Source organism: Tripterygium wilfordii, chromosome 4, assembly GCF_013401445.1.
Source record: "Tripterygium wilfordii isolate XIE 37 chromosome 4, ASM1340144v1, whole genome shotgun sequence".
Lineage (NCBI taxonomy): Eukaryota > Viridiplantae > Streptophyta > Magnoliopsida > Celastrales > Celastraceae > Tripterygium > Tripterygium wilfordii.
In genome coordinates, this window is record NC_052235.1 from 12,814,277 (window position 1) to 12,867,577 (window position 53,301).

The following is a 53,301-nucleotide window of genomic DNA, read 5'->3' on the forward strand; positions in this document are numbered from 1 at the left end:
GGAACTTGTGATCCAATTTATTGAGAGAAATTGTGGAAATTTTGCACTTTGATGCGTTGAAAATAAGAGAACAACAATATGAGATGCCTTGCTTGTAAGCTTGTACTGAATAAGATGTTATTACAGAAGAATTGAAGAATTTATATTGTATATTCATGTTGTGAGGTTGTACATTATATAATTACATTGAGAGCCCTAAATTAGGGAGACTGAATCAATCAAATCAACCTAATTCTAGGAAACTAAATCAAAGTAATTAAAGAGAATATTTACAACCCATAATTACAAGAAACGTAATATTCTCTCCTAATTCCAACACTCTCCCTCAAGCTGGTGCGAAGAGATTGACGAAACCCAGCTTGACAAGAGATGACTTAAGCAAAGAAGGACCTATTGGTTTAGTAAACATGTCCGCTATCTGAGCTGATGAAAGAACAAATCTAGGAGTGATAATGCCAGCCCGAACTTTTTCTCGTATGAAATGGAGATCGACTCCTATATGCTTAGTTCTTTCGTGAAGAATTGAGTCAGATGATGGCATGATGGCAGATTTGTTATCATAGAATAAAGAAGACGAGTCTGTTACAGAAATACCCAATTTAGTGAGGAGAAAACGGAGCCACATGATTTCGCATGTACCACGAGCCATGGCACGATATTCGAATTCAGCTGATGATTGAGAAACAGCTGCTTGCTTCTTACTTTTCCATGAGATAAGATGATTACCCCAGAAAGTACAGAAGCCAAAGGTAGAATGTCTATCACGTATGGAACCCGCATAATCAGCATCAGTGTAGCCCAAGAGATCAGATGGTATATAGCATGAGAGACTAGATGGTGGACTTGACATCTCTCCAAAAGCATAGAATAATCCGAGACCAGGGCAGGACTTGAGATAACTGAGAATATGATAAATAGCATCCAAATCGAAAGTACGTGGAGAGTGCATGTACTGACTAACAATACTAACAGCAAACGTGATATCTGGTATCGTGTTTGTCAAATAAATAAGGTGTCCCATAAGACGCCGATACATAGATGGATCTGGTAAACAATCTCCTGAGTCTAGTGATAGCTTGAGGTTAGGAATCATAGGAACAAAGATAGGTTTACAACCAAGCATACCATTATCCTATAGAAGATCAAGAACATATTTCCTCTGGGATAAAGATATGCCACGACGAGAATGAGCAACCTCAATGCCAAGAAAATATCGGAGGGGACCTAAATCCTTAATATCAAAGGATTTTCGCAGATCATCCTTTACCTGAACAATATCTGGGGAGTCATCTCCAGTAATAAGGATATCATCAACATAAACTGAGATAATAATGCACTGGCCCTAGGATTGGCGACGAATGAAACATGTGTGATCCAAGTGACACCGAACAAACCCCATAGTGAGTACAACATCACTAAAGCAACCAAACCATGCCCGGAAGACTGCTTAAGACCATAAAGAGATTTTCGGAGAAGGCACACTTTTCCCAAATACTCACCCTGGTTGCGAAAACCTAGTGGGGTATCCATATATATAGTCTCAGAAAGATACCCATTAAGAAACATATTTTTGACATCCAGTTGATGTAGGGTCCAAGAGTATGTAGCAGCAAGAGAAACAAGAAGAAGAACTGTAGTGAGTTTAGCAACTGGAGCAAAAGTGGCTCTAAAGTCTTTTCCTGGAATCTGGGTGAAGCCCTTGGCCACAAGAAGGGCCTTATAGTGATCAACTGAACCATCAGCCAAATACTTGATATTGAATACCCACTTACACCCAACAATGCTCTCACCAGAAGGAAGATCAACAAGGTCCCAAGTATGATTATGTTGTAGGGCATCCATCTTTGCATCCATGGCAAAGACCCACTTAGGATTTTGGAGAGCTGAGTGGACTGAGCGGGGGATCAAATTAGAGTCAAGCTGGCCAAGAAAGGCTTTATAGGAATCTGAAAAACAATTATAAGACAAATACTTGGCAATGGGATGGTTAGTACTACTCGTAAATCCAAAACGGGAAGGAGGACGATGATCACGAGAAGGGTAATGAGGGGCAAAAATAGGAGAAAATGAAGTACCTGATTCTGAGGAAGACATTGGCAGAGAGGCAGGAGCAGACGGGCGCCGAGTATAGACCTGATCAAAGGGAACGAAAGGTGGTGCACTACAAGCAAATGTCAAGTCAGGAAAAGAGGAAGTAGAGGAAGACTCAGGTATAAGAAGCGATCGTGGAGGCAATGATTGATATGGGATGGTGATAAAAGGCTCTAGGCCGGTTCTGATATGAGAGGACTACCTGAGAAAAAGGGAATAGTCGCCAAAAAAGTAACATCCAATGAGTGATAAAAACTACGAGAAGAGGGATCATAACATCGATAACCATTAGACATAGAGAAATACCAAACAAAAACATAGCGAATGGCTTTATCATCAAGTTTGGTACGAGAAGGACTGCGATTTTGAACAAAGTAGATACATCCAAACACACGAGGAAGAGGGGGAAACAAAGTAGTACCTAGCCGAAGGATATGAATGGGTGTTGCACCTTGAAGCGCCCGACTCAAAGTACGGTTGATAAGTTATGTGGCAATAAGAACAGCTAAGTCCCAAAATTTTTTTGGGACATTCATACCTCAAAGAAGACATCGAACGACAGTTCTTACGTTTCGCGACACCATTTTATTCAGGTGTGTAGGGGCATGTGAGCTATTGAAGGATCCCATTTTGAGCAAGCTAGGTGTGAAACTCATTGGTGAGATATTCACCGCCATTCTCAGACCGAATAGCACGAACAACATTATTGTATTGAGTTTTAATCATATGAAGAAAATTAGTGAAGTGATCAAAGACTTCAGATTTGTTCTTTATAAGATAAACCCATGTACATCGAGTGTAGTCATTAATAAATGTAACATAATAACGATGTTGAGAAAAAGCGGTGGTGGGAGATGGTCCCTAGACATCAGAATGAACAAGATCAAATGTTGCAGGAGAATTATGCATGCGAGGAATATATGAAGTGCGAGTATGCTTGGATAATTCACAAACTTCACAATGAAATTTAAAAATTTTGCATGCTTTATTCAAAGGTGGAAAAAGCCAACATAGATATTGAAAGTTTGCATGGCCCAAACGAGCATGTGACAAATCTAAAGTAGTAAGGGAAAAAACAGAGGAAGATAAGGCAGGAGAATCCAAAACTGGTAGTGTGAAAGCATGAAGACTATAAGATAGGACATCAGAGGAAGGTGACTCCCCAAAATAGTAGAGGCCGTCATGCTCAAACCCCCTACCAAAAATCTTCTTCAAAGTTAGGTCATGTAAATAACAACAATCATATAAGAAGACAACAGCACAGTTCAGGTGCTTGGCAATGCGACTGACAAAAAGAAGATTATATGTAAATGTGGGAACATAATAAACAGAAGAAAAAGTAATATCCAGAGACAAGCAAACATTGCCCTGACTACGAATAGGGAGAGAAGTACCATCAGCAATACAAACAGATTGGTTGACAGGAGTAACAAAAGAGGTGAAGGTGGAAAGCTTACCAATCATGTGGTTGTTAGCCCCAGAATCCAAAATCCAAGTGGGATTCACTGACTTACCATGGAAAGCAATAGGAGTACTTGCAGCGATAACTATTGATGATTGTAGCTGAGCAATCTAGGACTAGAGCTGGCACAAATCTTGTGAAGGATGACTATAATCCATCTCGACAAAAGTAAATTGTCGAAGTGCGAACCAAGAAATCGCAAACTAGGAACAAATCACAATGATAGCCAAGCACAAGCCAATAAGGACAACAAAAAAAAAAAAAACTTTACCCGAAGTTGGGCAGCAGTCAAATCAATTCGTGAAATAATCACGACTGGCAGAGATATGCCAAGACAAAGATTTGCCAAAGATAACCCAACAGAGATAGCAACACTCGCGAAGACAGACAGCTGCGCACAGAGATAGATGCACACATATATGTTTGAGATGGACATGCACAAAAAGAGGCAGATGCACACAGAGTCATGCTTGAGGTAAAGAGCTGTCGAAGTGGATGAAAAATATAAAAGATACGTGCTGCCAGAAAAAGCCAAGAAAACTGCTAGATGAACAATGCATGGTGAATAGTGCGTGAGAATAGTGATGACGATGGCACACGATAAAGAAAACCCTAAGGCTCTGATACCAAGAAGAATTGAAGAATTTATATTGTATATTCATGTTGTGAGGGTGTACATTATATAGTTACATTGAAAGCCCTAAATTAGGGAAACCGAATCAATCAAATCAACCTAATTCTAGGAAACTAAATAAAAGTAATTAAAGGGAATATTTATAACCTATAATTACAGGAAACGTAATTTTCTCTCATAATTCCAACAATTACTGGATTAAAAGGTTATCTTGTTATTTACACTTTTACTTGTTAAAAACAAACAAATAACCAACCAAAACTGTGAAACCTTAGTTTTTTCATCCATGATACTCCTTTTGAGTTTTTCCAATTGACCTTATATAGAGACCAATTGTACTAGATGTCTAGATCTGTTTGAATGCAAAGATGTTGGATCCAAAACCTCCCCCACTGAGGTCCAGTGGTAGGCTTGGTTACCATTGAATTGTTAATTGTTGTTTCAAATCTCCCTACTGCTAAAGTAAAGGAAGTATTCAAACAAAATGTAGGATCCAAGTACCTCACCGATGATGCATTTCCAGGGAATGTGTTTATATCAAAGAAATAATTTAAGAGACTTCATTTTTTCCAGCTATTTCCTATAATTGAAGGTCATGAATCAAGCATTCTATCAATGATATTTGGATCAAAAATTTATGTTTTATTCATTTGGGATATTCATAAATTCGCTGGATTTGTTTATGGCTGCTTCAAAGCATGCTATCGGAAAATTTAGAATAGTAGATAGAAATATGTTTTCCACTTACACTTTTAGCTCTTCGAACATAACCACTCCCAAGAAGCATTCAACTTGTTCTAAACGAATTGAGCCTGGAATCTTAAATACAAATGTTTATTAGAATGACCAAGTGTGGTCCTATAAGAACCCGTGAACTGCCTTGCTCATTTACAATTGATCCGAGGCAAGGCTCTATTTTGGGAGCTTGATTACTAAATGAGTTGAACCCATTCAAGCCTAGTCTTGGAGAAGCCCTACTTGTTTGCATCCCTGAGTGTATGGCTTTCAGTTTTAAATGTTAGAGAATATAATAGTTTCTTGATCACCTCTAGCAACATCATCATTTTTTGGAGCGTATAATCTCCATTGGACTCACTAAACATTTTCAATGCATATGAAATTACTGTGAAATAATCTTTTTTTTCTTACCTCCATTTTACCTAAACTAGGAGGCTTTCAGCAGATACTTTGATAAATAGTTGCTCTAATGTTTAACAGATTGCATATCACTGTGATGAACGATTGGGAGATAGGATTGAAGAGCTAAACCAAATGATCTTAGATGTGTTGCCCCCTCCTCCAATACCACCCATGCTTCGGATCAGGCTTGACTCTCAAAATGAGGCTCGGGCCCTAATGCTCAGGATCGACTTTTGATTGTATAATGTTTATATATGTATTTTTTTGAGGGAAATGTATTATATATATATATGTATTATGTGTGTGTATATATATATATATATACACACACATACATTGCAAATATAATAGAATACATGAATCCATGCGTTACATTTTCATATTATGACCTTCTATTAACACTCTCTGCAGCTTCATAATTCGTCATCGTGTATTTCGTGATGTATCAAATAGTTATTTTCAAAGAGTCTATTTGCTGACATTGCTACCAAAGACTACCTGCAGCTTCGTGATTGGTTGGATTTGTCTGTTAATCACTTTTTATCATATCAAGGTGATTGGAACCCCAGTTATTCTAATTTGATAATTGAGTTTGTTCTTTAAGTTTATCAATTCTTGACTATTTTACGACTATTTATCTCTAATACCAATTTAAGGGTGTTCACTGTTTCTTGGAGACTGAAGCCTGAGGAAGCTGCCTACTCCTTTCTCCTCCTTTTATCTAAGTACGATTGAAGATAATAGCTCAAAAAAGGATGGGGTAAGCACCATATTTGAAGAGGCTGAGAGCAAACAATGTAATTACATATATATTGCCAAAGGCATCAAAATAGGAAATAAATTGGATTCATTGATATTTGTATGTTCTGCACTCAGTCTTTTTGATGATTCAATAGATAGTTACATTATTTTGAGAAGACAATTTTTAATTATTACGTTAAAGCAATAGATGGTGAAATGTGTAAGTAAACCACAATAATGTAATTACGCATTAGAATGATGCAATTATTCATTGTTGTTTTATAATTAAAAATTATCAATGTAATTACGCATTAGAATAATGTAATTAAAAATATCAATATGTAATTATGCATTAAAATGATGTAATCATTCACTTCAAATACAACTTTGAACTTCCAGAGAAATGGGAGAGTACCCCAACCAACTCTAAGGCAAAAACAACACAAGCACCAAAGATAAATAAACCCACAACATAAAAGACCCCAAACAAACAAACCAACAATATGGAAGACCCCAAACAATATAAAAGTGAGAGAAGTATTTCTCTCCTTTTGATTTGAGTAATTCTATATACACCCTATATTTTGCTTCCCACACCTTATCTGACATACTTTACTATCTTTTACTTCCTACACCTATATTATTTTATTCATTTAGTGTCTTAGTATTTGATCCAAGACCACCCATGTGATCCAAGTTTTTCTTTTGACCTTTTGAATACTTTGTCAGCCATGACTTTTTTTAATTTTTTTAATTATTTTTTAAAATTTTAAACAGTATTATTTTTTTATTATTATTCTCATTTTTAACATTACATTTAGTATACGGTTTGATTTGTAATATAAATAAAACTTTAAAATAACAATTTATTTAACATCAAAATAAAAAAGTTCATATTTTTTTATTCAATCCGAGTCTAAACGTACAATCTCTTCTTGAGGCATATCACTTCTATTCATTGATTCTATATAACAATGAAGTTGTGATTGAAATGGTATTATCCAATAATTTGCACACTCGTATTTATATCGATACCTTGGAGCATGATTGGTGGCATTGGACTACCTTCATCCATTAATACTTCAACAAAGTGATTCTCATTAACAAATCCGATAGTAACTGTATGATTTACAGCATCGCGAGGTGGAAAAGAACGTAGAGGCAAAAACGTCAAACATTGAACATTACTGAGGAGGATGAGGACGATATTGTATCTCGAAGCAATAAGATGACCCATATCATGCATGGACATCCACTTATTAAGTGGTGCAGGTGTGTTATCTTCAAAGAAATCCAATGCTTATGCTATGAACAAAGCTTGATCATAACCACCACATAGGGAAACATATCTCCACTACATAACTGATATCACCAACATCTTGTAAAGACAAACATGGTTCAAAGTTGAGTTTCCTCTAAAAAGGATCAATGGAAGACAGAGGAATTGGTTGACCATTTGATACATAAAGAGAAAGCTCATGTGCACATGACAAACCATGGGTTAAACGAAGTCTGCATTTGCACATGTTTATGTCAGATCCAACAAATTTTGAACGCTCTAACTCAACAAAGATAAAATGCAAGGTAGTTACAAATATAAAACCTTCAAGTTTTCCAAAGACTGTTGGGTTGAATTTATGTTGGACAAACTGTATGCTCTTCTCTAGTGTCACTTTAATAAATGTTAACTGGCTAGCAAGCAAATATGAACAACTTCCCAAAATGATTCACAATTACCTTGAGATGTTCCCATTTGATGCTTCAAGTGGGCATGTTTACTCTAAGCTCTATTAGTAGTTCGATTTTCAAAGTGCGTACACTTGTCTGTCCATGCAGCTACAAACTTATCTCTGTACTTCGATAACCATACATCTTTGATATACTTAAGAGATTCAGGATAATGACAAAATTGTGTCTCCATTGTGTATAAACAATATGCATATTCCTCTTCCGACTCAAAATCCACCAAAGTGTACCACTTGTTATTGAATGTGTTCCACACTTTTTTTTGTCTTGAAATTTTTTCCAACAATTTGTTAAGATATTCTTTCCAATGTGTCATTTACACACGATAACGACATTGATTCCGAGAATACATCTTCTACTGTGTTCATTAATGTCAAATGTCAAATCTCTGTTAGTGAGAATTACTCTTGGTAGCATATGCTCTATCATTGTTGATCGAAGACATCCTAATGCTCATGTATAATTCTCATTTTTCTCTAATTGTAAGAAAACAAAGGCTACAAAAAAGGTCATATTTGTAGAAGTCACACCAACAATTTCAAATAATGGCATTCGGAACCTGTTGGTTTTATATGTTGCATCCATGATCAAAACATGTGGAAAAACACGCAACAAATCTAAAGATGATGGATGAGCAAAAAATAAGTCTTGCAACTAATCAGTCATTGTGTCATTTCAATGAAAATAAACATAATCATGATTGCTCAACTTAAACATGAGTGATTGCCAAAATGTTACGCGGCTTTACCAAATTTTTAGACATGTCTAGCACAATGTTAGTTTCATCCACAAATAATCTACCAAGGAATGAATGACATTCCAAATATGTAACAGCAGCATGATTATGCATCTCATATACCACTTTCAACATCCAATCATCACTGTCGCTTAATTTTACTCCTTTGAGTATAAAAGGACAATTACATTTCTTAGTACTTGTAATCTTCGAAGACGTCTTCAAAAATCTATAAGAACCACTTCATTCACATTGCATCTGTAATTTGTGTGGCTTTCCGTTTTGACCTATTTCTAAATGTTTGATCACAATAACAAAGCCGAGATTTCTTCCTGTTTCTCTTGTCCAATAATCAATTCATCACGAGATTTAAATATCTATCATATTACACATATGTTAGTATTTAAATTTTTTTTATAAACATCACATATAAAATGTATTTAATTTTTTCAGTACAATCAACTTCTTCATTTGTCTGAATAATGGCTTCCTCTTTTGATATCTCATCCTAAAAAATAATATAATTTTTAGTATATAAGGCATAATATTATCTTAAAAAATACAACTATTAAAATATAAAAAATTACCTCATATTGACCTGTTGAGAGTCCCAAACATTTAACCCATTCTCTTGCACTATCTATTATCATCCATGAAAGAAGAATCAAAGAAATGAAAAAGAAGTCCTGATGATTGTATGAATGGTTCTTTACATATAACTAGTTTTTATAAGCAATACGCTGTATCATTTATTGTACAAGAATATATTCATTTACACTTTATGTTATATCACCGAACCTAGCTATAATTATAATCTTTGTAAAAAAATTTCAGAGCTGACAAAGCACTTAAAAGTTAAAAAGAAAATCTTTGATTATATTCCCAGACATTATTTCCAATGATTCACGTGAACTTCCTTATATCAAATATCAAGACACTAAATGAATAAAATAATATAGGTGTCAGGATTAAAAGATAGTAAGATGTGTCAGAGAGGGTGTGGAAAGTAAAATAAAGGGTAAGTTTGATATCCATTTTTAACCAGCATTTAGTAATATAAATGCTGGTTGTTTGCCAAACAACAATTTGTGGACACATAATCCGAGAGCTTTTCCTAGAGCATTTTATACTACTTTGCCAATGCTACTCCTAACAAGCATTTGTATAACATTTGACTTTCATTCTCTTTTTTATTCTTATTAATGAGCAGTTATTCCAATTTTATCCCTCATATAAAGGAATAGTTTTATTAAAATACTTCTCATTTAATAAATAAATTAACTGTAATTAAAAAATTAATTTATAATTTATTAGTATCTTTAATTTATTTTAATTCATTATATTAATTTTATAAATTAATTTGTATGTTTGGATACAACTATATTTATCTATTACAACTAATATGCATAATACCACCGCACGTAATTTATCACCATGTGCCACACAGAAAAAATGTTACTGGTAAAAGTTCAACCAAACACTACACAACATTCAAGCAACATATCTGCTACTAAAATTTTTCAGCATTTATGCTATTACCATTTCTGTTGGCATATCTGCTACATTGAAAAAGCTTTACCAAACTGGCCCATAGGATGTATATAGAATAAGGGCACTTGCAATGGTAAATTGTTATTGGGCCAACAAAGATGTTGTCTTTTGTTGATATGGTTGTATTGGAAAATGTGTTTTGGCTGCATTAAGAGACGTGTTTTGTTGATGTGGTTGTATTGGGATTGTGTGTTTTGGTGTAGTTTTGTTGGGGACAATATGGAGGCATGGAATGTTGTTGGTCTCCATGTTGGGTGAGAAGAGATGATGTATAAAAATTTGTGTTTTGTTGATGTGGTTATATTGGGAGATGTGTTTTGCTGATGTGGTTGTATTGGGAGACGTGATTAGCTTGCTTTTTATGTAATAGAGGTGGAACCGGACCAACATTTTTGTTGGGCAGCAAATTGGACACCAAACTCTTTTGATTTCTCTGGATTCCTTTTTGCATTGAGTTTTGTTCCTAACCCGCTCATTTTGTTTCTCAATTTTTTATTATTTTGAATTTGCTATGTCTGTGTGTACACATAGGGGTGTCCACAACTGATCCGCAACAGAGAAACCGATCCATAACCGTGGTTATTCGATTTTCGAATATGATTTTTTGGTTATGGTTTCGGATATGGTTATGATTTTAGTAAATGTTTGGATATTTTTGCGTTTATGGTTTTTTCGGTTATGGTTATGGTTATGGTTATAACCTAAAAAACCGAATAATATTAATATATATTATATAAATATATATTAAATTAGAATATATATATATATATATATATATATATATATATATAAGTTACATATTAAAATATGAGAGTATGGAAGACAAAATAGTATTTATAAAACTCTGATTATGACTTCATAACAAATTATAAATTTAGATACCAATCAACCTAATCATTACACAAATTATAAATTAAGATTGATTAGTTATTTCTCTCGGTATTGTAAATTTATTTTTCTTTAATTGTGATTAGATAATACATTTATTATCATTATCATGAATTTTTGTTAAATTTTGTTAGATGGAGTTGGAGTCGATCATAAGTTATTTTCTCACTTTATTTGAGATTTATTCATATTTTTCCCATTTCTTCAAAAATCGAAAATCGATCCGATTCGAAAAATATGGTTATTTTGATTTGGTTATCCGAAATATATGATTTGATTATGAATTTTAAAATATCATAATCGAATTGATTCGGACAATTAAATTATCATAATCGAATTGATTCCGACATCGAATGGAAAACCGAAAGTGGCCTATGGATCCTATTTGGTATGTACGTATAGACCCCAATTCGTCAATTAGGTCAACGCGGGAAATCCAACTCTTGTCAAGGAAGCAACCTCGGTCTCAATCAGCTGGGCCTCTGAAGAAGTGCGGAAGCTTATCGGAGAAGAAGACCTGTGAAATCCAACTCTTGTCAGGGAATCAACCTCGGTCTCAATCAGCTGGGCCTCTGAAGAAGTGTGGCGAATCTGGCAATTGTAGACTGAAAGCGGCATCAACGGTGGAAAATTGAAGGAGGAGCTGCGGGAAGTACAGTGGCGGAGTAGAGTTCGAGCCCGAGAGAGAAATCTTGTCATTCGAGAGAGTAGAGAGAGAGAGCTGCTGGAAGTACGGTAACCGCGCAGAGCGAATTCTTTTTTCCCTTTTTCTTTTGTTAAATTAGTGGACATCTGGCATATTTTCCACGTCAGTCTTTCCTACCTTAATTGGTTCCAAGACTGGTCGTCTTCTATATCTTCCTATAGCCATAGAAGCAGCTCTTACAATGAATCTGGTGAGTTGGTTACTACCAGGGTTTTTTTTCCTGAGATTTGATTGATTTGATTTTTCTTTTCTGTTAATTTGAATTGTTCGTAATTTATAGTACTCATTCTTCAGTTCATGTGAGGAATTACATCAAAGTAGCGGTGTGTGCCGGTTTGACAAGTTCGTCTATAGCGATAGCAATCATTTTGTTTCATTGCAGGCATAGTATATTTCTTGGCATGAGTTGCAGTTGTGGGCTTGAAAGATTGTTATTGATTTGACTATTGGTGCAGCTGATCCTACTGAGAAATTATTTTTTATGTAGATGCCATCTTCTTTGGAAAATCACTCTCCTGAACTCTTGCATATATGGAGCTTGCCTTAGAGCAGGTAATGCATCACTCATATTAATTAAGAAGATAAGCATGCAAGACTACCCCTAATAGTTATCTTTTCTATCAATTCTCTCGTACACGACTGCAATTGTGGACTTATTATGATTGGGATGGAGGAATTCAGATTGATTGATTATACCAAGAGGTAAGAGCTTTAGAGGAAGCATGCCCCTGTCCCTGAAAGGGGAAAGCTCAGTAGTGAATTTATTGTAATCCAGAACCAAAATATGGATCAAAATTGCTAAAACTTTAGTTAATGGCATCATAGGAGTTTTTGCTTAGTTAATGGCCAAAAATAACTTGATTACAATTGTAGATTTTCCTTAGTCTTTCTAGGATGCTTGCCTGATATCAACATTCTAAAAGTTATGTTTGACAGTACCAAGAAGAATGTTTTAGTTATTTTTTCTTGCCCTTTTAAATATACTTGACTTTTCGTTCATTCCTAATGACTTGCTCATATGGCAGGCAAAGAATGCCCTGCAGTTTCTTGAAGTTCCTGTTGGGTATGTCTTTGATCCAAATGATTATTCTGTTATGCCCTTTCATGCCATTTGATGAGCTTACGGAGGCATTAATCAAATGTAGAATTAAATAGTTTCTTCTTTTCTATCATTCCCTTATGGAAATATTATTTTACTGCTTGACACATGAGATGGTTATAAGATAAGATGTGAGAAAATCGTTTAATATGGTATGTGCATGTGTACAATGTAGATATAGTAGCGCGGTGAGAAGAATTGAGAGAATTCATGTTGGAAAAAGTGAAGAGCAAGACCTAAAAACACATGCCTCGAGGTAATTAGAAAATATATGAATTTAATAGGAGTTGTTGAGTGTATGGCCTTAGATGGGAATGAATGGCAAAAATAATTCATCTGGTGGATTCTCATTGAATGGCAAAAAGGTCAACTCCGATTGTTCAATGGATGTACTAGAGTGTCAATCAAAGGAATTTGGAGCTAATATTGACATTTGTTTTAATATTTTTCCACAGCCTAGTGAGTATTTACAAATTTAGCCTACGTGAACTTGAATTTGAAGACTTCAATCCTTTGAGTATTCTATAACTTGAAAGTCCACTTTAAAACGTTGTGGTATTATTGTCAACTTGATCGGTTGCTATCTGCATAGCGATAATTTTATAGTTAGTTATGTACTTATGTGAATTTTTCCTGATTTGGACCATACAAATTTTATAGTTAGTTATGTACTTATGTGCATTTTTCCTGATTCGGACCATATTCTTGGCTCTCCAGCTGTGTGATTGTGGAGGAAGGAAAGGTCATTGCAGCAGGAAGAAATCGAACTACTGAGACACGAAATGTAATTTCATGAGCATTTTCTTAAATTGCTTCAATTTTCTTTATTGTTTGTTTAGTTTTGTTGTTATATGCATGTCGATAGAACATATTATTATTCTTTTGTTTATTTTTTATTTTAAATTGTTTCTTCGTAGATGTTCTTTATGCCTAACTTTTTTGGATTTCCTCATCAAGAAATTAAAGCACTAGATGCCCGCACATCCCATCCAGCATTTCTTTATGTTTGTCAGATTTTCTTCGCTTCCCCAAATGTTTGAATGGAAGGTTTCTAGATGCTTCTTTTATGTTACTTTGTTTCTTAGGTTAGTAATTGGGTAATCCAAGGGAGATTGGCTCTGGGATGCAAAGAGGTTAAGATAGTCAACTACTCGACTTTTCAGTTTAGAGAAAAGCTCTATGTGAATCTGCTTCGGGTGCACAATTACTTTAAAAATAAAATTATTCTAACTGCCAGTGTCACATGCCAGTTTTGCAGTAAAGGAATATTTATTAAGGTCTGAAATATTGGTGGACTTGATTCTTGAAAAGATTCTCCAATTCCTGTAATTGATGTAGAATGAATTGAAGATTATTTTCTGAATGGAAAAGAAATTATGAAGCCACAAAGTGGTTGCAACCAAATGATTACAAAGAGGTCAAATTTATATCATCAAGAACATTAATGGAAATAAGAGAAAAACAAAGACTGAAACAGCTTAAACTAGTTATCTATGAAAGCATCCCTTGAGGGCTTCTTGGACTCAAAATTTTTTGTTATTCCTTTCTTTCTAGATCATCCATATTACGGACATTGGGATCAACTGGACTGAAAATGATTAAACTATCAGTATTATGTGTTAGTGTTGCAATGAAGGAATCTTTATCATTGTCTTAGAAATCAATGGATTTAATTATTGAATGTTTTCTCCTGAAAGGGTCAGAGTCTTTATATCTCCCACAACTAATAAAGATTGTAAATTAATTTTGGGTTCTTTTTGCAGGAGCCCTTAAGAAAGTAGTGTTGATAATCTCTGGCAGAGGAAATATATATTCTCCATTCCTGGATACGTGGGCCTATGACCCTGGAGATCATTATATGGTGGGGCTTGGTGGATACTTTGTCAAGAAGTAATGCAAACTGTCTGACACTTACAATTAGCAGTGTAATGTACATTCATGCTGCTTGTGGACAATGCGTCGATTGCAAGAAATTGGAACTTTTGCAGGTTTTTTTCCCCTCAAAAATGGTAGAAATTCATATTGAGGGTTTTCGGTTAATGCTCATCAAATCCCTTTTTTTCCCTAACGGTTAGGAGTCAGCTATGTGAATACATGAGAAAAAATCAGTTGGAATCCACTACGTGGATTTTTTCTCCTTTCTTCCTATTTAGAGCTATAAGCTCAACTAATTCTAGTGAGTCTATATCCTTTATTGTTATTTCCATCCATGTCTTTTTTGGCCCCCCTCTACTTTTTTTGCCATTTCTTACATGAATTCATTCAATTCAGCTCATTGTTGCACCAATATTCTCTATGTTGTCTATGCCCAAACCATTTGAAATATTTCTCTCGCATTTTTTTTTTGGTTAATGCTCCCCTACACTAGATTATAGTTTCATTTCATATGCTATCTTTGCATTGCCACACATTCAACACAATGCTCTTCAAGGATATACTTTGGTCAACCACGACCCCTGATGCACTCTTCCATTTCATCCACCCTGCTTTAGTCCAATTGGCTTCATCCTCATCAATCTCTCCATAATTTTTGTACATGGGTGTCACACCCTTTCTGTTTTTGAATGATATTTTATTCGTTATCTTCAAGAAAATAGAAAAAAACAAGGAATTGTTTTTTTTTTTTTTTTTCAATCATTTGAATCAGAAGTAAAACTACACTTTGTTTACTTATCCTACTCAGCTTAATGCATGTATAGATAGCATTTATCTGATGCGGTATGGTTTTGAGACATCTATTTTTATGCAAACAAGAAATTATCTTTAAAAAAATCTATTTCCTCCCTATAACTGTCTAAATTCCTACTTGTTAATTTCTCATTTTAGGCTACGAGACATGCTGAAATGGAAGCTATTGATATTCTCCTTGAACAATGGCAAAAAGATAGACTTTCAGAGTTGGAGGTTTCTGAAAAATTTTCAAAATGCAACCTTTATGTTACTTGTGAACCGTGTATAATGTGTGCTGCAGCTTTGTCTATTCTTGGTATGGTTGTATTAGTTATAATACTCTAAAGGCTATTAACTAGCTGTGCTACTACGGCGACCATTCATAATTTTTGTATCAGTCTTTCTTTCTTTTTCTTTTTTTTTTCCCCCATCTTTTCTGTTTTTTGGCTGTCTCTTTTTAACTTCATTCATCAGTCCCCCTAATGACTTGGTGATTATCACCTTGCTTTCAGGTATAAAGGAAGTTTATTATGGCTGTGCAAATGATAAATTTGGAGGCTGCGGATCTATTTTTTCGTTGCACCTGAGTAGCTTTGAGCCACATAGGTTTGTTTCTGAGTGAGACATCAAATCCAAGTTTTTACTAATTATTTTCCATTACTATTTGCTTAGTAGTACTCTTAAACTGTGTGTATCTAACATTATTATTTTATAATATGTATTCACATTTATATGTGTTGCTATTCCGTTCTTTTCATGATATGTAGAATTTGATATAGGAAAATCAAATAATAAATTTTTTGAAGATGGAGTGCACAGAAAGAAGTACCAATTCAAGTAGAGGTAACAACCATGCTAATGTTTGGATGCTTAAAAAAACCTAGAGATTATTCATCCCACACATAAAATAAGACTACTGACTAAACTGTAAGGCAGATTTCATGTGTGTTGATACAATTTTGAGTTATGCTAGCATGTGTTCAACCAAATACTTCATTGTTCATTCGCTCATGTTATGAGCAAGGCTCATCCCTCATTCTCTGGTATGAGTGAGTCTTGCTTGTGACAGACGGCTATTGGATGAGCGTCTAGTACTCTTGATTGTCCTTGGCATTTTCCTAATTTTGTCTTCTATATTTCATTTGGATCTTCAGCTTGCTTATGTCTAGTAGTCGAATCATATATATTAGTGCATAATTTTATCTTGCCTTAAAATTGTGGGGTATGTTGCATGAATATAGTCCGTGCTACTTAGTATGGGGATAGAGAACGACATATGTTGTAATCTTTTCATGTGTATATATTGTTTAACTATGTCTTCTTGATCCTTAGCTTATATATACATACATGCATGCATACATACATACATACATATATATATATATATAGAACTTTTCTCCTATGTGAACCATGTTTGTGAACTTCATCTGCAGTCGTTGGATCAGTTCAATGACTGCAAATGAAGTCCAACTTTTAACCCGATAGAAACCGCACGGGTTAGTCCACTTCCTCTCTCCAAATTTCCTCTCCCCATATTTCCTCCCTCCACGAGGACCCAGCGAACTTCGTGAATCTAGGTGGTGCTCCAACGGCGACGACCCTGCAAACTTCGTGAACCTAGGCGGGGGTCCTTCAGTGATGACCTAGCGAACTTCGTGAACCAAGGTGATGGTTCGACGATCTCTCACTTCTCTCTCTCCGTTCAACGTGAATCTCCGTTATCGGGTGCGACAATCTCTCACGGTGCGAAGGCATTGTGAACCAGATGAAACCAATGATTGGGTTTATGAAATGTTGATCTGGTAGAATTTCTAGGGTTTAAATCAAAATTAATCTGTAATTTACACTCCACTCCACAGTTTTGTATTGTTTATTTTGAGAAGTTTGATGGCAATTGTTGAATGACTGAAAATAGTCTTTGATTTGGAACAATTTAAGTGTTGCAGGCGAAGCCAATTCACCCCAGTTTGTCACATGAAATAGCTTGGTTGGTCTTTGTGGGTTGTGTCGATTTGAGGCTTTATGCATTGAAGAAGAAGGAAGGTTTCTTCCTCGCGAACTGACCAGCTTCTATAGCAATTTGGAGAGGGGTAATTGGGTTTTATAATCGAAAAAGAAGGAAGGACAGGAGAACCCAATATGGGTCTAAGAATCGAAGAAGAAGCTGTGGGAGATTGTCTATGGTCTAAGAATCGAAGGAGAAAATAGGAGAGAGATGTTGAAACTCGAAGGAAAGAGGTTGCAGAGGAGAAACCGTGAGAGAGTCGGGTTAAAAAGTGGGACTTCATCTGCAGCCGTTGATCAGATCCAACGGTTGTGGATGAAGTTCACAAACATGGTTCACAAATATGGTTCACATATGAGAAAAACACACACACACACACATATATATATTGTTGTCCTTGTTGTTCACTGATTTACATAATGACTTGTAAACTATAGTTTAAACAGAAGAGTCTTATTGTTGATATGTGGCTATGATACTTGGACTCTGGTATGGGTGTTGGGTATGGGTACATAACCGTGTGTCAGGTTCTTCAAACTGAAAATTCATGGGTACGTAGACATCGCCCAAAAAGTTAGATACTGGTACTGGGACACCGTCCAAAAATTGGGTACGGGTATGGGGATACATCATCTTAATATTACCCTAGGATTATATACCACGACGAAAGTGCGAGGAAAAAAGACAATTAACACTCAAAAATCTGTTCGAGCAGTTGAGGAAAGCCAAATGCATAGTAAATAATGACAAGAAAATAACAAAATGATAGAAGTTTTTATTCCATGGAACTAAAGGGTTCATAAGACAAGAAAACAACCGTGATTTTTAATTTAAAGTACTATCTAATTTGCACCCAAGCTTCCTTTAGATTATCATTTTCATGAATTGTCATTTTTTCCAATATTGGTCCATTAGAAAAAATAGTTGCTAGTTCCTCCAATTCATGCTCATCCAAGTCAAGATGATCCCCACCTATAAAAAAAAAAATCAACTTTGATTAGGTATAGATAACTAACTGAAAAAATTGAAAGAAATTATATGATAGTGGAAAGAAAACATGCTTAAGTTCCAGTACTTAGTTGATCCTTCTTTATATTCATTGTTCTTCCTTGACAAGAGACGCTTGTTGTAATGCACAAACACTAGATCCTCAGCCTGATTTGTTGTCAATCTATTTCTTTTAATACTTTGAGTCATAGAGTAGGTGCTCCAGTTTCTCTCACAACGAGATGAAGAAGCTGGTTGCCAAAGCAATTTGAAAGCCAAGGCTTGTAGCTTAGGTGTGGATGCACCATGATTAGCCCACCAAGACATAGGATTCTCAGGCATTCTTGCATCAATAACATCAGGCTCACTAAAGTAACCCGTTTCATTAGAAAAAGCTCCATATTCACGAAAAATATCATTTAGTTCATCAGAATTTCCAAAAAAACATTTGAAGCATTTATTCCTATTCAATGAGACTTCTTGATCTACATTTGGTGATATTTTTTTGGAAATTCTGATGAACTACATGATGTTTTTCGTGAATATAGAGCTTTTTCTAATGGAACATGTTAGCTTAGTGAACCTTATGTTATTGATGCAAGAATGCTCGAGCATCCTATGTTTTTGTGGGCTAATCATGGAACATGGTGCATCAACCCCTATGCTACGAGTCTTGGCTTTCAAATTTCTTTGCCAACCAACTTCTTCATCGTGTTGCGAGAGAAACTAAAGCACCTACTCTATGGTTCAAAGTATTAAAAGAAATAGATTGACAACAAGTCGGACTGAGGATCTAGTGTTTGTGCATTGCAACATGCATTTTTTGTTAAGAAAGAACAATGAATATAAAGAAGGACCGACTAAGTAGTAAGTATTGGGACTTAAGGATGTTTTCTTTCCACTCATATAATTTCTTTCAAATTTTTTAGTTAGTCATCTATATACCTAATCAAAACAATTTTTGGACTGTTAATGTTAATATTTTTATAGGTGAAGATCATCTTGGATGAGCATGAATTTAGAGGAATTAGCAACTGCAGATTTTTCTCTTAATGATCCAATATTGGAAAAAATGAAAATGATGATGCTGAAGGAAGCTTGGGTGCAAATTCGATAGTAATTTAAATTAAAAATCTGGGTTGTTTTCTTGTCTTATGAACTCTTTAGTTCTGTGGAATGGAAGTTTCTATCATTTTGTTATTTTCTTGTCAATAATTACTTTGTCTTTGGTTTTCCTCAACTGCTCGGACATATTTTTGAGTGTTGATTGTCTTTTTTCCTTGCACCTTTGTTGTGGTATATAATCCTAGGCTCATATTAAGATGACGTATCCTACTCAATTTTTGGACAGTGTCCCGGTACCAGTATCCGACTTTTTGGACGATGCCTGTGTACCTTTTAATTCTCAGTTTGAAGAACCTGATACACAGATATGTACCCATACCAGGCACCCGTACCCGAGTCCATGTATAATAGATATTTGCTATGTATTTGGTACTTGCTTTGTCCCTTATTTATGCATTATATAGACCAGAAGAAAATTCATTGCAAAGCATTTGACGATCCAACCCCTGATTTGTGGAGCGCAAGCCTTTTTCACAGAAGAGGATCTTTGCCACAGAACAAACTCTTCCAGATGAGGATGTTAGCGAATAGGCTTTCAACTAATCTCTTTTTTAGAAATTTGTGCTGGACCTTTTCCGAGCTGCAGTCATTACTGTGGTTACATGATGGGTCAAGTATCCATTTATAGTACAAGTTGTTTAATATATAAGAATGCCGAATTGCTCCTTCAGAGATTTATCTCCTATTTAGCAATCCACTGCATCAGTCTTCTGGTTTTCTGTACCTAACTTTTTCTTGTCGTTTGTAGTGGTGATTTCCCGCAACGGAAGGGTTTTAAATGTACTGGAAGAGTAATGGCATCAGAAGCTGTTTCTCTTTTACGAAGTTTCTACGAACAAGGGAAGTAGGGAACCCTAATGGTAATATAACTAAATTGTGATGCATTATGTCCTTTGTGATAGCATTGTAGCAAAGATTTTTGTACTTTTCTTCGTAGACTTGTGAATTCTCTACGACGTTGAGATAAAAAAGTATTTTCAGGAACAAAAAAATCATCAAGATTTTGGTTTTTATTTCCAGTGTTCCTTTTCTGTTTTGCAATGGACTCATCCAAATTCGTCTTATCAACACAGCCCTTTTCTTGGTGTCTTGGATTTATTTTGTGCTTACTCTTATGACCCACTGAAATATTTATGGTTTGGTACATAAGAAACTTTTTCTTCTCTTCTACTTTGGCCAATATGAGTTCACCTGGTACTAGCAGCTTTATCGGAGAATTTCCCATCTTAGTAGGAGCTTTCCAAAGAAATAGCTTATCAAAAGAATGAAAGATTTCCCGCGATTATTTCTAGTATGGAATGAGTCAATCGTCCACTTTGGCAAAATACTCCTTGGTGACCTATAGCGAAGTATTACCGTGAGGGAAGGGTGAAAAGAAGGGATTGTTTGATTGACTACTTGATAATACACTGAAGGATTCTCCAAAAAAAGGGACTCACCGACTTGACTAGTTTTTTCGAACTCTGAAATCACTCTCCTTAGCCTTCACTTTCAACCAGAACAAGAGAGCTTAAAATTATATGTAAGGGGAAGGTAGTGCTAATATTTTAAAAAAGTAATTATTTTAAAAAGTCCAGCAATAGGATGTCAGTCATCAGCTTCTTAAACACTTATGAGCTTGCTTCAATTTATTTCAGGTTTCTTCTTTAAAATAATGTGTTGTAAAGCTACCAACTTTCGCTGAATTTGAACGTATGGACTTCTGTTGCAAGAAAATATTTTTCCTCCTCTCCAGGATATGTTTTTTTAGTTACTTGTCTGGTTCACAATGACATTATAGGTTCTTTCCATGCATTTTCCTTTAATGTTTTCCAATTCTGCCCATATTTTGCTTAAATTTGAAATTAGATAAACGTAAGCAACTCTCGTGCGCAAGACTCCCATAGTTGGATTAAATTAAATTTGAAATTAGATGTTTTACTATAATATGTTTAGCCAAAAGGGAATTAAAATGCTGTTGTTTCTGATGCCAATTTCCAATGGATGTTGTGTTTCAGCTCCAAAGCCTCACCGGCCTTTCCGGCCTTTGGTTAGCCAAGAACCACATTAGATGTGTTGGTATTTGGTAAGTAGTTCCCAATTTAATTATTTTTCTATCAATTGCCAGCAGTTTTGACAGTACATTTCCTTCTTTCACTAATTATTATCTCCGAAACAAGATCATATGTCCTTTCCCCTTTTTTTCCCCATGATTCAGGATCTTGAGATGTGGCTCAGGATTTGCCAAATGTGAAGGATGATTCAGGGAAAATCAATGGTATTAGAGCTAGCGAAAGCATCAGACTTTGACGAAATCTTGGCGCCTACGTACAGGCAACAACCTAGGAAAATACTGGAAAATTTTCAGGGCCATTTGTTAGTTCCTGTAATTGTCATTTGTGGAGAAATTTGATGTATTATGCCTTAAATATGAATATATTTATCTGCGCACTCGACAAAGTTTACTGTAGTTGAGGAGGCCTGTATGTCCTTGGAAAGAAGTACGTATAGTCTAACGTTTGATTCAGATGTACTACAATTACCAAATAACAGTAATAGTATCATAATTCCACGGGAGTTAATAATTTTCACTATGAATGTTTTTCCTCCTCAGATTGCATCTTCATGGTTTTTAATGCATTCCAGCGGACCACGACAAAAGCAAAGAATGTGGCAAAACATTTATGTTATAGAGAATATTTAGTTATTTTATGAGTCTTGGTCAATCAACGCACTGATGGAGTAACATTTTGACTAGATGAGAAACATTAAACATGTTGAGTTGTGAGAGGAGTTATATGTCAATGGTGAAAAGTAAAATTTATCCGTAATTTTTTTTAAAAGAGTTGTAATTGTGCGTTTTTCTATCTATAAATGGATTAAAATTATTTTACTATTTGAACCTATCAAGCGACTCATGAAGTACATACAAATGTTAGAGCCCAAAAGAAAATGAGTTTAGGAAAGAAATAGAGGGGAGAGAAAAACAGAGAGACAGGGAGGGGGAGAGAAACAAAAAGCAGAGACAGAGAGGGTTTTTAGAGTTTTAGTTGTTTGGGGGATTTGAGGAGGTATCAATGCAAGCCCGTTATCATATAGTTTCTAAGGAGTTACCTTTTTTGAATACAGACAAGTAAACGAATCTGCTTTGGGTACTTGAAGAGTTATTTTAAATCTTTTAGGGTTCTTTGTTCAGGTACTTTTCTTTTCCTTCCTTTTATCAATTACTATGCGTTTTCAATATGTGTTTTCTTTTATGTGAACTAGTTTACGTTATTGAGCTTTGATAAGCAATGTTTTTTGATTTCTCACTTACAGTTTATCTCCATGTATTCAAGGTTTTGGTTTCTGTGCAAATTGAATCTGATTGGGTCCTAGCATCCTTGATATTGCATTTTGTACCAAAAAACAAGGATTAGCACCATAGAACATTCAGTTAAGGCCACCTGCAAGAGAAGGAAATTAAAAATTTTAGGTTTTTAGTATTATTAAGGAATGTTCATGGGTTTCCTGAGTCTAGGCAGCATTTAGAACTAAATCTTGGAAGGATGGAGGGCAGTAGAGGGGAAATTGAGATTTGTAGAGATATAGCCTTTGAAACTTGGAGATATATGATATGGGTAAGAGACTAGGGTTGTGGCAAAGCATCTGTCCCTTTGGCCATTCATTGGACAGCTTGGAAGGGGAAAACAAGAGGGCTTTGAAAGGGAGAAATCAACATTGTCCAATTCGTGGTTGTGTCTTTGTGTTTTTGGATTTCTAGTCAAGCCTTTCAAGATAACAATGCTCTTGGGTCTGATTGACTCTCGTTCATGTAGTGGACCAGCAATTGGTTGAGTGGCAGGGTCCTTACAATCCGTACCCAATGGGGAGGGTTTGAATTCCCCGCACCCAAAACGCTTACCTATAAAATAAGAATCTCATGGGCGACACCCATTGATGCCTTATAATTTTAGGATTAACGCCAAAAATGCTCCCCGTAGTATGGTATAAATCAATTTTCGGTCTTTTGGTTTCAACTTTCAAGAAGTACAAATTAGTCCTTGTGGTTTGAGCTCTTGACATTTATTCTTTCTGTCTAGTTTGTGTAAGAACCTCAATTAATTTGTGGAAGCGCCACATCAACAATCTTATAGCAACTCATCCATGTCATAAACCCGCTTCAGATAATCAACCCCGTCTTTGAAAATCACCTATTATCAAATTTTAAATACGCTATTATTCTTAATTTGATGAACTAGCAAACAAGAGAAGCAGGAATTGAAAATCTCCAATTCCTTTTTTGTTGAGCTTTCCTATCCTTTGCTGATCTATGTACTTGTTCCAAGTCTCATTGAGATATAGAAGTTTTCATCCTATATGATGGAGTAAGAAGTCTTACTCACAAGCGTTCATCATACTCTGGGAAGATTTTTGAAACTGAATGAGATCTTATGAAAAATAAAAAAGTAGCACCCTCATCCATGGGATTTATTATGCATGCCAAGCTTTTCTTGCCTTGGATTAGATTTAGGGCTTGATAATAAGGGTTTCAAGAAAATGGACGGAAGGACTAAAATAGAATGTTTGAACCAAGAGGACTAATTTTGTACGTCTTGAAACCATGGGGACTAAAATTGATTCCCACCTAACTACTTGAACCAGTTTTGTCTTTCTTTCTTAATTTTATTCTTCCATACCTTCTCGAAAGGAAAAAAAGGAATTTTGTTCGGAAAGAATCAGGTAAGAAAAGGAAATGTCTAAGTTGCTACAAAATTAGGTTTCTTCCTCAATAAATTTTTATGATGGATTCTAACATTTATTCTTTCCAGAATTTAAGCTGATGATTAAGGTTTGATTGCATCTCTTAAAGATTAGGGAATGGAACACTAAGTGTGAAAGATGCTGATAAGTCGCTTCTTCACTTCCAAAGTTAAGTGCTTATCTGCGTTTTATTTGTTCTCTCACCGATTTTCATTCTCAATTTTCCTTTCTGAGATCCCAAAAGTGTGCTGAATGTTTTGGTCCAGATATTACATTATATATCCCTCATCTTTCCCTTCAGGTTTGTGATAAGATTGAGGTGAGAAAATGGTTTTCTAGGACACTATCACATCGAGGTGAGAAATTGGTTTTCTAAGACACAAGTACGCACAAAAACACACATGGTGGGAGTGAGGGGGTGGGGATTTGTTCACTAAATTTCATTTTATAATTTCTAACTGTTTCTTTGATAACTGTAGTTTACATACATAGATGAAAATCTTGTCTTTGGATTGGCATTGGAATACAGGAAGGTACTATATATTTCTGATGGTTGATCTAGTGTTGACTGTTTACCATACCCGGGCTAGCTGTTTAAGATCCTTATTTTCTGACAAAACAGCTGCCTAATATAGCTAATTTACTTATTGTCATGCAGATTGCTAATCAATATCCTACTTCTAGGTAGTTTGTGGTTATGTTTCTGTCATTCTCCATGCTATGGATAATTTTTTGAACTTCTTTATTATCTCTCTGTACAGTCTAATACAATATGGTTGTTTCATGCCACTATTTGTGATAATTGTTATCTTATCCCTGTAAAATCTTCCAAAGCTAGTTTTAGAAGATATTGTGGGAAGGAGTAGTGGGAATAATCCTATCCCTCTCCTTATAAATGGTTACTCCTTGTTTCTACCCACGTGTTTTTTCGAGCTTATAAAGTTTTTAGTTCATCAAGTTTTCAGTCTTTACTTGGTTTTATGAATCTGACTTTTTGCCGTATTTAGTGTTTGTCACCAGAGTGAAAAACCTTATTTCCTTTGTTTCATGGATAAATTTTTTTCTATCATTTGAAGTCTACATTGTAACTGATTTAGGACTAGTTTTGCTATATTTACAATAAAACTGCCTAGTAGGATTGAAAATTGACACGTTGTCAGAATTGCACGAAATTTGACTGGGTGACTCGGATCGACATTTTGAACAGGACTAGTTGCTATGCCTTTACCCCCACACTAGTTTTGCGAAATTCCATCGTCTAGGGCATTAAACGGACCGTTTTATGTTTCAGGGGTATTGTAGTAATTTTATGTTTTGCATTTTTCATCCATTTAGGTTGTAGCTAGCCCTCGTGGTCATTAACTTTTGATTTTGAGAAACTTATTGAAAAACCCTACAGAGTTTTCTCTCAAATCTAGTGCATTCCAGGGTTCTATTGTTGATTAAACATTGGTTTGATCTTTTTTATTATTTCCTCCTGCATCAGTAACCTTTTGAAATCGTCGATAACTAGAATGCTTAATTAGTTCGAAATTAGAATTAGGGCATATATAAAAGTTCTTAACTGAGGTATTATTATGAAACAAATGGTTTGTAGTTTTGAATGTCTTATTTCTCTTCGTTCTTTACTAAATTATTGATTACTTAACTGTTATCATGATTTTGAGTTGGTGTATAAGAGTTACATATGCAGTATAGAATATTTGGATGTTAGGAGACAGTATGCCCAAAGAATGAATGCAGCATAAATGAGAATGTTGTGTTGGATTTTCTCACAAGGAAGTATATGAGAAGAAATGAGCCTATTAGATCTAAGTTAGGAGTCGTGCATATTGAAGGTAAAGATTCGAGAAAACTATTTAAAAAGCTATGGGAATGTACAATAAGACAGCTGTGGTGATCCTCCATTGATCAAGAATTTTGAATTTGAATTTTTGAAGTAGGAGATAGATGGTAAAATGAGAAGTGGGAGTCCCAAAAAGGTGTGGATGGAAGTAAAAAAGAATAATATGGGCTCTATGGGATCAATGGAGAGTATAGCTCTGATTAGGAATGAATAGTGAAAGAGAATCCATGTAGTGGATTCAAATTGATTTCGCATATTGATTCGTTTAGCAGACCCAAACTGTTTGAAATAAATAATCCAATGATGGTGATGATGATATAAGAGTTAGATGTTTTGGGAAGCTTTTGATTTTCTTCTTTTGAAGCTCTTTGATGAAGTTTTGCCTACATCTTTGTAACATCTATTTGTTCTCTCCTGAAACATGTGACGATCTAAAGTAGAATAAATAAGAAGTGAAACGGAAGTTGTCTCTCATACAATCTACTAGTGTCCTCTATTCATACATACAAAACAAATGTAGCTAGCTTAAGAGCTAGTGGTTTTTACTAGGCTTTCTCTCTACCAAAATGAACATTGGGACTTGACCTATTACAAAATGAACAATGAGAATTGTTCTATTGCAAAATGAACATTGAGACTTGACCTATTGATTTTAAAGGATTTGCTCATGAGAACTAGTATTTTGAATGTACAAGGTCTTTGCTACTAAGATCCCCATTCAACCTCTCTTTATTCGCAGCTCTGTAACTGCATGAAATCGCAACATTACCTTACTGTGATGCCTAATGGCAATGAGATTATCTATATGCATCTGTTGCACAAACTGTGTAAAAGGACATAAACAAAGTAACTGAAGTACAATAAATCTATGCTCTTTGGCCAAAACTAGTGCTTGAATTGTCAAAATGAGACTTTTGAACTTGCATGAACAGTTGTGTGGCTGATTTGAAAACAATGTGGCACATTTGGAGAGATGAAATGCAAGATTTGCTTGTAGCCAGAAGAATAATGATACTGTGTCTTGCGTCTTTCATATATCCTTAGTATATTTTCCTTCTATCCTAGCTACTCTCTAACTTCTCTTTCCCTATCAGAGCAAGAGTGGATAAAATGAGTGCTGAATTTTTTACTTGATGCCCAATGTCGTGGAATTTCTTTAACTTGTTTTTTCTCCTCTTCTTCCGCAGATATCAGGACCATTTATGATGTAAATTGGAGTAGTAATTTTTCATGGTCAGCATGAATTTCATATGGGAATCATAAAAAAGGAGCTAATCGGTGGCATCGAAAGAGCTGGACATTTCCGATATTAGCATAGTTCAGGTGAAATGTTGATACAGAGTTCTCTTCCCAGTTCAATTGAAGCTGCTCTATTTCATGTATCTATTCTCAGGAAAGAAGATCTTATGTGTAATAGGATGCCTGGTGCTGAAACTTGGCAGATGATTCCAAAATGTGAAGAACCCAATGATAGACTCAATGAAGCTACTTCAGTCACAAAGAAAAAAGACAATGCTAATGATATATGCCCCTTAAACTTTTCTGAACTTTCTCAGTTATCTACTGTCAGTCCAATGTCCGAAAGTCCTGCACCTAAGTTTGTATACGTAAGAAGAAAGCAACAAGGGAATTCTTCATTCGATTTCCCAATACAGACTTCTGTAAAAGCAAAGAGAGCTGTTGATTGTCGTTCTGTTGTGAATTTCAGTGCTCCTTCAGTGGCAGTGGAGGAACAACCTGTAGATTCTCTTAATGAGCTTCAAACTCTAGCCGTTGGAGTTACTGTCAGGCCTCCTCCTGTATTCAATGTTGAGCCTAACGTTTTAAAGTCGGAAACTATAAATGGATCTTCATTTATAGAAGAACGTGGTTCTAATGAAGCAGCAAAAAGTGTCTTACACAAGATTGTAGTTGTTGATAGTGTAAATGATAGCTGCTCGTCATCAAAGTCTGCTATGGAACTTGTCAAAGCTTCCATGAAAACTGAAGCAGATGACAGGGGAGAGTGCTCCTCCTCGAGTGTGACGTTCACCGAGGTCTTGGGAGAAGGTATGTCAGCTAGAGATTTATGCATCGCTGTACTTAGAAGCCAGGGCTTTCTCAGAGCTGTTAAATCTACTATGACTCATGCTTCTGATGATGGTTTTGGAGGTAGTAGTGATAGCAGCTGTTCTCGGTCATGCAAAATGTGTGGTAATTCAGGAACTACCCTGAAGCTTCTAATTTGTGATACTTGTGAAGAGGCCTATCATCTTTCTTGCTGTAATCCCCCTATAAAAAACATTCCAGAAGATGATGAATGGTTTTGCCAATTGTGTTTGAATGACAAGTGCATGAGGAAGAAAACTTCCAGGAAATTTTCAAATATCATCCATGGAGGGGACAGAAGTAAGAATGCATGGAATGAAGATGAATCAAATCCTATTGCATTAATGTTGATAGAAACAGACCCATATAGAACTAGTGTTCGAGTTGGCAAAGGTTTTCAAGTAGAAGTTCCTGAATGGTTGGGTCCAAGGAATAGGTATGTTCTTTCTTTCTTTGTCACATTTGTTCTTTTGAATTAGTTACATGTATTAATTATAGATTCACTATTTTGATTGAATCTCTAGTTAGCATTCTGAGTAATGATAATATTTAAATTGCCATAAAGATTTCTTTTTGGGCCCCCTAATTGTGATTACTTGAAGGTGATTGTGATAAAAGTTTGTTTGTTTATTGAGATTAATATCCATGAAAGATCGATACTAATTACCATCTGAATTATAGATCTGTACTTCCATATCTATTTTTTGCCAACTTATTTCTTGATTTTGATGCAGTGAAATTGACGCATTTGATGAACTACTGCTGCCAGGAGCATCAAGTTGTACTAGTTCACATGTAAGGCCTCAGTTTATGTGTTCTTTTTCACTATTAATTCTAGTTGGCAGTATAGATGCAGGAGATAATGGGAGAAGTGACACTCTATTTCCTTTTGTTTGACATAGGAGTTGAATACTGAAAAATGTTTGAAGAAAGACCCTATAGGTAACTGGCTTCAATGTAGAGAGGTTATATGTGGTGTTGCAGAAGAAGGCAATGAAGTTATCTGTGGGAAGTGGCGCAGGTACGAGGAATTTATTTGCTATCTTTAGTGATTTTACATTCACAGCTAAATAGAATCACATTCATTAAATTTATCATTTGTTTAGAAGGAGAAATTGGCTTACCAGTGAACTTATTGAACATTTGTGAATGTGAGTTCATTTTGAGCAGGAAATGAAGTGAATGAACACATGCTTCTAGGGAATAGCCTAAAAACAATATACAAAAAATAACTTCGTTTATATGGCTTTCTTTCAGTAGCTAATAATAGTTGAATTCCACGCCATAGCACGCTGAGTGAAAAATATCTGTATTTCTTAAAGACTCCTGGTGTGTAGGGGTGTGTTGGTAGGCATTGATGATTCAAATAATTAAACTTTTAGCCGTATTTTAAACGCTAAGGGAATAATAATACTACTGTGATAAGTTTTTGAGTGATTTTATGTTAAGCTTATAAGGGGGAACAACAAAATTTTCGTGGTGTAGATTGTGTGTTTTTACCTATTTATTTAATGATGAATTTGAGTATGTTGTTGTGAAGTACGAATGTTGGACTCATATAGTATATGTTTGGCAGTGCGTTTGCACTGCGTTCAATTGCACCTCACCTCACCTCACCTCACCGCACCACAGTTTTTTTGTGACACGCCGAACGCTTTTACAACAGAACTCACCTCACAGCACAACAGCCTTTTACCTCACAGCACCTCACCTCACCTCACCTCACCTCACAGCACTCCCAAACGCTTAAAATATATGTTGAATTGTCTCACGTAATCAAATTAGGTCAATTATTTTATTTTAGATTAATGTACAACGTTAAGTGATTTTATATTAATATTATTAATCATTTAATATAACCGTAATTTAGATACGCCAAATGCACCTCACAACACCGCACCACAGTTTTAAAAGTGATGCGTCAAACAACTTTTGCGTTCCAACTCACCTCACAGCACCACAGTTTTATAACTCACAGCACCGCACAACACTTCACAGCAGTTGACAACACTCCCAAACAGCACCACAGTGTGGGTGTCGGTATGGTTTGTTTTTGACACATTGATAAGTTGTGTGCAAAGATAGGAGGAGACTCGTGTTGTGTATCACTTCCCTTTGCAATATATGTGAAGTTGAAAATCTCTAATAGAGTACACGATAAGTAGGAAAACATATTCCAATTATTCAAAAAATGAAAAGCATGAGAATAAGAAAGCATAGAACAGTTCCATAAATAGCTATATGAAACTTGTAATGGCCTCTATGCATATTGCATGGGACATATGACCGACACTAAAGTGAGTGTAGTTATCCCAAGTGTAGGGTATCGGCAAGTAATAAACCGGTGAGTCCGGTATCGATCCACTAGGAAGCAATGCAAATTTGGTGGTGAATGATATGCAAATGTCTAGCTAACACTAATAAACGCAATGAATATCTAATAAAAGCGAATAAATGAAATGGGCCGAATAACTCGGTAGCATGAGCGATTTTGTAATCAAAGTAAGCACGAATTGGATTTAAAACAATTAATTAAAAACCTAGTCTCTAATCCGTCCTGGTGGCTACTCGGTTCTCATACTCAAGGTATCATTGCAAACACACACAACCATACACAATGCATTGTGTGATACTATCAATCATGCGTATGCAAAGAGAATTGGGATATAAGACTTCAATTCATACATGTAGGCCATCAGGTCTCCTAATCTACAAAGAACGTAAAAGGATAAACATCTAATATTATGGATTAATGTTCCCTTTGGGGCTCGGCTTGGCTAACACCCTAGTTTCACACTGAAAGATCAATTAACCATAACTCTCCCAAGCACTTTCCTAAACTAACCCAAAACCCCATCATCAATACACATAATTAATAGCTATGCAATGAAAAACTCGATTAATTAAGGAAATCATGCAATGGGTTTAACAATTCTCAATCGAACATATTAGATGCAATCCCTAGACTAGACAATCCAAGAATACAATCAAATATGTCATTCTCATGTATCCAATCACACAACTATCACGAAATTAAAAGAAAGAAATCGAAGTTACGATTCTTTGAGTATAACTTGAGTAATCGAAACCTTGCACCCACCGTTCGGGACTAGAAACTAGAAAGGAAACTTAGCCACTCATCATAATGGATATAGACATCAATTTTATAGTTGAAAATCAATGTTTACAAACGAAATCACAATAACCAAGCAAAACCCTAGAGTGAGAAAAAGAGAGAAAAACTATGGAGGCTAGATGTTCAAAAGTGAAAGAATTAGAAAGAATCCCAAAATCCTAGGGTTTTCCCCTCTTTTACAATAGAAAATACTTAACTACCCTTATAAAATCGTTCCCCATTGGTTACAGACATGATTTACCCCAAATGCCCTTGAAGCTTTGGTGCAGAAAATTACAGATCTGTGGTAGGTGTCCGGACGGCTCCTGAGGTGTCCGGACACTCGAACATCACTAGGGGTCTTTTGGCTTGCTTCTGTTGAGTTTTGTGAAGTAAGTGTTCGGACACCTAAGGAGGGTGTCCAGATAGCAGGTGTCTGGACACTTCCAGAGGGTGTCCGGACACTTCAAGCGTCGTCCAAGTTGGTGAAACCTTTGTCTTGATTTGTGAAGAAAGTGTCCAGACGGTACATAAGGTGTCCGGACACTTGGTGAATTCCAGCTTCCTCATTCAACTCCAAAAGTCCCCAATTCAGTCATTTAAGCCCGATTTCCTGCAAAACCAAAGGGAAATATCTATAAGGGTAAAATTACTTTATTTAAACACAAATGCATTACTTGAGACACTAGAACCCCCTAATTAGATGGTATAGGACCTCAAAATAGAGGTCCGGTCAAACCCCTCAACTTAGACGTTGCTAGTCCCTAGCAATGCAAATACTACCTAAAAAAATAAAATCCTTAACTCACAGACGTAGGCATCACGGTTGCATTTAGCGTATGCAATAAGCCTAAACCCCTAGGTCACCCTAGTGGATGAGTTGTAGTCTCGTGAGGGCTTATCATAGCGATACCCACAAACACTTGCCAAGGGATCCACTATTACTTTGAAACCACCATAAATGATTCTTAAGTTCACATGCAAGAAATAGAGCTAATCCCCCAATTCCCCCTGCTAGTCGAAAACATGCAAAATCTTTGAAAAATCAATCTCAATCCCCTCAAAGATGACTAAGAACATTTTATACTATGAAAAATATATGTGCAATCAAGCAATGCAACTCAACACAACACATTAACACAAGTAAAACCTTGTTATGGACCCTTTTGGTATTCATAAATCCCCAATCCCAAATGTACACAAAAACATGAAAGCATTGTGTTAATTGAATGACTTACACAATTAGATTAAATGTATGTGTTTATGAAAGATAATATGGATGGACACAGTTTTGAGAAAGAAATCACCTACAAGAGCAATTAATGCATCCACCAACTCACTCGCGTACCTAGGTGACAAGTTGCAAGGTTAAGTTCAAACATGTGAGCTAAATTCCCATTTTATCACCCCTTCCATTGTACCACAAATTTAAACACTTCTCCTCCTTTACATACAAAGGATTAACTTTATTGCATACATCTCTTTTTGATGTTTTTCTTCTCTTTTCTAAGCGCTTTTTTTTTCCGAAATAAGGAGGGGTAATATCACTACCAACTTATTTTTCAAGCTCCTACTAAACCTTGCAACCAAAGGTGGGAAATATTTGAGAAAGTGGCTCACACAAGGCTTGTAAGTGAAATCAAAAAGCTTAAAGAAATTTAGGATTTATAATGACTCACAAATGAATAGGCTGGGCTCAAATCTCTCAACCTAATGAATCATTCAATCTTAAGTTCACAAGCAAGTGGCAAATACAAAAATCACACTTCTCAGTAATCAAATGTAATGTTGCAAAGCTATTGAAGAACATGCTCATAGGATATCAAATGAATAATTGATGAAAAGAATCACGCAAAACCCAATGTATATCAATAAAGAACGGTTGAAAAGAATGAGAAGGGTAAAAAGGTAATTTCCAGACAAAAGAATCCAAAAACGCAGTCATCCAAATTCTTCAGTGCCAAGATGCATGCTCAACCACAATTTTATATCAAAATAAGTCTCAATCATCCCAAGAGAAATTGATCATAATCATCCTACTTAATTACATGCATCGGTTTCACAAAAGAAATTAGGGAACTTACTCTACACTTTGCACATTTGAATAAGAATAAGAAATTAACATTCAAATTGATAGTGAATCCCAAAAGCATCTACCCTTCCCTTCCTAGGGTCAAACTAGTCACTTCTGTGTCATGAACAATAAAGTATCAATTGTCAAGAGATAAAGTTAGAAATTTCATACCATACTCTTCAAAAATGGTTGAAGACATATCATGAATGCATCAATTTGAAATAACAGTCGACAACCATAATATCCAAACAATAGTACATGCCAAATATCCACAATCCTGAGCAATCAAAATAAAGACAACAGAAATGAAACAAAATAACATAGGGTAGCAGAGAGTTTTAGGCTGATACATGATAATCAGAATATATGGAAGCCTCAATCTAGCTTAACTCTCAAAATGGACTCTAGGTCTAATCCTCTGCTGGTGATGGTAATGGTGGGGTAGGTGATTGTGGAGGAGGGACTGGAGGCCTGGAAACAATGGTCTGCAGCATATTGTGTATCTTTCTCACCATATGATATGTCTGCTGCTGCCTCTCATCCATCTGCTCGATTGTCCACTGTAATCCCTCAAAATCAGTGCGAACCTCTATCAATTTGTCAATTACCAACTGGTGCCCCGACTGTCCAACAGACGAGCCCTCACCTACTCCCGTATCATCAAAATCATCAACCTGCGGCTGTGCTAAGACTCTCGTCCTATTCCCCCATGACTTCCCCATACATATACGATCAATAGGCCCAAGAACATTGGTGGCCGTACCTATGTCCATCGTCGATACAACCCCGACCTTCCTAATCATAGCTGTCAAGAGCGCTCCAAATGGGATACTAGTCTGCGAGTCTCCTGCTTTCAAATAGTAATTATGAATGTGGCAGTAAATAAAGTGAGATATATCTATTCTTCTCCCAAAAATGATAGCATATAGTAATTGTGCTCTATCCTTGCCCACACTTGCACTCCTGCCCTGGGGAAATAGATTGTAACAGGATGATTCATGCAATGGTACGTATTCCCATTTCAGTAATCCCTTCCAGATGTTTCGGTTTTCCCACTTAGTACCGAACACAAACAACGTTTACACAATCATATCCCAATCATCACTTTCGTCTCCATATTTAAACTGAGAGTCTGGAGCAAAAGGGGGTAGATTGAAGAAAGTATCAATCCTTCCAACTGTAATGAGTACCTGATTCCCTCTTACTGTGGAAACCAACAAGCAATTCCCCTCAAGAGATGACTTGGTAATGTTAGCAAAGAACTCCCTCACTAAATTCTGGTGGCATGGTCCAGAAAATTCCACAAGTGTCTTTCACCACAATGCCACAATCCGAGATTTCCAACTCAGCGCATCAAATTTCCCCACTGCTATTCCCTGAAAGTTATCCAGCTTCCACTGTCGCTCAACAACCACTGATTTTCTTTCCAATATTTCTCGTAATCCTCCTTGGCTTCGGCATTTATAAAAGTGGGAGGAGCTTCAGCTCGTCCTTCACTGACACCACTATTTTTGCAGCCCGAGACCTCTTGCAAGACATATTCAGCAATTAGCAAACAAATTCAGCACCAACACAGCAACTCCAATCACCCGAAAAAAAAAAATGTTCAGCAAATATTACACTCAGACAGCCTGCAAACTGCACTAAAAACTGTCTAGAAACTCTGCTCAAACCATCCCAGAATTCAGTATATACTGCATAAAATATATTTCCAAGAATCAGTAGCAAACTAGAGTTCAAAATCTTCCCAAAAATGTAGTAAAGTACAGCCAGAAAAATTGCACAGAATTCCCCAAACACAGCCCAGAAAAATCTGCAATTAACTCCCAGAAAACCTGCAGTTTTAACACTTCAACAACCTGCACAAAAATCTGCCCATAACCAGCAATAACACTTCAAAAATCCAACAACACAACTCCACCCAACACAGCGGAGATGCAACACAGCATACTACTGCCCTTAACATACCCCAAAATAGCCTCCAAATTGCACCAAACTGCAGTCCACAAACTTGTAGAAGACAACCCAAACAAACTGCTTCTGCTCCCCGAATTCAAAATTAAGAGAACAGTCCAGCACTTCAGTTTCAAACAGAATCACAAGCTAGCCCAACTAGCTAGAAAAAATCCTGAGATTTCAAAAGCACAGCAAACCAAGCAATCATTCAAAGCAACCTCCAATTCTCACCAAACCCAGCAATTTGGAGCATAATGAGAATAGACCCAATTCAAACTCATACCAGTGCAAAACCAATGAACAAAGCAAAACCCCAAAGATTTGAGTCACGGACCGTTACCTTCTTTGCACCATTCTCTATGCTTTGCTCCAAACCAAGTCCTAAAACTCTTCAACCCAAGCTAAATACCGTTGGTCCTTTGCTGCTTGAAATCGAAAACCAGTAATGGAGGAGGCAGAGAAAGGAATTTGCACAGCTGAGGTAATGGGGTGGTTTGTCTTGAAACGGAGGAAAAGAAGAAGGATTTGCGATATTTGAAGAAGGACGAAGAAAGGGAAAGGTTAGTGATTTAGGGCATTGTTAGGTAGTGGGCTTGGGTAGAAATAAGAGATGGGCTGGGTTTGAGTAATAACTAGGTTTGGGCTGATGGGCTGAGTCCAAATGTACTGTACTCGGGCTTGGGCTTAGCTAAACATTGAAATTGGCCCACTTTTTTATTTTTATATATTGAACTGCTTATGCGTCCGGACACCACAAGTGAGTGTCCGGACACTTCATGCCAAAATGTGACAGAGAGCAACCAAATTCTGATGAAGTAATCTGTCCGGACACTCACTTGTGGTGTTCGGACGCAGGAGCAGTTCAATATATATATTAAAAAGGGGGCCCATTTCTATGTTTAGCGAAGCCCAACCCTGAGTACATTTGGACCCAGCTCATCAGCCCAAACCTAGTTATTACCCAAACCCAGCCCATCTCTTATTTCTACCCAAGCCCATTACCTAACAATGCCCTAAATCCCTAACCTTTCCCTTTCTTCATCTTTCTTCAAATATCGCAAATACTTCTTCTCCTCCGTTTCGCAAAAACCACCTCGTTACCTCAGCTGTGCAAATTGCTTTCTCCGCCTCTTCCATTACTGGTTTTCGATTTCAAGCAGCAAAGAACCAACGATATTTAGCTTGGGTTGAAGAGTTTTAGGGCTTGGTTTGGCGCAAAGCATAGAGAATGGTGTGAAGAAGGTTTCCCATTGGTTACATACATGATTTAGCCCAAATGCCCTTGAAGCTTTGGTGCAGAAAATTACAGATCCGTGGTAGGTGTCCGGACGGCTCTTGAGGTGACCGAACACTCGAGCATACTAGGGGTCTTTGGGCTTGCTTCTGTTGAGTTTTGTGAAGTAAGTGTTCGGACACCTAAGGAGGGTGTCCGGACACTTCAAGCGTCCTCCAAGTTAGTGAAGCCTCTGTCTTGATTTGTGAAGGAAGTGTCCGGACAGTACGTAAGGTGTCGGACACTTGGTGAATTCCAGCTTCCTCATTTAGCTCCGAAAGTACCCAATTCAGTCATTTAAGCCCGATTTCCTGGAAAACCAAAGGGAAATATCTATAAGGGTAAAATTACTATATTTAAACACAAATGCATTACTTTAGACACTAGACACTAGAACCCCCTAATTAGGTGGTATTAGGACTTCAAAATAGAGGTCCGGTCAACATATAAAACCGAGAGGATGTCAACTTATTTGATTTAAGTTTGTCAAACGAATTTACCGGCCCTTCAAAATGCTATCCCACTATTTCCCTACTCATAATTCCTTCAAATTATGAGTTAGCAAGTCCTTCAGTTAGTTAGCGTGTATTTGCTGTATACAGCTGTCAATTAGTTAGCTGTCAATAGTTAGCTGTCAATTATTCATTGTATAGTTGACTTGCCAAAATGGGTGATTTGTATCCTGTATAAAATAGCTCTCAATGATATGAATAAGGTCAATTCCTTCAATCCGCATAACACATCCCTACTAAGACTACCAAATAAACTATAAACTTCAACCTAAATTCTTTACTACAGAAAAAAAAATGCAAGCAAAGATTGCGAACTATTAGGAAAAAACACATTCTTATCAAGTTTTGTGCCAGTGATATGAGAGAGCTGTTCAGCATACACATAAAGATGTATTAAAATGTTAAACAGCTCCCGTGCGTAAGGCTCACGCAGTGGGCGGGGTCAGGGACGGGAAAGTTGTACGCAGATCTTACCCCCACATAATATGTGGAGAGGCTGTTTCCAGAAATTAAACCTGTGACCTCTCTAAGTTGCACTGTAAACCCTAAATACACATAAAGATCTGGAAATTAAACCCGTGACTTCTAATTTGTACTGTAAACCCTAAATACACATAAACCATCTCATGTATTGTTAAGAACATGAACCCATCATCTCTTGTTGCCTGCTAGATTGAACAAGCAAATGATATCATAATCTCGTTAACCAAAAAAGTTTCTTGGTCCATACAATACTTTCCTGAACCTGAATCTCTACACAATGTCACTTGGATTTGGATATGGTCGCTGGGTCCAGATATATGTCCAGTCCTCTACTGGCTTGATGATCCACACTCTGCCACAAACGAGTTTATATGATGGCTTTAGTAATTATTGACTTTCTCTTAATTATTGGTTAATTGCTATCCCCATTTTATTTAGTTACTGTTATGCAATGTAATTTTGTGCTAGGTTGCCAACTTTTTGTGATTCATTATTCTTGTTTTTTTTTTGGTTTCTTTCAATTATTTTATGTGCTTAGAGTGATGGGTATAGATAATGAATCTTTTTTTTTGATATATCATGGTTTTTATTATTATTATTATTGTTATTAGTGAGAGGGGATTCCAAAATGGAACTTTACCCTGGTTCAAGCCCTAATGAACAGGCCACCACTAGGCCAACAATTCCTTTGTGGACAAGCAAGCATGTGGTCCAGTGGTAGAGTTGCAGGGATGCAATCTAGTGGTCATGAGTTCAATTCCTGAAAACCGTCTTTCCACATATTATGTGGGGATATGTGGGGGTAAAGTCTGCGTACATCTTGCGTGTCCCTTACCCCGCCCACTACGGGAGTTGTTTACCTCTTTTTTTTATTTTTTTTATTTAACCTTTTTTTAAGATGCATAACAATGAAAACATTTAATAATATTAGGGCTCCGCTTTTTGAAGCCCAAACTGATAATTGGGAGTGCTTCTGTGCTTTTCTTTGGGATCCAATCCATGCAGATTGTGCTGTACCTCAGGTGAAGTTAACTTCATATTCTTCCAAATCACTCTATTATTTCGACGTTTACTCTTTGAAACATTTTTTTTCCACATGAACTGTTCTTAGTTAAATCATTTCTTTGTTGGAAACTTGGAATATTGAATATGTCATGGGTTAGGTTTGTAAATCATTACCAAAATAGAAGAAAGATCTGGTTTGTAAACATTATTTCGTTTTGATTTTTTTTTTTTGTCGAAAATCTGAGCTGGGATTTGGGACTAGGTATATGATGAATGCTAACTTTTTGAGCTTTAATTATGAGGAAGCCTTTTCAATTGAAACTGGGATTTGATTTATGCTACTAGGTTGACTTTCACAATCGAAGCCTACTGATGGTTGGTTAGCTCGTAATTCTTTTTATTTTACTAACTTTTTTAGGCATTTTTTAGCTTCAATGCATACATAAATAATGCATGCATAGACAATTAGACGTTCCAAGTTCCAATCAAATGTTTGAGTGAAAAAAAAAGAAGAAGAAAACATCAAGAATTTCCTAGTTTGTTTTTTAGTAGAATCTATATTGACATGTGAATATTCCCATGCTTATCAGTAAATACCGTTAAGTTTTTAGGTTTCTTTCTCCCGATAGGGATTTTCATGTCCTTTACATCTAGTGAGCCAAATGTCTATGTTTTGCTTAAGGTTGGTGAATGAACATATGTTTGTCAGGCAAGTGGCTTTGAATCTTTGCTATCCATATCTATTCTATAATTTATCGTAATAAAAGTGTGTCCAGTACACTTTGTTCAATAACATGTGGGAATAAATTACCCGGCTTCGAGGAACCTACTTGACTTCTTCGTTCCGTTGTTGACCCATGATTAATGGCTTAATCCACTGGCTACCTGGAACTGCTCTTGGCATTAGGACCAATGACTACAAAGGGAAAGAATCATTCATTTCATCAGTTCCAGGCTCAATCAAGTGCCCACTCATCCATCTTCATTCCAATGGCGAACATTTCCATCTAGTGGCTGTAACTGCTATGGTTTACAGTCAATAGTTCTTAACCAACCCTTTCTCGCCGAGCTTTATAAAGCTTTAAGAGAGAATAGGGAGTCAGGGGGACCCTCGCTTCATTATCAATTTGACCCGGACCTTCTTTCTTCTCCTGCGGAGCCCTGAGAAAGTCCCCGGCGGCAGGTTAGTACAGTTCTTCTGCTGCTGATTTGGCCCTGTGCCGATTCGGGAGCTTCTTCTTTAGTCTAGAATGAGGGGAAGCTTCTTCATCATTTCCTTTTTCACCAAACTTGAATATATTGTTGATTTTTTCAACATACTGTCATGGTCTGCTCTATGTGCAGCTACAAAAGAGAATGAGTTTGGTCATTTCAATTTCAAAATTTTCATGTTGTCTCTTTCTTACTTTGCCATCTGTGAATATTTTCCGTTGACTTTGTCCGTATATTTTCAACCTACTGGCGTGGTCTATGACTCAACTCTATGTGCAGCTACAAAAGGGAATGAGTTGGATCATTTCGATTTCGAAATTTTCATGTTGCCTCTTTATTACTCGCTATCTGTGAAATTTTTTTTACGACTTTCAGTATGACAAAAACTGACCTGCATTTTACATTGATGTATAATCTGGTCAAAAATATCTTTTTATCAAACAGAAAGCAGTCAAGTCAGTTGAGGCAACTTTGTTATTCTTTTTTAGTGCAAAGTAATAAAATTTGCTATTCTTTTTTCTAAACTGCATATTTATTGATATACAAATTTAGAGGCAACTCTTTTTTTTTTTTTGTATCAAATTATCGGGAATTAGTTTGGTGACTAACTTCATTTTAAAAGTTGAACATTTAACCACATTTTGCTGATTGCTGCCTCATCTATTGTAAAGCTTGCACCAGAAGAATTCTGTTGATGTAGGACAGTTTTGAAGTTGATCTACAATCAGAATAGTTTCTGTTCTGTTACTGTGAACGGTGACAACGCTGTAATGTCATGTTTTCTGGGTTGTTTAGTTAATTAAAATACGAAAAACGATAAACTTAGAGTCTCACTAAAGCATCCTGAAAATATTTCCTAAAAGAAAATTTGATGACAAATGATCTTCTTGAGAGAATTGAATTATCTATATGGAAAAGTAAAAGTAAAGGAGTTTCTACTTGTAATTGGAAAAGAAACAATCTTGCAAATCATAATAAGATATAGACTTGCTAACTCAATAAGGATACCCTAAACTCCTAAATATTGAAGGAAACTCCTTAAGACTAAAGCACTCTAGTAATATCCTTGACTCCATAATTGCAATATTGTTGGAACCCCAATAAATCCATCTTAGCCTTGGAAATCCCTTCAGCTCTCTCTGCGTCAACTGCACATGATGTGGTTTTGTTTTATATCTGTCTTTTGCATGCTTTGCAGTGATAGTCAGTTTTTTTTAATCAGAGTCTTTGTTTTTTTTGTCTCAATCACTCTGTGTCTGATCTTGTATGTTGTCTGTGATTCAGGAGCTAGAAACAGAAGAAGTTCTGAAGCAACTAAAGTATGTTGAGATGGTATGTCATGTGCTATTCTTATATCCTGCTCACATTTGAACTACTTATTCTGATATTCTGTTGACAGTAATACTGTTTTGCATAGTTTTTCCCCCCATATTGATGTATCCACGATTGGATTGTGGTTGTTGATTTTGTTGAATCCATACTTCAGCCTGTACCTGGGTAGAGTCTTGTGCATGAGAGTTGTTTCCCTTTTATGAGTGAACATATGGCCTAGTGGTAGAGTTGCTGGAGGTGCAACTGTTCAATTCTTGGAACAGCCTCTCCACATAATATGTGGGAGTAAGGTCTACGTATATCTTGTTTGTCCCCAACCTCGTCCACTACAGGAGCCTTGTGCATGAGAGTTATTTACCTTTAACATGCAAGCATATGGCCTAGTGGTAGAGTTACAAGGGTGCAAGTGCAACCTATAGGTTACAAGTTCAATTCTTGGAAACATGCTCTCCACATATTATGGTGTTGTAAGATCTGTGTACATCCTGTGTGTCCCTGACCCACCTATTGTGGGAGCCCTATGCATGAGAGTTGTTTAACCTTTTTACCAACTTCTCGGCCATAGTCATTTCTTTGCTCTTTCTTCCACTTTCTGCTCAGTCATTTTTAGGTTGTTTGGGGAAACATGGACTGCCTTCAGTTTCTTGCCACATTTACCATGATTTTAACCATCTCTAGCTAACCAAGAATCGCAACATTTATTTCATGATTAAGGGATTTTACATGCCATTTACAGAATGTGATTTGTAAGTAATTGATGATTCTAAATTTACAAGATCTTGTGCTTTGTCACCTTTGTGCCTTTTGAATGAAATTCTTTTCCATTTAAAAAAACCGAAGATACCTTCAGCAGAGAGATGCTGACGTATGACAGCAGTAGCAGTCCTCATTCCGAAGGTTTCCTAGGGTATAATTTGGAGTTTCAAATCTTTAAGAAATTTAAGAACATGGGGTTTCTAGTGGTTAAAGTTCAGGTGTGTAGTGAGGATGGAATAAGGTCGTAAAAGTTTAATTTTGGAACCATTTTTGGACTTTGAATAATACATATCAAAAGTTAATTCCAAGGATTTTGTAGATTTTCAATAATCTTTGTTGGATTTAGGTTGTGGGGTTATTTAGGCTTTGAAACAAGAAATTTATGCCTTGAAAGCAGTAGGAACAGGTCTGGAAGTGCAGGAAAATTAAAGGAAAGAAAGAAGAATGATACCACTCCACATATTATGTGGGTGATAAGATTTGTGTAAATCCTGCATGTCCCCGACCCAGCCTGTTGCTTAGGTTTCCTTGGCATTCATACATAAAGACTCCCCGCCCTTGGTAATCTTAAGATACTAGAATTCCTTAGGATTTGGAACATGTTGAATGTTCAATTCTTCACAAATGCTAAAGACATTTAATAATAAATAAATATTCTTAAAACAAAAATATATACTAGAATTCCTAAAAGTAATGAATTAGGCTAGTGTATCTAAGACTTGTTACAAATTAACATGATAGAAGACTAACAAAAACTTGGTTTCATGATAATTTTGAAATTCCGGCAACCCTGGAAAACCATACCCCTACTAAAAATTAAGACAAATTTTAACAATAGGACTTGAAGTAGCTATAAAAGACTGAGTTCCCAAGCAAACCATAATTCTAGGATTATATGATCTATGAACCTTCTTTCATCTGCATCGGATATAAGGTGAAAGAAATTGACTTGTATTCCTTGGTAATTTCATAAAAGAAAATCAGATGATATCCTAAGACTTGGAGATTTCTTTACGTACTGTCATACTGAATAATCAAGGCAACAGCCTCCTGGTGTTGTATTTGAGGAGCCTATAAAACCAGATTAATAAAACTGATTGCAATTATTTCTACATAAGACTAGTATTTATTGACTTGACAATGGCATTTTCGGATGTCAATCTAATTGTCAAAACTTCAATTGCACTAATTGAACTAATATTTCTGGTCTCTTAATGGCTTTTTCTGGTGCTGCTAGTGGCTGGTTATGATTTAAACTGAACACGCATTTTGACAGATTTAGTGTATGTGATGTTTTCATGTAAGAACATGGACAAACAGTTTATACTACGATGATTCTTTAAAAATTGTTTTCCATCCTTGGAATATGGAGTTCCCATGGACAATTGCATATTGACTTGATGCTCCTTCCAATGACTTTTTTAGCATTTTATGGTTAACTGTTCTGTCAAGTGTTCTTACTGTCAAGGAGTTTGAGAAAGGAAGGGGGGTCTAATGTGTATTTTGTGCTGCAAGTGCTTGTTTAATGTGTAGCTGATGTCAAACAGGTACAGAATTTCGGTCCTATGGGTGGTTTTGGCCAATCTAAGATTAGAGAAACTTTAGGGCTAAGAACTTGCATCTTAAAGATTTCAGGTTTCAGAAACATAAGGATTGCTTAATTTTGTTTAAAACATGTAGAAAGTTATTCTAAAGAAAAATTAGGGGCTGTTAATGCTGTGATTAATAGTGACATGGTTTGTAGCATGCCAAGGAAGAAAAAGAACTATGATATGCGGAATAGAACTGACACTAGCATGTAGCGTCGAAAAACAATCCTATTAGCTTATGAAGTATGTGTGCATAAGTACATATAGACTCTAAAGCATTTCCCACTTCTCATAAACAAGAGACATAAGGGATTATAAAATATCCTTAGAATTTATTTAAGAGACTAAGAAATTACATAACAATATGATACCTCTAATATGCAAAGATTGCGGTGATGATGATAGAACCCTGCATCTATTGCAAGTAATTGTATGGAAAAGTATGGGTAATTTGGTAATTAGACATAGTGGGTACTGGGTAGGGTTGTATAAAGGGTCTGGTATGGGTTGTCTGGGAAGGGGGTCTGGAAAGGTAGTATTTGGGAGGTTTTGGTTCCTCGAAAACCATTGGAGGTCACTGGTTCCTCGAAAACCAGTCTTTTCTTCTTGTATTTGCTTGTGAATCTATCAATGGTATCGAAGCATGATCCTGTTGCGCCTTCAACTTGGGACCGTGCCTGCGGAGTGGCCGGCCATGGTGCTCGACCAACGGGGGTGCGCCTGCCGGAGTGGTCGGCCATGGTGCTCGACCAACGTGGGCGTTGGTCTTGAAGGGGAGGGTATTGATAGGATTGTCCCACATCGAAAGATGTGGGAGCTAAGGTGTTGTTTATAGGGGGAGGTATGGGCCTCCCTTAGTACCCAAGGTTTTCTAGTATGGGCTGGGAGGCCTTGGGTACAGCCGGCCCATATGGGTGGGTGTCGGTTGGGCCTTGGGTGATGAGCGTGTATGAGCATGTCGGTTGGTTCCTCGAAAACCATTGGAGGTCACTGGTTCCTCGAAAACCAGTCTTTTCTTCTTGTATTTGCTTGTGAATCTATCAATGGTATCGGAGCTGGTCATCCTCGACAAGGTCACGGCAAGCATGGTGGAGCCCAATGACTCTTTTGCGACGAAAATGGCAGATCTGAAGGAGGAGTTCGCATTGGTGAAAGAGCTGATGATGGAGCTGAGAGATTTGGTGCGATTGAAGTATGGTGGAGAGAATGGATCGCAAATGACAGCCCTCAAGGGCGAAGGAAGTGTCAGTAGGCAGGAGAGTGAGATTGAAGCCATGCTGGAGAAAGCTGAAGGTGAATCAATTGCAAAGCGGAGGGCACTACAGAGAGGTAGGCTATTTTCACTAGAGAGGGAGTTCGATCTCCTGAATCCCGACTTACCCGGCGAAGATCCATCTCATGCTCCCGTTGTTAGGGTGAGACCTGCAACTCGCAGTTGCGTAACGAAGATGGAGCAGAAAGAAGGAGTCGCGGTTCTGGTGGAAGCATGTGCAAAAGATTGGAAGTGGGCCACAACTTTAGGGCCTGTTAAGTCACTTGGACTGAATGCAATCAAAGGAGTTAGTGAAAATTGCAAGTGGGCCACCATCTACAATTCTGGGCTTGCAAGATCTATTGGGCCTGACATCATTATGGGTCAAATTAGAAGGGTTAGTGTTTTTCCATTTGACCGTGGAGGATCCAAAAGTTGTTTTTTTTTCCCACCTTGACGACAAGGTGGTTCTCGTGGAGGGGGTATTGATAGAACCCTGCATCTATTGCAAGTAATTGTATGGAAAAGTATGGATAATTTGGTAATTAGACATAGTGGGTACTGGGTAGGGTTGTATAAAGGGTCTGGTATGGGTTGTTTGGGAAGGGGGGTCTGGAAAGGTAGTATTTGGGAGGTTTTGGTTCCTCGAAAACCATTGGAGGTCACTGGTTCCTCGAAAACCAGTCTTTTCTTCTTGTATTTGCTTGTGAATCTATCAGATGATAATAAGAAAATTTATATCCAAAGTCCTTATATACGTTGGAAATGGTTCATGATCTTCTGCATCACGTGGTAAGGAGAAAATACTGCGCCATATCATTTTGGGTTAGGCGGCTTATCTAAAAGAACAGTTTTTGGATCCAAAAAAATAAGGAGAGTCCAGGTTAGGATTTTCTTAGAGGGTTTGACATGCTTTGTCACAAAGAGGAGTATGAAGGATAATGCATACCACTACCAGTGCTTAATTTACCTCATTCTCTTTCTTGGGTTTGTGTTTAAAAATTAACATAGAACAATTAAGGATGTATTTGGTGTCTCTGCAGTAAATTTATTTCTTCCATTCGAAAAAACAATTGAAAGATGTAATTGGTATTGCTGTGGGGAATGTATTTTATTGTGGCTTTTTCTATGAACTCAAGCTTCACAAGGCTTCTTTACTCTTTTACCATAGCTAACCATTAGTAGGCCTTGGATTTTTCTATGCTTTGATACTGGCGGTACTGCAACTGACTTTCTGTTTGCATTTACAAAAACGAGCATTACATATAAAAAAGTGAAATGAAAAACAGCGAAACAAACTTCTAAGAGTCTTGCAGCCTTCTCGTCTAAGGTCATAGTGTTCGAAGTGGAAATCTGAAAGTTGCATCTATTTATATGGTCAGTTTTTGGATCGGATATTTACAATGACCATTAAATTTTGAAAGGAATATAATCTTTTTGGTTTCGTTCCTGCACCATAAAGAGAACTTGAAGAAAACCTTAAATATTCTCAAATCAAATAGATGTGTCTTTGATTCATAGGTCTTTTTTCATGGAATTCTTATTGCAATTTTTTCTGAATTATCTTGGAGGAAGTCTTTGTCTGCCATAGATTCAATGTCTTAAGGATGCCTCTACTGGTTATGTTATGATCTAAGCAGCAATTTTCTGTCTCGACATGTATTTTATTAGCGTCACGGGTGTCCCTATGAATGACTTGTTCAGCCTAATATGTCAAGAATTCAACATTGGTTTTCCTCTCTGTGTGCAATTTTTTCAAGTATTATTTTTGCATGGTCAAGCATTCTTTTCTAGATTTAAGTTTGGTCGTTTACATTTTCATTACTGTGTAGCTGAGACATCGGTTAGTGGCTAAACGGCGAAAGTTGAATTGTGCAAACAAAGGCAGTTCAGTAGATGCTGGAGGGGATGCCAGAACTGGACAGCGGCAATGAGATGTTTTTGCCTCAGTTCAGATTTCTCATCTTTTTGGGTTATCTTTTACATTTGAAATTGTACAAATTCAAAGTGTGAATATTTGGAGTTGGATACAACCTCCTTCATTATTTCGCAATACTTGTCGAAAATATATGAACTTTTGAGTTTGTTCTTTCTTAGGGCCTTACATCTCAATAGAAGCACCCTTATTTTTCCTCCTTAAATCAGTTTCTGGAGATTCGAAAGTTTCTTAAATCCTTTACGTCCTCGTCAAATGCACAGGGTTCAATTCGACATTACTTATTTTTTTCCTTTATTTTTATGACGAGGAACTAAGGATAAAAATCGAGTGCTTGGATCTTTTACCTTATGTTTATTTTATCAGCAAATTTCCTACAATTTTATTTATTTTCTGTTCAATTTTACATCGTTTTTTCTTTAAAAAATACTTGAGAGACGAGAGATTAAAAGAGTAATGTTAATTAAAGGGTGGAAGAGCAGAGTTTTTGACAAGTTACCCATCAATGTAGGATATGATCTGGTGGACTCAAATACTATAAAAATCCTATTAAAGTCCATTCTGAAGTTTGTAAATTCTAAGGAGTCTACCGTAGACAAATATGCATGGAGAATGTCAAGGATCATGCAATTTTGACTCCGAAACTTTATTATTCGGAAAATAGTCGTGCCAAATACATCAAAACGTTTTTCCTATGAATTAAATTATTGTTGCAAATATACAATTTTTTGAGTCCAATTCCTTTCAAGCCTTACAATAAAGATATTACAACTTTCCCATCAAAATCAAAAATCTAGATCATCTAATAAACGCTTTAGACTGACTGACACATCTATTTTGTGGCGATTTCACGACGACCATAACCACATAAATATGCCCAAAAAACGAGTTCAGAGACGGCGAAGACACAAAGAACAAATATGGCTAGAAAACCCAGTGGATGGTGTGCAATATCGAAAGAACCCTCCTCTTCACGCTCGATGGTTTCATCATGTTCCAGCCATGGAAATAGAATTGCTTGAACAGAGGGATCGAAAAAGCCATCAATTCCATGAACAATGATGTGTCCATCATCGTAGATGTTCCAATCAATTATGTTGACAAGGTTGAGTTGAGCCTGGGAGTTGGGATCCGAATTAGCCTTCGGTAATTGAGTGGTCACCACAAGAGGATGTCCTTGAAGAAGTGTATCGATCCTTGAATACATTCGAAGAGTATCGCTTCTTAACTCCAAATCCTCTCTTTGAAGATTATTGGGGGTAATATGGTATGCAACAAGCGTCGGCGGAGGCGGCGCGTACCTCAAACTTGCGTAGGCACTGTCTTTTGGGCAAAATATGGTAAAACTTGAGTTTTTCTTTCCTATTAGACTACTTAGAGTGGCCTCCAGAGTCTGTGATGCGAACTCGTAACGAGCCTTATGAGCAAGGGCACTCACAATTCCAGATATATTTACTTCACTACTGCCATATTGTGTGGGCTGCATGTTGGAGTCTTCTTGGCTGGCTTTCGCAGGGAGCAGTATTGTTGAAAGCAAGAAGAAGAAGAGGAAAAGGAGAAGAAACGTTGTCTTGTTGTTGGCCATGGAATCAGAAAAGCGTGTGTATGCAATGATCAGTTGATTGAAACAATTGAACAAGTTTGTATGAGAAGAATTAAGCCTTAGCGATAGGTATTTATAGTGAGAAAAACTTCAGTGGAGTTGTTATAATCCCAGTAGTAGTCGGTTTTCATATTCCTGATTGGCTAATGAAGGACATTAACTCATCCTAGTTTGTTTAGGATCGTAATTAACTTACTTCACTAATAAATTAAGACTTATAGGCAAATATTTGTACTTTTATACAAGATGTTATCAATGTTATTGTTATTATTTTCTTTTCAACAATAGAACATTTATCTTTGACTTCTCATGCATTCTCATTAGTTTCTAACTAATCATGCATTCTCATTAGTTTCTAACCAGTACAGTATCATCAACATGTCATTATTCTACATACTATTAATAGGAATTATTGGTTAAAATTGATAGAGTGTCTTTACTTCCAAACGAAAAATGAAGGTTATTTCCAGTTTAGTGTTTATGTTTTGTTACTTTGTTATTGTTTTTTTAGTCCTTAGGTTGTATTCCACCTTTATGGTGGCTCCGAGTGTCTATGGGCCTCAATTACTCAATATATTGAGTAACCTAATACAATCAGGTTTATGACCTTTTTTTTAAAAAAAATGAAGGGTATTTTGCCTTCTACAGGAAAATAGTGGGAGCAATACGTATCCCTAACAAATTCAATCATAATCAGTCATAACATGTAATTAGACAACCTAATAACGAAAGTCAATGTAGTTAGACAACATAATAATGAAATTCAATGTAATTAAAACGAAAGCCAATGTAATTAGCAATGTAATAACGAAATTCAATGTAATTAGATTAGATAATACTTTTATGGCCGATTATGGAAGAATTGTAAGGGATATATAGAGTTTTCGGGAAAATAGAGATGGTCAATACTTCCAATGAATAATTCAGGTGTGTCAATGCTAATAGTATAAATTTATGAAGTGATTTATCAAAATATAAAAGTTAGCGAACAAATTTTCTACCGTCGAGAGCCCTAAGATAATTTTTTCTACTGTCAAGAGCCCTAAGATAATTGACTTTCATTATTACGTTGTCTAATTACATTGACTTTCGTTATTACGTTGTCTAATTACATGTTACGCTTGTTATGACTTAATTTGTTTGGGATATGTAGCGCTGCCGCATATTATATAATAGCTAAAATTTGTGTACTCCAAATAAGCCCCAAGATGTTAAAAACAAAATAAAATTAAACTATAAACAAAATAAAAATATTAAACAACTAGTTTACTAGGAATGGTGGCTCAACAACATCCTTAACTTTGAAGGCCAATCATATAAGTAGGCAAAGCCCAATAACTTAAAGGCTAAAAGTAGTATACACCTGATGTGAAATGTTTGCAAACGCACAAATCGCATAAGTAATAAAGTGAAGAGTAAATTATCATTCCCACGAGGATGTATTAACAATTCAAATTAATATCAATTAAGCTAAGTTATGCTAGATGGAGAATCGAAAATTGAGTTTGTTTGTGAACTAACACTAAGACAAGTAACTTAGAAGCAATTAACTAGTGAAGCACGAATTGAATTCAAGAAAGCAAACACTAAGGCAACTAATGTCACCACAACCTATATATCCAATTAAATTCCTTTGATTCGTTAATCCTCAATTCCCTATTCAATCATTGACAATCAATTTTCCTTTCCTATTCAATGTTCTATTCCTAGATACATCAACAGTGTTTTCAATAGTAATCCTTGTTATTCGTAACAATCGGACTCAAATATCAAAAACCCATTAAGAACTACCGATAATCACATAGCGACTGCATAGGCCATGCCCCTATATTACTGTGGTTTATGCAACTTATGTCATCTATGGTAAATCAAACCCTAGGTATCTCCTTCCAGTCTCAACCTAGGCAAAATATTATTTTGATGGTAATCAAGCATCTGAAAGCATTCAGAACATCCATAAATAATCAACAAGAAAGAGGAATCAAGAATCACAAATCAAGTTTTTCAATATTCAAGGTGGGGCTTCATTAGAGCCCTAGCTAGAGGATTAGTTCCTCATAGAGTTCAAATACACAATAAAAGAATCAATGACAATCATTAATACAAGGAAAATAGAGAGAGAGAGAAAACCTCCTTCTTCTCTAAGCTTCAATGGCTGCCCTCGCATGTCTTCAATCCCTAGCTTCCAAGAATGAGGTAGAACCCTATTCTCTACCCTTTTATACCCTCCAAAACCCTTATGTATTTTTAAGAAGTCATTGGGATCGTTTTGAGTCAGACCCAATTGAGTTTGAGGATTTTTTCGAGAAATCTATGCATGTTGTGAATAGTGTTTCAATCGATCGGAAATCGATTGTGATCTATCAAAAAAGTTTGTCTTCTAAATTACAAGTGATGATAATGTCTGATCGATCATAAATCAAGCCCGATCGATTGAAAATCAAGCTCAATCGATAGGAAAAGTATCTGTTTCCAAAATTCACATGATTCTGACTCGATTTTGCTCCGTTTCTTCAATGCATACCTTGAACACCTGAAATGTGTACAAATGAAATACTTAGGCAATATCAATCCTCAATTCACTCAAAATGACAAGAAAATGCATGTAAAGGGGTATCTAATATATGTATATTCTAGGCACAACAACACCCGCTCTTGTTGAGGTCATTTCTAACTACACCCCATCCGATACAAATCGTTAAAATGACACCTCTTATACTCTGTTAACGCATCACCGCAGGTCTCTCTATCCATTGGCCACTATTTGGAGTATGGGGGACCTGCGGTGATACTTAAACAGAGTATAGGAAGTGTCATTTTAACGATTTGAATAAGAGAGGGTGTAGTTAGAATGACCTCAATCACAAGGGGTATCTATGACTTTTAGCCTAACTAAAATTTGTTCAATCAAGATAAAGAAGGTAGCATCACATTTGCAGCTTATTAAATGTATCCTAATTTATTTTGTTTGACAGTATTCAAGAATTTATCTATGTAGATGACAGAAAGAGAACCATATCATATTCTCATGATAGTGTCTAGAACATCTATCGCAAATTTAGATAATCATAATTACAGGATTAAAGGCCACAAAATATTTAATGCTCTGAACTGGAGGATATAGACAAAAACACAGACAAATGACTATTAAAATGAAAAATTCACTTGGCCACAAAATGTTTAATGCTTGGGAAAGTCAACCCTGCAGGAAGATGAGGATAGAAGTCGCACCTGAGCTCTTAGAACTCCATTGACATATCATGAGTACAAGAAGAGAAGCAGAGAGGGAAAAGAGGAGAAGAAACAAAGAGAAGCAGTCAATAACGTTCGATACTCCATCTTATCTTTAGTTGTCTTACTATCAAATATGTGAGAAATGCTCTGCTTCTGCTTCATTAAATCATTACATTTGTCTTTTATCATTGTGAATGTTTGTTATACTTCCCTTCACGATTCAAGATATTCTCTTTCTTCTTCCAATTGTTAAACCCCAAACAAGACAACACTCACGAAAATTGACATTAAATATAGGACAAATATGCATAATCATGAAAGCATTAAGGTAATAACATTAAATCAGACTGCTAAATAATTTCAGTAAAAAGAAGATACCTCATACGTCGACTGATTCAGAGTGCGAAGTATATGCTGTCAAATGTCAAACTCAAGGGCAATGCAGCAAAATTATGGAATTTGAGCCTTAATAAACCAGGAAGAAAGTGAATCTTGTAGTCACATGAGATGACGATTGATGAGAAAGCTTCCCAAAAACAAACTTGGTTTAGTATTAAGAAGAAGTGAAAGAAGATACCTCGCCTCGTCGATTCGCCAGTCACTGCTGCACACAGCACAACCTGCACTTCGTTCACAACTTCTGAAATCTTCTTCGGTCATGTGTTGTGCCCTCGGGCCCAAATCTTTCCACTAGAGTTGGGAGACATAGAGTGTGTTTGGATTGAGGGATTTGGAGTGGAGGGAAGGGAAGGGAAGGGAAGAGAAGGGAAAAAGAGTTTCCTTCCAATTCTCTTGTTTGGATAATTTATAAAAAATTGAGGGGAGAGATTTGAGGGGATTTGGGAGGAAGATTTCATTAAACTTTTGTCAAAATTCTTTCCTCCCAAAATGGAGTCATTTGGAGGGAAGAGATTACTAATTAACTTACTTATAAGTTTAAAACCAATTTTACCCTTGAACATAACACTTAAACATAAAAAATAAGGATAAACTAGTAAATTAAACTTTTTTTTTTCCTTTCTTTTTTTTATCTATCCAAACATGAGAGAGGGAAATGTTTTTTCCCTTCCATTCTCTTCCCTTCTCTTCCTTCCCTTTCCCTTCTCTTCCCTTCCCCCCAAGTCCCTCAATCCAAACACACTCTTAGTTTATGGGCTATTAATAGTGGGGCAGATACTAAGTTATTAAAATTTAGTTATGGGCTGGTATAGTTTGGAGTTAGTTGTGGGCTGCTAAAGTTGTGGAAGATTAGTGTTGGTGATGTAGATTGAAATATTTGATTTTGATATTTTAGGAAATATATTATTTGTGAATCAATTAGTATTATTTTTTAGGAGTCCAATATTTTTTTATTAAGAGTAATTTTAGTTATTGACTTTTTTAAGTGTTTGTTTAATTGTTTTCCGTTAAAATTGGGTACGGTTTGATTAGGGTTTCGTTCCATTTACTATTTAGGATTGTAACATCATTGAGGGATTTCAATTTTGAGTTGAATAAAAATTATAGAGGCAAGCCGCCTTTTATTTCCAATTCTTTGGTATTCGTTAAAATCAACAAAGTCTTGAAGCCTTAAATATGGTATTCATGTGTCGAATCAATAGATCTAAGTAGACTTTTTCCAGGTATTCGTGTGTCAAATCAACAGGTCCAAGTCGGCGTTCTTTCCACGTCGCCTTGCATTAGTTGAATGATGTAAATTGAAATATTTGATTTTGATATTTTAAGAAATGTA

The 53,301-nt window shown here is 36.2% G+C and overlaps 2 protein-coding genes across 14 annotated transcripts; both read left to right on the forward strand.

Annotated features, from left to right (window-relative positions):
* Positions 1–11,358: 11,358 nt before the first annotated feature.
* On the forward strand, positions 11,359–22,152 carry LOC119996775 (tRNA-specific adenosine deaminase TAD2-like). 8 transcript variants are annotated; one of them, XM_038843561.1, is made up of 10 exons: positions 11,359–11,885; positions 11,990–12,037; positions 12,183–12,247; positions 12,721–12,758; positions 13,512–13,578; positions 15,621–15,780; positions 15,977–16,070; positions 20,330–20,441; positions 21,579–21,646; positions 21,779–22,152. In XM_038843561.1, exons 3-8 carry the CDS (start codon positions 12,227–12,229, stop codon positions 20,427–20,429), a joined length of 480 nt encoding a protein of 159 aa, XP_038699489.1. In that variant the 5' UTR covers positions 11,359–11,885; positions 11,990–12,037; positions 12,183–12,226; the 3' UTR covers positions 20,430–20,441; positions 21,579–21,646; positions 21,779–22,152. The 8 variants fall into 8 exon arrangements, with proteins under 8 accessions (XP_038699489.1, XP_038699486.1, XP_038699487.1 ...); XM_038843558.1 differs by having other exon boundaries at positions 11,359–12,077; XM_038843559.1 differs by having other exon boundaries at positions 11,359–12,037.
* A 341-nt stretch (positions 22,153–22,493) lies between these two features.
* LOC119997559 lies at positions 22,494–46,892 on the forward strand. Of its 6 annotated transcripts, none has more exons than XM_038844671.1 (8): positions 22,496–22,756; positions 24,413–24,471; positions 27,337–28,673; positions 28,972–29,032; positions 29,140–29,258; positions 38,582–38,672; positions 41,152–41,199; positions 46,629–46,892. In XM_038844671.1, exons 3-8 carry the CDS (start codon positions 27,478–27,480, stop codon positions 46,728–46,730), a joined length of 1,617 nt encoding a protein of 538 aa, XP_038700599.1. In that variant the 5' UTR covers positions 22,496–22,756; positions 24,413–24,471; positions 27,337–27,477; the 3' UTR covers positions 46,731–46,892. The 6 variants fall into 6 exon arrangements, with proteins under 6 accessions (XP_038700602.1, XP_038700599.1, XP_038700600.1 ...); XM_038844672.1 differs by lacking the exon at positions 24,413–24,471 and having other exon boundaries at positions 27,337–27,472; positions 27,567–28,673; XM_038844673.1 differs by lacking the exon at positions 24,413–24,471 and having other exon boundaries at positions 27,337–27,472; positions 27,592–28,673.
* Positions 46,893–53,301: the final 6,409 nt, after the last annotated feature.

What these genes read in the sequence shown, in the direction of transcription:
- LOC119996775 (XM_038843555.1), top strand. Translation starts at nt 12,944, where the DNA reads ATGGTATGTGCATGTGTACAATGTAGATATAGTAGCGCGGTGAGAAGA. An exon ending in CTAAAAACACATGCCTCGAG is followed by an intron (nt 13,051 to 13,511) that starts GTAATTAGAAAA and finishes TTGGCTCTCCAG; the next exon opens with CTGTGTGATTGTGGAGGAAG. An exon ending in GAACTACTGAGACACGAAAT is followed by an intron (nt 13,579 to 15,620) that starts GTAATTTCATGA and finishes TTCTCATTTTAG; the next exon opens with GCTACGAGACATGCTGAAAT.
- LOC119997559 (XM_038844671.1), top strand. Translation starts at nt 27,478, where the DNA reads ATGTTGATACAGAGTTCTCTTCCCAGTTCAATTGAAGCTGCTCTATTT. An exon ending in CAAGTTGTACTAGTTCACAT is followed by an intron (nt 29,033 to 29,139) that starts GTAAGGCCTCAG and finishes TGTTTGACATAG; the next exon opens with GAGTTGAATACTGAAAAATG. An exon ending in CAGATTGTGCTGTACCTCAG is followed by an intron (nt 38,673 to 41,151) that starts GTGAAGTTAACT and finishes TCTGTGATTCAG; the next exon opens with GAGCTAGAAACAGAAGAAGT.